The sequence below is a fragment of the Lactuca virosa genome, chromosome 2 (genome assembly GCF_052849685.1).
Source record: "Lactuca virosa cultivar CGN04683 chromosome 2, Lactuca_virosa_CGN04683_v6, whole genome shotgun sequence".
NCBI lineage: Eukaryota > Viridiplantae > Streptophyta > Magnoliopsida > Asterales > Asteraceae > Lactuca > Lactuca virosa.
This window is the reverse complement of record NC_136427.1, coordinates 262,223,382-262,295,470: the sequence shown is the minus strand read 5'-3', so window position 1 is coordinate 262,295,470 and position 72,089 is coordinate 262,223,382. Positions and strand designations below refer to the sequence as shown.

At 36.1% G+C, this 72,089-nt stretch overlaps 2 protein-coding genes across 2 annotated transcripts; one reads left to right on the top strand and one right to left on the bottom strand.

Annotated features, from left to right (window-relative positions):
- The first annotated feature begins 39,406 nt into the window (after positions 1–39,406).
- Positions 39,407–43,685, top strand: LOC145160951 (uncharacterized). The gene is made up of 3 exons (XM_079080336.1): positions 39,407–39,942; positions 41,158–41,313; positions 41,785–43,685. The coding sequence occupies exons 1-3, from the start codon at positions 39,589–39,591 to the stop codon at positions 43,462–43,464; spliced, it is 2,190 nt and encodes a 729-aa protein (XP_078936462.1). The 5' UTR covers positions 39,407–39,588; the 3' UTR covers positions 43,465–43,685.
- Positions 43,686–44,080: 395 nt separating this feature from the next.
- LOC145160949 (uncharacterized) lies at positions 44,081–45,433 on the bottom strand. The gene has a single exon (XM_079080335.1). The coding sequence runs from the start codon at positions 45,269–45,271 to the stop codon at positions 44,195–44,197; it is 1,077 nt and encodes a 358-aa protein (XP_078936461.1). The 5' UTR covers positions 45,272–45,433; the 3' UTR covers positions 44,081–44,194.
- Positions 45,434–72,089: the final 26,656 nt, after the last annotated feature.

The following is a 72,089-nucleotide window of genomic DNA, read 5'->3' as shown; positions in this document are numbered from 1 at the left end:
CATAGAATTCACATGCGTTGAAGTATACCCCTAGGACTGGGCCCACTGACATGTATGATATGTGGTATTTTGGGGAAATCATTAAGCTTTGTGATTATGTTTCATGTTTAAATGTTTTCAAGTACTTCTGGTTCCAAAGGGAAGAGTCCGACTTGATTGCACTGCATCCCATAGAGTTTTGTTCCGCACTATCGATTTATGATTCGACTATGATGTATGAGAATATGAGACAACTGGGGAAACTTCATCACTATCCACTGTTAGAAATTAGCTTAGATACATAAATGAAATAGAGTATCAATGTAATATTTCATTTTTATAAATAAATATGATTGAGTATACTCTTACGTATAAGGATAAATCGACTCATAAAGCTCAAAAAGCGAGTATCCAAAAAGTAGTGTTGTTTTCTAAGCTGGTTAATATATTCAGAAAGTACAGAACGATGTGATGTTAGGGATATAAGCTTCATAAAAATATAACTTCGGATGAAGGAGTTATAGTTTTAGTAAAAAGTAAAATCAACCGCATAATTAAAGTTATTAACGTCGTAATAGGATTAAGAAGTCGATCGAGTTTTGGCTAGTGTCACGAAAAGGAAAGTTGTAGTATTTCTCGAGGTGAGAACAATAGGACAAAGAACACCGAAAACGGAGTCTGTATGAAGAAGATATGACTTTTATAAAATCATTAAAATCATGCCCCGTTAGGCCAACAAGTAGAAATGGAAACTAGCCAAAACAATCTAATGGAAAGTTGTGGTACTAGTTGAGACCATCACATAGATATAAAGAGGGTTAAGATTGGAGCTCGTACCTAGGTGATATGATTTTTATAAAATCATTTCTACGCGCGTGAGGTGCACGCCTTGCCCAGCGCGCATTCTGACCCCATATTCACGAAGATTGCGGGTGACGTGGCCCAACAAGAGGGTGAGACATGGCGACTCCCGGATGGAGCCACGAAGCTTAAACACGACACGCACAGATATTTACGCTGCGCGCACCTCAAAATCCTACTATAAATAAAAGTGTTCGCGGACCCCATCTACACACCTTCGAGCAATCTCTCTTCTCTCCCTAGTCGAAGTCGTTAAATCCCGAGGCGATCTCCGAGGTCCCGGGCCCGAATCTACCCTACATCAAAGTATCACGCGACTAGGGTGAGTTTCACGGTCCCACTTTTACCGTTTTCAAATGTTTTATGGGGGGAATACATGCTATAAAATTATTTCAACGATTTTACGTTATCTCCGTGGAACAAACTCTCATGGGATTCATATTCATCGCAACTCTAACCTAGCCTTGCATGCCTACTCTGTGTAACGATTGGTTCCCTGGTACGCATTTAATTTAATTATCTACTTATTTAAAAGAAGGACTCGACGAGTTTGTGGCCCTAACTCGTCGAGTAGAGGGCAGAGTATGTGCGGGGTTTGAGTTATCTACTCGGCGAGTCGAGGTCCCTGACTCGGCGAGTAGCTCGGCCAGGGTGAAACCCTAATTTCGGGGTTTTGCACCCTATTTAAGCATCCTAACCCCCACCCCTTGGCCTCATTTACAGCCTCCTTGCCCTAAACCCTAATCCACAAAACCCTAGAGCATTTTGGGAGTGTGTGTGAGCCATATTTGAGTGTTTTGTCTGTTCTTGAAGCCTAGAAGAAAAAGAAGGAGCTTGAAGGATCAAGGAGAAGGTTATAGATCCAGGGATTTCGTTCCATTCTCATCACTTTCTGGTAATCAAGCTCTTAACTTGCCTTATAGTTCCTTATATCTCTTTTTGGTCACTTTTATGAGGTTTTTGTCCAAGTAGCATGATTTATGAGTCATGGATGTCCTAAGTTGATTATATTTTCAGATCTGGAGCCATTAAGGGTTGTAAAGGCATAAAGGTGAAAACTTTATGCCATTTGAGTCTCATGCAAACCTTAAGGATGTTGTTATGGCCTTTTAAGCCCCAAAGGAGCCATGCATGGAAGCAAGCTCGAGACTTTATGTAGTTAACTGGTATCTAGGCCCTAGATCTAGGTTTTCATGCTTTGGTCTGGAATACTAAGGCTGTTTGGACAAGATCTATGTCCTATAGGAATTAGGGTTTTAGCTAAACCCTTCAAGAAGGGCTATCAACGGGTAAAGTTGGAAACTTTACCCTTAGAAAGGTCATTTCCAGTGAACAAATGAAGTAGGGGCTGTAGATCTAGAGAACAAGGGCTTAATCTGTTAAGATGGCTCAATCAGACATAGGAACTCAACGAGTCCTTAGAGGGACTCGACGAGTTAATGTGGGTTGTCCCGTTTTAGCCTCAGGAAGAACTCGACGAGCCGGTGAAGGGACTCGGCGAGTCAAAGCGGTAAATCACGACTGTGAGTAGCATGGAAACTCGACGAGTCAGGGGGAGACTCGACGAGTTAGATTGCGATTTCAGGATCTAGAACTCGACGAGTTGATGGAGTAACTCGACGAGTTGGGTCAATCAGAATGTTGACTTTGACCCAAGCGTTGACTTTGATCAGGGGTAAAATGGTCATTTTACCCTAGGAAGGATTATCCGATTTTGATTAAGTGTTATTATGAAATTGATAGTCGGGGAGTCGCCGGAGCAGCAGTCAGAGATTCCTCACTCGAGTTTTCAGCAGTCAGTCTTGCGAGGTGAGTTTCCTTCAGTAGGAACGGGTCTACGGCACCAAGGCCGGCCCGTATATGTGATATGATAGTAGCTGAGTGTGGGCGGGGCCCGAATTTCATAGTAGCCGAGTGTGGGCGAGGCCCGAAACTCATAGTATTATTTGAGTATAGTTATGTGATTGTTTGATAGGAGTAGATATACTTGCTGTCTGTGTGATACTTGTATGCATGTTAGACAGGGGAATGTGTGCGGGGCCCGAATCTCCTAGACAACGGAGTGTGGGCGGGACCCGAATCTCCTAGACAGCGGAGTGTGGGCAGGGCCCGAATCTCCTAGACAGAGGAGTGTGGGCGGGGCCCGAATCTCCTAGACAGCGGAGTGTGGGCGAGGCCCGAATCTCCATGAGAGTGGGCGGGGCCCTATCTCTTAGTTGCATGTTATATGTTTAGTATGTGGTAGTTTGGGGAGACTCACTAAGCTTCGTGCTTACAGTATTCAGTTTTGGTTTCAGGTACTTCCACTAGCAAGGGGAAGGGCTCGGGATGATCGCATGGCACACACCACAGTTATAGCCTGGGATGTTTAGACTATGATATTTTTCTCATATGATTTTGACACAGTATTTGACATGATGTTTTGAGATACATGATTCTTGATTTTCTTTATGTTGATGGATGACTCATGGTTTTATTATAAGTTTTAAAACAAAATTTTTTTTGGACTGTATTTTTGGGATGTTTCACTCTGATTCTGCTATTCATGCATATTTTAAGGTAGATTGGGCTGGATGCCCTAATGATCGATGATCCACTGGGGGTTGTCATTTTCCTTGGCTCCAATTTAATTTCATGGTGTTCTAGGAAACAACTAATCGTGTCTCGCTCATAAACGAAATCTGAATACAAAGACCTAGAAGATGTCGCTGCTGAACTTACTTGGCTTTAGGCCCTTCTCAAAGAACTCAGTATTCGACTTACCACTCCACATACTTTATGGTGTGATAACCTTGGTGCAATGTGCTTTTCATCTAATTTCGTCTTCCATGATCACACCAAGCACATCGAGATAGATTTCATTTTATCCGAGAGAAAATCTCAGCAGGAGAACTGAAGGTTAAATTCATCTCAATTGATGACCAACTTGCTGACATCTTCACCAAACCTATGTCAACTGAAAGATCTTTATGCCCAATAGTCATTATAGAATGATAGTTGCTAATGACATATGATCTTATATGGCCACACCTTGTATTTAATTGGAAAATCATTATTTTATGAAAATAATATTTTATCAATGTATTGAGAATTATTGTTTGTAAGAAATAATAACAAAAGAGAAAAAAAAAAGTAGTTATATTCATAAGGTATGAATATATATGTTATGTACAACTTTTTGGGAACTTTGAGTAAGACATTTAGTTGGAACATAACTTGCTAGTTAGAGCTTAAATGAAGATCACATAAAGATCCTTTCTTTGCTTGCAAAACCGTAAGTGTGCATATGTGTGTAAGAGTTGCTTGTTTGACTTGCGTCTTGCATCCCGTACTCTCTTAGACTTCAAGTACTTGGACACATAATGAGACATGGTGCTTCCCTTGAATGTATCAGTATATAAAGGAGTCTAAAGACCAAAAACTAGCTAATTTTTTTATCACTTTTTTCTCTTCTTTTGGCTACCAATTTTGTCGTTTCCTTCTCCCTCCCATCTGCTCTTTGTCTTAGAATTTGGTGCTTGATTTATAGCTTCATAAGTTGCTTATCCTTAAGGCTTATTTGGTCTAAATCTTAATGGCTTAAAAACAACTCAATACAAGTGAATACTAGAATCATGAAGTGATTTACTCTTGCTTGATGGATACTTCTAGAGAAACTCTCTTTCGAATCTTTTGCCATCTTCATCAACTTCCAACCTCCTGAGGGGAATCAAAGTCTTCAAAGGTTGTATCACCATTTCCTTCTATGGTTGTTGTTAATCTTTCCATGATTTGCAAAATGATCATTGGTGGGTTAAAAAGAGTTTTAAGTTTATTCTATTTTTAGACTTTCGTTGGCATTATTAGCGTTTTTAGGGAAACGATTTTGAATAAAATCCAACATCAACGCCACGGTTTCTTTACCTCAAATCCAAGCTTCATGTTGTCTTCCGCCCTTAGCTTACAGGGGCATATTAAACCATATTTAGCAGTTACTTTATAGTTAAAGGATAATTGTTTTAATTACTCTATTAATATCTCCTATATATGTAATATCTCGGTTTTATCAATTGATTGATTCGAATTGAATCTGTTTCTTATCATTTGACTTTGAGCTGAGTACATAGTATAATTGACTTTATGTGTTGATATGCTATCACATTTTACTTGTAAGAATACTTACCTTACATTAGTAAGAACTTCGGAAGCCTATAATGATAAGAAAACTACATTTATCTTTAAAATTTTGGTAATGCTTAATGATAAAGAGTAGTATATGAAATGACATGCCATACATATGATGTCATGCTCATGTGAAAGCAATCTTGTTAATTGTAAACTAAGTATAGGTAAATATGGAAAATCCTTGAGTAGCATATGGTAATTAGGATGTCAACCCCTATGAGTAGCCCATATGTTACACATGAGAAGGGGATTGGAAACAAAAAAATTGAGAATAATGGAAATCATGTTTTGCTTAGTACACATATATTACATAGCCCTACATGTGGTATTCACTTAAATTGGCTTATTACGTATGAAACTTTATTTATGCCACGTACCCACTAGGAATCTTAGCCTAATGTACCACTTGAACTTGTGAATCATGTGATTGGTAAGCCGGGTAGATGCTAGCGATGAGGAGATGGAAGGAAAGATACAAGAATTAGTATTCAAATTTTAGACTTAACCTCGTTTTGATGCCTAATATGGAACTTTTTGGACCATTATGTAGTCTTTGAAACCCATTATTTTCTTTTAAAAACGATAACATTAATTTCAAACATATATAGGCTCAACGATGAATGTTTATCTTACACATGGAGATCATGAGTTTCTACCATTATATATCTTTGGCGACTTTTTAATAAAGATTTAGGTCGTGTTTATTTTCTTTTCGACAAAAAACTAAAAATCTTTTTGACATCTTTTTTCGGAAGACAAAAAAATAGTTTCTAATTTTGAAAGATATTTTTAAATTTTAATCTTAATGTGATATTTCTTTTTTCACCAACATCACTGTCTTCGCCACTATTGCTACCACCGCCACTGCCACAACTACCACCATCTCCACCACTGTCACTGCAACCAACACTGCCGCCATTACCACCACCACAACCGCCGCCACCACCACCGCTTCCACCACATCTGTCTCTACCACCACGCCACCATCGCCACCCAACCCCACTCCTACCTCCTCCACCATCAACACCACTATTTTTTTTATAGAAGACTTTAAAAAACAAACAATTTTTTAATAAAGACTAAAAACATAAAAAAAAACATTTGGTCTACATCTTATTCCGCAAACATGCAAAAAGACCGAAGACATTACCTATTCCAAAACAAAAGTGACCTTAGTGTTTGGATCTTTGTTTGTATACTTGTAAGTATTTGAAATCTCTGTTTGTTGATCGATATACAAGTTTGCACCCGTCGCGATGAGAGCCTAGTGGTTGAAAAATGAAATTCCACACAGAATGTCCAAAGGTTTAAACCCCGATACATCTAAAATATTACTAATATTTCGTGATTTATAACTTTTTGCCGTGATTTATAACTTTTTTATTAAAAGTTAAAATCATTTTTAGATTTATAACTTTTTTATTACAAGTTAAAATCATTTTTCGTGGATAGGAACAATCACTTGTTTGTGGATCCACGTTAAATGCTTATGTCTTGTATTTGCTTTATCATTGATCGTTGGTTCTTCTAGTAGTTATAGGCATTGTTATCGATTTTTTTCTACATCTTATTCACCGAATCATTTCATATTTGTTGTTGGATTGCATTTAATTCATGGACATGTGTTTTGGATATCGGTTGGTGATATCTTCACCATACAGGAATCATTAGATAACTTATTGGTTATCATTTAAAAACCTCCCAACAAAACTAAAAATAAAAATCAAAAATCAAATTAGAAAAATTAAAACTAAATTCACACACCAAAAATAGGCATGAAATGTCATATTTTATAACCCAAATAATGGTTTGTCAATATTTTTTTTCTTAAAAGGACATTAAATAAACCAAATAACTTTTAGTTCAGCATTATCAAGTTGTGTCCTCCCTTTTTGAAGTCAAGAATTCAAGTATCGAGAGATAGGTGAAACGATGAAACAACTTTACTAAGGTCAAACAATGAAACAACTTGATTTTGTACGCCATATTGTAAGAACTCATACTAAATCAAATTTATAGTGTACATTAACCCGATGATAAGTTGATAACTTGACTTTTGTGGAGTCCTTGACTCCTTGTCATTTAATAAGATGTTTGGGTAAACGATAAATAAGCAATGTAATCTGTTACAAAAGCCAGTATACCAGGCTTAATCATTAAAAAATAATTTTTCCGTTAACAGAGTCAATTTAAGGACATTTTTTTTGGAGATTTTCCTATTGATAATACAACATTCCACAAACACAGACTTCAAAACTATGCAATAAACATAATATCAAATACAATAACATGATAGTTAAAATTATCAAAATCGTATGAATTGCATCATTTATATTTACCTTAATGTCAAAATAACAAACAAAAACCATATAGATAGAGTTTAACAAGCCCATGTATCAATGTGATATTAGCCAATTTGGTAGATGTTTTGCGTTATAGATTGGAGGTTCCGAGTTGTAATCCGGACATTGACAAATTTTACTAACTTGATGATATTAACTTCTAACCGTTAATCAACCGTTCAAAAAAACAAATTCATGTATTAAGAGAATGTCATTCATTGCAACTTAACTAATAGTTCTGAAACATCCCACAAATACAGACCAAAAATTTCTTTTTGAAATCATTAATAAAATCCATAAGTCATCCATCATCATAAAGAAAATCAAGAATCATGTATCTCAAAACATCATTTCAAATATTGTATCAAAACATATGAGAAAATATCAGAGTCTAAACAATCCCAGGCTGAAACTGTGGTGTGAGTCATGCGATCATCTCGAGCCCTTCCCCTTGCTAGTGGAAGTACCTGAAACCAAAACTGAAAACTGTAAGCACGAAGCTTAGTGAGTCTCCCCAAACTACCACATACCATACACATAACATATAACATAACTTTGGGACTCCGCCCAGCTTCATCGGGACGAATCCCGGCATCGGGCCCCGCCCGGCATCGGGCTTGCCCCGGCATCAGACCACGTCTGGCATCGGACCCCGTCCGGCATCGGGCTTGCCCCGACATACATACAACATATCATATAACATAACATATAACATAAGCATATAGACATTCATCGGGCTTACCCCGACATCGGACTGAAGCCCGAATCACATAACACATAACACATAAGCTAACATACACCGGGCTTGCCCCGACATCGGACCGAAGCCCGGAACACATAATACATAACATACAGACTAACATACATCGGGCTTGCACCGGCATCAGACCAAAGCCCAGAACACATAACACATAACATGCAAGAATCACAAAGACATCAAGCATACATAAACACTTCTCGGGACCGCCCCCGCATCGGGCCGTAGCCCGGAACTACTAACATCTAAACGGGCCGAAATTGTGGCCGTAGACCCGTTCCTACTGGAGAAAACTCACCTCGTAAAGCTGTTGGGTTATGAGCATTCTAACACTCCTAAGTGTACATGCAACCCTAAATACCTTGGATCTATGTTTTCTCTATTATACATACAATTATGAACATCCAAGGTATTATCCTAATCTAGCATACAAAATAATAAATATAACAAGATAGAATACATACCTCTTTGATGTAGAATGTCTTCATGAAGCTTGAGTGCCTAGTGCCCCAAGTGTGACACCTCAAATGGTTCACACAACACCAAATACACTTGGAATAACTTGAGAGAAACTTGAACACTCCTTGAAATCGTCTAGCCCTCACACTCACACATTAGTGCACGATTTCTTGAGCCATGGGATTCTTTTATATGGTGGCTATTAGGGTTACACCATGTAACTCATAACTTTACCCATTCCTTATGCTCCATGGATTTTAACCTCCATGGAGTATCCATGGGTCACCCCATGGACTTAGTCCAACATAAGGAATCTTGGATCACAAGCCCACATATATAAGAATGAATGATTTACACAATCAACCCATATATTTAATTAGTCTCCTTTTGATCACTTAATTAATTCCAAATTAATTCTTGATCAATACTAATTAAATAACCTTATTAATATATTAGAACTTATAATATATTAACCAACCTTAAGTGTTATTTCTCTCATTATAGTCTATCCAAATGCATGATGCCATGCAACCCAAATGGACCATGCCGGGTCGGGTCAAGTCTTACCAATTATAGTTATGGACTTAGACATTAATCCAACAGTCTCCCACTTGGATAAGTCTAAAACTATTATTGCGTATGACTTCAGGAACCGATCAGCAATCGTAGCTCTCAAAAGCTTCTGTCGAACTCTGACCTTGTCGATGAACTCTGACCTTTGTCAATGACTTGTCCATTAGATAAGGGATCATATATTCCTCCATTCTAGATATCATATGGACTGAGACATGGATTATCAATCATTCTCTCTGTCCATTTGTTGTTTCCCGATTTCCGATTCATGATGACTGACTGATTGAACAAATCAAATCAGTCCTGGCTTGGCCAAGCACTCACATGTATCATCTTTAAATCATCGAGGGGCCCACAGATATCGCTTTTATCCCGAAGGTAAAAGGAATGGATAAACTTCGACTCATATGGCTTGTTCTACTACTTGTTGAATCATACACAAAGGCACGTTTTATAACATCGAGTTACCGAATGCGTTTTCGTGCAATCAATGTACAACCAACTCATAGTAACAACTCATATCTCTAGATTTGAAGAATATAAGATATTATCGTCTCATGATCACTCGTGATAAAATCCATGAAGTGATTCAAATGAGCGCGGGTTGAATCCAATACTCAGAACTTATGAGCACTCATGAGTGTTGTAGCACCACTTTGTCCACCAACTTGGACCTCTACAAACCAACCCATGACAGTCTTGATTCATATCTACTTCCAACATATGACCGACTGTGGATGGTTTGAATAACTTAATCGTTCAGGAAGAGCGACTTATTTATTCTGGAAGTCAAAACATGCAAAGTGAAACACAAGAATAAATGAATCAAATATGGTATCAAACCCTATGAATATAAATAAACACTTTTATTTATCACCATACTGATTACTCATTATTCATTGTTTCGGTTTTATCAACTTTATACTTGAATTTAAAACAATAGTTGTCCCATGCTCCAAGCATGTACACTATGTTTTCTAAACACTAGTCATGCCATACACCAAGTATGCATACTATGTTTGTCTATGATCTTTACTTTGTAAAATAGATCAATTGAACATCACTCCAATGATCCTCTTTTCACAGTCCCAAATCCTTACTACAAATGCAAGAATTCCAAATTCATGCCATTTACTGAAATCTGTTAGATTCTAAACTTATATGCATTGATCCTCTTAATGATTATGCACGAAGTCAGAAAGACTTGACAACAATCATTACAGAGCATTCCAAAGGAGATCAGCTCCTTGGAAACATCCTTCTTTCATTAAGTTTCCTAATCTTACACTGATTGAATAATTTCTAACTTTGAAACATTTCCATATTCCATTTTGACTATCACTTCTGAACAAGAGTTGCCTCCTTACAGATTATGTCAATATGGTCCTTCCAGAATTAACATTATACTTCCAACTGTCCTTGAGCAACCAATCTTTGGTAAACCTTAGATTGTCCTCGACAATTGCTTAATCATTTTAGTCATATCCAATTCTAGACCTTTTCCCTTCATAATGCCCCAGGCATTTGGAAAATTTTAGAAAGGATGAATATAGCACATGTAATCGATCCTATATCCGAAGCATATGGGACACGATTCATGATGTCTCACATAAAGACTAAACCAGTCTTTTGCTTTAATATTTCCATTTCAATTTGCCAAGTTCTCAAAATTCAGATTATGAAAAGGGATGTCGTAATCACAATCGAATTTTAGAACGCAAATAATGGACCCATATATAGAATTTCCTTATGTTGAGCCATTCCAACATGAAATTCATATATATATCCTTGATTAAATACGATTAAAATCTCAATCTAAGTTTTTAGAATTGAAATGAAGTATAATTTGCTCTCCCTTAATTATAGCAAAACAACTTTTTCAACCCCTGCAACCTCACGAATTGAAACTTTTGTTTTCTATAATTAACATTGCTAACTTGCAACCTTTGTCATAATTATCATGCTCCCACTAACATGATGATTATTAGCACACCACTTATGCTCCCACTAGCTTTGACATGTACTCAGAAATCAGCTGACTTTCTTACCAAAGTTCAGATTTCTGATACTAGATTGTTTTGATAAAACTTTATCAAAATCATACACCTCTCTTAGATAGCTCACATGTGTGTCTAAACAATTTTAGAACTATGAAAAGGGATGCCGTAATCATAGTCTCAATTGTTTAGACCTTTGCCACTTCTCACAAGTCCATGTTAGTGTGCCGGTAAACCACACACGCTCCACTAACGACTTTGAGAATGCAAATATCACAATTGCTATCTAGCTAAAATCTACTTAGTGAAAGTGTTTCCTCACCATCATTTTCATGAATCGGAGAGAAACCTTATGACACTTAGATTTAATAGTGTATGTGTTCTTATCCATGTGAATTTGTCAAAACCATAATCACAAGACAAGGTTAGTGACAAATCCAAACTCATATTGATTAAACTTGTGCAATCTTAAATTCTTGCCATTTGGCAGCTCAGGTGCTTGCCATTGCTTCCAAGTAGTTGTGCAACCAAATGAGAACTCTCAGAACTCCTATGCAAAGCCAACTTGAATAGGCACAAAAATTTCAACACGATAGGTTATAAACCTCAAGTCGTGTGCTAGTGAAGGAGTTTAGGTTTTATTCTTGATTAAGTCTTGAAACTTTCAAGAGCTTTAAGACTCCCACTGTCCTCTTGACATATAAGACTCCCTTGTCAAATATTCAACAGATAGTGCGGATTCTTTATCAAGACTAACACTTTACACAATTGGCCTAAGTTGGTCTCTGTTTTATCCAAAACATCACAACTTACCAATTTCAAATGTATAAGAGTAGATAACCTTTTACTCTTACATTTGACTAGTGTTAACAAACCCTCTTTAAGATATGTCACTTAAGTTACAATCTTGGAGTATGACTCTAAGAATTGTTTTGGAACGAAGTATGACTCATCTTTTTGATTTAACCATTTCAACAATTCATGACTCCTCTTCTTAGTCATAAGAATGCACTAAGATGACTTTAGAGGACCAATTGTGATATGGTATCTTAATCATTAAGATGATCATAAACATGATACTAAAGTACTCTCCCATCTTTTCAGATTTGAGAAACTTTTATCTTTCTGCCATACTTTGATTCTTCTTATTCGTTCTGTCTCACATTGAAACTTCTCCAATGCTACAGACTTATACTTAAACTTATAAGTATAACCATATTTACTGAACTTAAGTAAATCATGACGAATAGTCTTCTTGATCTTTTGTGGTGGACTTGACCAGTGCACAAGAATGTGTACTCGATCCCTTAGTCCTTTCCTTATTCACATAAGGAATTAGTCTTACTTTTCCAAGCTGAAAGTTCTCATTCATCATACTATACAACTTGCATGATTCCAAGTTTCGGTCCAATTGAACCTTGGGTGATGAGAATCTTTCCTTATTTGGTAATATTAGACACTACCACAACCGAAAGAATCAAATCCATTTTTCCAATATTGCTATCAATGGAATCTTATAAGCAACAACTTTTCACAAATGCCATTGTAAGGATACTTAAAATAAATAAAATCAAAACCTTTTTCTTTTATTTTAAAACTTTGCGGAAAAACTTATCCTTACAATCCATATGAAAACCTTGTTGTTATCTATTCCTAAGCAATATAAATATCATAACTCTTAAGTAATAGCCCAAAATTCTGATCACTGAACCATGCGATTGAAATCCATCTTCGCGATCAGAATCAGCATGTACTTAATAGAGTTAGACAATGGACTTTACCTGAAGTAGAGCCAAACTTATTGACTTTAACATCCATAGGTAAATTTGGCAGCTTCGTAACCAATGCCCCTTCCTTTGGCAATAGTTACCTATGGACCCTTGATAATGGGACTATCTTAGACTTCGCCTCTCTCTTTACCATTGGGTCAACCGAGTTGACTATGGCCGATCCCTTTCCATTGGGAAGAGAGAGCTTTACTGGATATCCAATGTCATCATTGTCAATGTCCATAGCGTTTTAGGAAGTTGATCTTAGCAAATAGATAAGATCATTAAGGGTCTTGTCTTAGTCTGTTTCATAGGATTCCCAAAAGAACTCACTATGTGACTTAGAAAGTAGTTGAGCCACCAACTTTCTCAAGACTTTGACACCCAACTCTCCCGGCTTGTCAATATGTGACTACATCTCCAAGATGTGATCACACCTAGACCTTGCCTTGCCAATAGGGCTTGAGTGACCTTAAACTTTTTAGGAACTTGTGGGTTAGGGAGAATAATTGGAGGAGGTGAAAGAAGTATGATATCCATGGGACATCATCTTCATTTAGGAAAGCTTGTTTCAAGAGATTTGGGAAGATCATAAATGTCTAGACCAGACATCTTTTTGGGAGATATTCAAGATAGTTGATTTAAAGTCCTTAATATGACACCCAATATGAAATATTAAGGCTAGGACCCAACAAACTATTTTATAACTTAGAAGAGGGATGCCGTAATCCAAGCTATAAAATATTTGAAGGTAGGTGAATGACGATTCACCAATTTCCACCATGAAAAACGAAATAATTTATTAGGTTTTAATTGGATTTGAAAGTCCTAGATCTTTGAGATTCATTGAACTGTTCAAAGGCATGTTTCAATCTCGAGTGTGCCCTTCAGGTTTTGTGACTGGGATGCCGAGGATCACAAAACAAGGTGTGAATAACCATGCAAATATACTTGGTACCCTTAATATTTACCCCTTAATCAGTGTGCCGGTTAACCACACACGCTCCACCGATACTATGATAAATATTAAGTTACCCTTTGCCTACCTTGTTAAGTCCAGGTTAGTGTGCCGGTTAAGCACACACGCTCCACTAACGACTTAAGCAAAGTGCAAAGTGTAATTTCATAGGTTAGCACCAAATTCACATTTTCCTAAGTAACTAAGATTGGGTATTAATAAGAGTTTAGTTACTTAGTATTTATCATTAATACTTTTAATGAAAGGAGAATTATAGTCCTTGTCCTACCCGTTCGGCTAACGACCCTCCACCAGTCAAGGAAGCGGTGGGTGAGAGTGGACACCCATTAAACTGCCATTTTATAGGCAGTAACCTTATACCCCCCTTATAGACCGGCTTCGTGAATGAGGCCTACTAACGGTAAGACTGACTTTACTCTTATACATATATATAAATATTATTAACTTATAATATTATAAAGTATAAGGGTTGAATTTTAACTTTTAAAATTCTAAGGGCTAACTTGGAATTAAAGTATTCATAAGTGAAAACTTTTCAAATTCCAAAACCTGAGGGCAAGTTTTGAAACTATTCAAAACTAATTAATTCCATAACTTATGAGTTTAAAGTAGTTTTAATTAAAAAAAAACTCTTCAAGTTCCATAACTTGAGGACAAGTTATGGAAGACTTTAAACTAATTAATAAAAAAAAAATTATTGTAACTTATGGAACTAATTAAGGTTACACCTTTTTTTTTAATTTAATGAAGAGACTCTTGAACCTCCATAACTTGAGGACAAGTTATGGAGTCATAAAAGCATTTAATTAGAACTAGACTCTTCATTTTGTAACCTTTGCCAACTTTTATGAGTTTTATGATTCTTAAATGTGACTTTTCATATAACTTGAGGACAAGTTACAAAAACACACTTTGGAATCAACTTTTAGATTAAAATGGATTGAAAACAACTATTTCACACAACTTTTCTATTAATCTAAGAACCTCATAAGAACAAGATTATTCAAATCATCAATCTTCAAGAAATTAGCATGAACATACAAACTAATACAAATCTTGAAATTATGACAATTATCTTAGAAATTGGATTAGCATGAACATTACCACATCAAAAACAAGTTTATAAGTCCAAAAACATCTTAGGGTAATGTTCCTAGTCCAATTCCAGCCAAAACAATCGAATATATGCATCCAACTCGATTTTTCAGCTACTTTTCCAAGTATAACAAGAAAACAAGCCTAGGCTCTGATACCACTGTTGGGTTATGAGCATTCTAACACTCCTAAGTGTACATGCAACCCTAAATACCTTGGATCTATGTTTTCTCTATTATACATACAATTATGAACATCCAAGGTATTATCCTAATCTAGCATACAAAATAATAAATATAACAAGATAGAATACATACCTCTTTGATGTAGAATGTCTTCATGAAGCTTGAGTGCCTAGTGCCCCAAGTGTGACACCTCAAATGGTTCACACAACACCAAATACACTTGGAATAACTTGAGAGAAACTTGAACACTCCTTGAAATCGTCTAGCCCTCACACTCACACATTAGTGCACGATTTCTTGAGCCATGGGATTCTTTTATATGGTGGCTATTAGGGTTACACCATGTAACTCATAACTTTACCCATTCCTTATGCTCCATGGATTTTAACCTCCATGGAGTATCCATGGGTCACCCCATGGACTTAGTCCAACATAAGGAATCTTGGATCACAAGCCCACATATATAAGAATGAATGATTTACACAATCAACCCATATATTTAATTAGTCTCCTTTTGATCACTTAATTAATTCCAAATTAATTCTTGATCAATACTAATTAAATAACCTTATTAATATATTAGAACTTATAATATATTAACCAACCTTAAGTGTTATTTCTCTCATTATAGTCTATCCAAATGCATGATGCCATGCAACCCAAATGGACCATGCCGGGTCGGGTCAAGTCTTACCAATTATAGTTATGGACTTAGACATTAATCCAACAAAAGCTGACTGCTGAAACTCGAGTGAAGAATCTCTGACTACTGCTCCAGTGACTCCTCGACTATCAACTACATAATACACTTAATCAGAAATCTGATAATCCTTCTCAGGGTAAAATGACCATTTTACCCTTGGTCAAAGTCAACATCCAGGTCAAGGTCAACTCCCAGTCAACCCCAACTCGTCGAGTTATCTCCCAACTCGGTGAGTTCATGTACTACTCAGACTCGTGGTCAACCGAGTCAGCTCGTCGAGTCCCTTCCCAGACTCGTCGAGTTCTTCCTTTCATATAATCGGGACACAACGATTTTAACTCGTCGAGTCCCTCCTTGGACTCGTCGAGTTCTTCAGCTTCTGAGTCCTAATCTTGCCCAACTCACTGAGTCATCCCTTAGACTCAATGGTTTCACTCAAAACCAGAAAATAGTTAGGGGTTCACAACCCGAATCGCCGAGTCCAAGAATAATTCGTCGAGTCCCCCATATGCCAAATCCATACAGTCGCTTCCAATCAATTCCAATGTTTCTAACTCATAGATCTGGACTCCTTAGACTAGCATTACACATAAAGTTTCTAACTTTATGTACATGCATGGTGTTATGAAGCTAAAACACCCATTACAAGCTAAAATGAAGGTCTAAGTCATGGAATAGGGCCATGGCTGAATAAAGGTGGCAACTTTAAGCTTCTAAAGCTCAAGAGTGCCCAGATCTAAAGTCCTTACATACCAAAGAGTTCAAATCTCGGAATAACCTTGGAAATGGCCCAAAAGTGACAATATACAAGCTCAAATGAAGATCTAAGTGAATAGAAGCCAAGGTATAAGCTTTATACCTTTATCAAGTCAGAAATGAGTCCTAAGCTCTAGATCTTCAACCTTACTTCTGCAATTCCAAGTCCTTGTTTCCTTCTTCTAGCTTTAAATCACAAAAATGGCAAGAAATAGCTCAAGATCACTCAAGGTTGATTAGGGTTTCGAGATTAGGGCTTGGAGGTGATGGAGGCTGGGGTGGAGGCCATATATGATGCTTAAATAAGATGCAAGCCCTAAAGATTAGGGTTTCATACAGACTGTCCTACTCGTCGAGTCAGGACTTCGACTCGTCGAGTAGTTCACTAAAACCTCGCGCATACACTGCCTTCTACTCGACGAGTTAGGGCCACCAACTCGTCGAGTAGCCCTTCCAAAATGAATAAAATAGTTAAGTTTAAATGCATACCAGGAACCATGCGTTACAAGTTATCATCTATTTGACATATAAATTTGTGAAATCATAAATAGTTAAACACTTTTAGAATTTACCCTAATAGATAAGAATGATTTTGCTGCATGTCATCTTTTAATGTATTATGTCGTATGACTTTTTCTCATTATTTTGATTTTACTTTTTTTCCACTTGGCAAATTCTAGTATTTTTCATTTTTTTTTTCTTAATATTACAAAATAAAGTTGACCGACTCTTTATATTGGTTACATATGTTATACATGGATGTGATTGAATGTAATAAAAGCTCTGCATAATTGTTATACATATTTTGTTCATTCCCTTTTTAATCCGTTAAATGTTTCATCTATTGCTCGATTTCACAGCTAATATTTTATAACAATTCCGTAATTATACAATTTGAAATCAAAGAAATTCATAATACTATGATATCGATCACTGTATATATGTATTGTTATCCTTTCCAAAATCGATTTTGAAAATCATGTATAAATACAATTTTATTCTTATGTTATTGTTAATTACAGTATTTCAATTGTTATCACAGATTTTTTAAACTTTTACTCTGCATGTTCACAGTCGAATACACCACCATCCTCATAAGGTTAGCAAAACATTTTGATTTACTGATTAATTTCTTTTGCAAAGCATCTGATTATTGTTTATGTGCTCAATTTATGTATTAATATTATCTTTTCCCTGCATTGGTCGAATTCTCATGTAATTCTAATATTCGAAACTTGTTGATGTTTGAATGCATATATTGTGTTCAATTAAATGTCTCAAATAAATACATTTTCATATGTAATGTGACTTCCCTTATTGTGTCATATGATTCTTGTCCATTTGCATTATTTCGACAGTAACAATAATACCTCAGTTAATTTGAAAGATTAAGAAAAAAAAACGATTTTAGGTATCTGTTTTTTTTTTGTTTGTTTGTTTATTGTTTCTCGTACCACTTATTATTATATCTCTCATTATTTACATTATATACAATACTTATATATTCGTCACATACTAAATTATATTGTTCTTTGAAAATATTATCTTTTTTATATATATTTTAATTTTTTTTAAACACGTGATTTTTACTACATTATAATTGTGTATATTTATCTGTAAATAATTATCTTTGTATTTGTACAGGTTTATTCCTTAGTGACGATCAGCTTAAAAACTTGACGCTATATGAGATTGAAAAAATTCTACTCCAAAACGGTTCAAGCCTCAAAAAAAATTGATGGGATGTCTTTACCCTGATTATGATTCGGTATCTTCTTCAAACAATCGTTTGATTACTGAGGAGTTTGATTTTGATATGATGAATCTACAAAAAGAATCGCATCAACTACTTGATTTATTAACAATTGAACAACGATGTGTTTTTGACGAAATCATGACAACTGTTAAACAGAAAAAGGGAGGGGTGTTTTTTTATCATGGCTTTGGAGCTACCGACAAAACTTTTCTTTGGAAGACATTATCTGCATCTATAATATCTAAAGGTGAAATCATTTTAAATGTTGCTTCAAGTGGTATTGATTCATTTTTACTAACAAGAGGTAGAACAGCACACTCACGCTTTATAATTCCTCTATATCTTAATTAGGATTCCTTATGTTCTATGACACGGGACAGTGATGTAACCGAATTGTTAAAAAACATCATTGATTATATTGGACGAGGCACCTATGATTCATAAGCATGCATTTGAAGCCTTGGATCGTTATTTGAAGGATATATTGAGTTATGATCTTCGTAGCAACTCAAAATTGTCGTTTGGAGGAAAAGCAATTGTGTAACACCCGGTTTCGAGTCATTTCTTAATTCACGGTTGTTGACTGAAATTCAATCATGAAAAGACTTTGGGCTTGAGGAAGGAAAACTTAGACCTTATTGATGGATTGATAATGTTGGTTGTGAGATCTAATCCCTTGATTTGTGTGTTGGAACCGAAGGGTAGAAAGGGAAAAGTTATAGATCGGGCTATTTGTGTGGGTTATGGTTTTAGTTCGGTATGTGATAAGACAAAATTAACTAGATAGGATTATAGGTCTCTTCAATAACTTTTCGTGCATAGAAAGAACGCCGAAAACAGAGTTGAAACGAATAAGTGATGGTTGTTTGAAGTTGAGTTGAAAATTGGAGTTTTGTCGTACGTAAGGCGTACACTAGGTACTCATGGCGTAGTAGCTGAAGGTGGACGCACTTTTAGTGGGTTACGCAGGGCGTAGCTTATGTTACGTAGGGAGTAACTGTGTAGAGTAAAAAACCCTAATTTCGGGGTTTTGAGCCATATTTAAGGACTCTAACCCTCGAGGTCCTTCTTATCATCAACCTCTACCCTATTGAGCCTCTAACTCGAAACCCTAGCCATCTTGTGAGGATTTAAAGCATTTGAGGGTTTCCTTATATGTTTTGTGAAGAAGGAGGTCATTGAAGGTGTCTTGAGAAGTCCATGGCTTGTAGATCCAGACTCTACTCTTCTTCAACATCCTTCAGGAGGTATAAATCTTGAACCATGATGATTCATTAGATAGATCTAGCTTGTTATATGTTTTATGAGGTTTTTGTCCCTTGATCTTGGGTCTAGTGAGTAGGAGCTACACCGAACCTCATGAGTGGCATTTTCTAGCATTTCTAATCTTGTAGAGTAATAAAAATGGGAGCTTGGTCACTCCCATCCTTCCATGCATGAGTATTTCGACATTGGGGTGTGTTTTGGACTTGGGATTTGGTATTGTTCTCTTTTAATCCATGCAAAGGCATCAAGTTAGGAACTTTATCACTCTAGACGTTTATTATGACTAGATCTAAGCAATAGATGTCTAGTCTTTATGGATTAAGAGTTAAAATGGAAATGGCTTAATAGCGTGGTATGCAGGGCGTACTCTGCGTACGCAAGGCATAGATTGATTACGCATGGCGGAATCCTGCTGAAAATGATGTTGACTTTTGTTGACCATTGACTGTTGACTTTTTGACCAAATTTGACTGTGGGTCAAACTTTAGGGTTTTTGGGTTGTTGATTAAGGTTCTACTTGGTTTTGGTGTTAGTGGATTCGCGGGAGCAATCAGTGCAGAAAGTGAGCGACGCTGCGGTATCCTTGATCTTTCCGATTCAGGTGAGTTTTCCTTACTGTACCTGTGGATCGAAGGCACTAATGTCGGCCCACTATGTTATTGTTATGTATCCTCGTGTATAGGATGTTGATGTGCAACATATATCTATTATATATATATATATATATATATATATATATATATATATATATATATATATATATATATATATATATATATATCCTTTTATGTTAGGATATCGGAGCAGTGGTATGCTGGTTAGAGTACCAGTAGGCTGGTTATCTTCTAGATGAGTACCCTAGGGGTTGTAGGTAGTCATGTAGGATAATCTGAGAACTCTTGATCTAGGCTTTCTTGTATGTTCCTTGTTTGGTGTGGCTCTAGAGTAGGATCATCTGTTCGGGTGGCTATCTCATCTCTGGTTACATATGACTATGCATTCCTCAGAGGTTTGTCGGTAGTGAAGCAGCGTGTTGTGAGGGGCCTAATAGGTAGTAGTGAACTGTTTGACAGGTAGATTCATAGTTGGTTGTGCTTATGTGCCTACTTGATTTCTTGTTTGTTTATATGTCGAAATATGGTGGTGGGTTAGGTTGAGGCGTTCCTGTTGTGTGCAGTAGGCGAAGATACCAGGTGCGGGCCTCCGACTGTAAGTCGTAGGCACAGAGGCTCGAGCGGTTGGGTTGAGGCAGCAGGCAAACATACCCGGGGTAATCCAGTCCGATGACAGTGGACCTAGTATGTATGCTTGTATATGTTTTGTTGTGTGCGGTATTTTGGGGAGACTCACTAAGCTTTGTGCTTACCCAGTTGTTATTGTTTTTCAGGTATCATTGATTATTGTGGAAAGGTGAAGGCGTGATTGTACACATTCATCAGCAGCTATGAAGATCTTTCATTTATTATATTACTCTGATTTTCCAAATGTAATTTGGAACAAATGGTTTTCTTAATGGAAGTTGACAAGAATCTTGACATAAACAATTACTAACACCGTGTCCCTGACAACGGCGCCAATTTGTTAGGTGTGTCAGACCCAACAAATAAAGGGGGTGCAAAATGACTCCAACAACACTGTTACTTTGCACTAAAAATGTAATACAAGGTAAGCAGGGTCGATCCATAGAGACACGGGACAAATGATTATACCTTTTTGCGTAAGGTACAAATGTGATCACAAAAGAAGGGGATTTATATGCATTGATTCAAACAAAAGACTGAAGTAACAAGTAAGCAATTAATTAAATAAAATAAATTCAAGATTTGTAAGTACTCCAACTCCATGTAAGACAAATTAACAATGTGATTCCAAGGATGAAATGATATTTGTTCAATTTTATCTAAGTTGGTACTTGGAAATGCTAACAAGCTCTAGCACTTCCCATTCACCACATTGATTAACCAAAATAAGCTCTTTGATTAATCCTAACCTTACCAATCTAATCTAAACAAGCTCTTAGAGTTAGGTTGAAAGATTGCATTAAACTTTATGTGAATGTTCCCAGCAACATTCAATACTCCTCACAAGCTCGGGATCATAAGAATGTGTTAATAAAATTTACACTAAATTCATTTAATAGAAATCAATTTAGTGCTTGTTACCTAGTCCAATTTACAAAACAATTACGGATTTTGCAATTAGATAACTTGAATGACCTAACCCTAATTCAAATGGCCAATAAGAATCACAATTAGAATCAAACATGCGATTGAAACAAAATCAAATTCACTAGATAGAAATTGAAACCAAACATCAAGTCACATGATTGAAATCACAGCTAAGAAGTCAAGACATAAAGTTGGAGAAACTAGGGTTCTAGCCACTAATGACTAGAACAAGATCACAAATCTTGAAAATGAAATTAAAGTTCTTACAAAATGAAATCAAATGTTCCCAAGTGTTAATCAACTCCAAAATCCTCAAGAAAATCGCCTTCTCTGCTCCAAAAATCGACCGCCCAAAATAAAAAAATCGGTTCCCCCCTTTAAGAAAGGTGAAAAACTGCTTTAAAACCCATGTTTACATTTACACGGCACGCTAAATTAAGATTGTCGTTTACGCGGCCCGCGTAAACGCAAAAAGTAGAACGCTCAAATTGGCTTTGTAGATTCAAATCTACGGCCCGCGTAAACTCATGCCTTACGTTTACACGGTCGTGTAAATCCCTGAATTGCCAAAATATTCAATTCTTCAATATCTTCATCCGCGGTGCTATGCAAGTCCCAAAATTTCGTCCACATCTCTTATTTACCTCCTCAAGCAAGATCCTCCTCCCAAAAGTCCCTGAAATATCAAAAAAGTGTGTGAATGAAATAGACTCGTGAAAAATCGCGAAAAACATACAAAATGCATGAGTTTAAGCCTATATGCAATGCACTTTTATGAAATAAAGCTACAAAATGGGTGCATGAAATGCACCTAACAAATCTCCCCAAGCTTGAATCTTTCTTGTCACCAAGAAAGAATAAGAAAAATTTAGCCCGGTGAAAATAAAAGAAAAAAAACAAAAAAAAAACAAAATCCAAACTTTTGAAACTTAATGCAATAAGTAAAACAAACATGAAATGGATCCAACCCAATCAACCTCATCGTTGTAGCATAGTTGAGAATGTACCTATCGTGCCTTGAGTCAACTTGGCATTAGTCCCACAATATTATATAACATTAAAAGACAAGACTTTTGGTCATTCCCTAATGCAACTCAACATAATCAAAAGTCACAACACTTGTTCCCTCTTATTAGTATCAAGTCAATTCATGGAACAAATTATGGTCTTACTCTCGTGAAAATGTATGTGACAAAAATATGCTCAATCATCTTTGTTTTACAAAATATGAAAATGACCGATTCCATCTATTTGTTGATTAACAACAATCTTTTTCTAAAAAATCTTTTCTAAAAATTCCCTAGAATTTACCCAGATTTGTTACAAATTTCAAATTACTTACATCAGTCAAAGTAGTTAACAGTCAGTCCCAATGTCATAAGTTTAAGTCCAAGTCCAAAGGAATATTTTGGCAGCCAAGCATTTTTCCTAAACATATTATTCAATTAAAATATAAACATAAATATATACAAACTATCTAATTATATTTTCCTACAAATAAAGCTCATGGCTTTCTTTGAAATCCATGTAACGGGCTTCTAACCAACACATCCAGACCATATGACCTTAGTGTGCTAAATTTAAAGAGATCCCTCGGGTTTACTTGTCCGAACCTCAAAGGCCACATATTAGCTTTATTTGGATACCTATACATATCTATATTTTTTTGTTATTATTAAGTTCATGACTTTCTATGGAACCCGTGTAGCGAACTTTCAACCCAATCAGTCCCAAACAATTCAACTTTAGGCAATTAGGTGTAGAACACCCCTCGAAGTTTACTCATTCGAGTCCCAAAGGTCACAGATTAACTTAATAATTGAAAAAAAAACAAAAGCTAAGACAACACATAATACTCTTGTCAATTTATTTGCTAGGTTTATTTCTTTATATTTTCGTCCTTGACTTTTCTATTGTGGGACATCTCACGGTCTATTACCGTGAGAGGCTTATAAGACATTTTTCGGGGGACTGAAGTCAACACGCAAAGACCCGTAAGTACAGTTGGAAATTATGTCCCCAAGCAGGGTATATAAAAGGGCATAGGCATAAATGACTTTTTAGAGTGTTGGGAGGCTCGGGTCACTGAAATTTTATATTGTTTTTATGATTTCTTGAATTTGGCATTTTGGGTCTAATTGAGCATTTACTACTCAGAAGACCAGTCACTTGTCCCAAAGGTTGACTCATACCTGTCGTTATGCTCCGATGTTGAAAACCTTTTCATTTTCTATTTTGCACGAGTAGCTTTGGGAGTTGTGTTCGTGTGTGATTAGTTTTCTTTGAGATTATCAATAAAAAGAGCAAGTCTAATCTCAAGGCATACGACTCACTTACCAACCCAACTGTTTTAAGAATATTCGGTTGCTTGGGATTGGATCAAAACAAACATAAAACAAATTTTTTTGAATTTTATTTTTTATTTTATTTTTACTTTTTTTTAAGAAATGAATGCAATGCAAAAATTGAGATGCAAGATGCAAGAATATTAAAAATAGAATAAAAAGAAAATCTTTTGATTTTTGAAAAAAAGAAAAATTAGATGCAGAAAACGAGAGAAGAAAAATAAAATGAAAAAATAAAAATTATGCAATATTTACAAAAACTACAACCTACATGCAACGGGGATCTATTTGCATGGATGGATGTCCCTCCCCAAACTTAAAATGTGGCATCGTCCTCGATGCTTGAAGAGGGATAAACCTTCTAATTATCGGGGGGTTGGTGGAGGATGGTAGCCGGGTTGGGAATGGGTCCAAAATAGTCACAAATGCACACCAGATTGATTTTTAAGAAAAATATGAACGATTAAAGATATGGAAAGAATTTACCAAATCGTTCTTGGAGCCTTGCAATTATGGTGAGAACCTCCTCTTCATCCTCCCCAAGCTATCCGTGAAATATTTTTGGAGCCCGAGATTCATTTTCTAGGCATAAAAAAATTTAAAACCATTTGGGACATAATTTTTTTTTGAAATTTACCAAAGACTAAAAAGTTTTAAAAGAAAGGAAAAAAGATACCCCCGGGTTGCCACTTGGTTAGCCGCCCTTTTTTAAAGTCATTGGCTCGACATGGCCCCTGAATATGCATCAATCTAAGTATGCGGGGCTCTCCAATACATCAACCTTCTCGCCACTTCTTTCAATGGAACACTTATCTTGTACTTGACTTTCTTTTTGCGTGGGAACCATACTGGACTTAGACCCTTAATGATAACAATCGTCCAACCGACCCCTTTCTTGTACTTGTCTCGTAAGGTTATCAACTCTTCCTTCTTTGATAGGGTGGCCGAGTTGGTAACCAGTTGAGTTTCTTCCTTCTCGAGATACATTTCCTCTGAAGGTTTTGGTAGATTTTTCATTTCCGACTCTTGTGGTTGGTCTACTAGTGAAAGGAGTTTCCCATTGGTAATGGGTGACTCAGCCTCTCTTTTGTCAACCTCCAACACCTCCTCTATAGCTTCCTTGACATCCTTCTCCACTTCTACTTCTTCCTCTTCTTCCTCATCTTCAAATTGAAATCTTGGGTCATCAATAATTTTCTCATCGTTCAATGTAATGGTAGAAACAGTATGGCTAGGGTCCTCTTCAGTTTGCGGTTGTAATTTTCCTTGAGCTTCCATTATACTTACAGATTGAGTAAGTTGTGCAATTTGTTGCTCTAAACTTTTGAGGCTAGCTTTGGTTGTTTCCTGGAATATTTGGGTAGTAGTGGCAATGCTTTTCACAATGTCTTCCAAGGACATGCTCGACGTTTCAGGTTGTTGAGGAGGTGGAGGATATGGTTGTTGGAACCGTGGAGTTTGTTGGTATTGGTCAATTCCCCAATCTTGGAATGGGTTTTGGTATTGGTTGTTTCCCCAAGCTTGGTTGTTGTCCCACCATTGATCATGTTGTGGTTGATCATAACTCCATTGGTTTGGCCAGTAGTAACTTCCCATTTCTTGCACTTCTTCCCATTCTCCTTGTAAATATGGACACATGTTGGTATGACGTCCATTTCGATTGCAAAAGTTGTAAGGAATAAATGGGGGCTGCACACTTAGGTCATTTCCAATCATCATAACTAATTGGGCTAGCTCATAAAGTTGGTATTTAATGTAAAGAGTGTTCATTTCTGAGCCACACTTTTTGTTTTTCTCTTTTTTTTGTTTTTGTTTTTTTTATAGAGATGTACCTGCTCACAAAAATCTTGACATAAACAATTACTAACACCGTGTCCCTGACAACGGCGCCAATTTGTTAGGTGTGTCAGACCCAACAAATAAAGGGGGTGCAAAATGACTCCAACAACACTGTTACTTTGCACTAAAAATGTAATACAAGGTAAGCAGGGTCGATCCATAGAGACACGGGACAAATGATTATACCTTTTTGCGTAAGGTACAAATGTGATCACAAAAGAAGGGGATTTATATGCATTGATTCAAACAAAAGACTGAAGTAACAAGTAAGCAATTAATTAAATAAAATAAATTCAAGATTTGTAAGTACTCCAACTCCATGTAAGACAAATTAACAATGTGATTCCAAGGATGAAATGATATTTGTTCAATTTTATCTAAGTTGGTACTTGGAAATGCTAACAAGCTCTAGCACTTCCCATTCACCACATTGATTAACCAAAATAAGCTCTTTGATTAATCCTAACCTTACCAATCTAATCTAAACAAGCTCTTAGAGTTAGGTTGAAAGATTGCATTAAACTTTATGTGAATGTTCCCAGCAACATTCAATACTCCTCACAAGCTCGGGATCATAAGAATGTGTTAATAAAATTTACACTAAATTCATTTAATAGAAATCAATTTAGTGCTTGTTACCTAGTCCAATTTACAAAACAATTACGGATTTTGCAATTAGATAACTTGAATGACCTAACCCTAATTCAAATGGCCAATAAGAATCACAATTAGAATCAAACATGCGATTGAAACAAAATCAAATTCACTAGATAGAAATTGAAACCAAACATCAAGTCACATGATTGAAATCACAGCTAAGAAGTCAAGACATAAAGTTGGAGAAACTAGGGTTCTAGCCACTAATGACTAGAACAAGATCACAAATCTTGAAAATGAAATTAAAGTTCTTACAAAATGAAATCAAATGTTCCCAAGTGTTAATCAACTCCAAAATCCTCAAGAAAATCGCCTTCTCTGCTCCAAAAATCGACCGCCCAAAATAAAAAAATCGGTTCCCCCCTTTAAGAAAGGTGAAAAACTGCTTTAAAACCCATGTTTACATTTACACGACACGCTAAATTAAGATTGTCGTTTACGCGGCCCGCGTAAACGCAAAAAGTAGAACGCTCAAATTGGCTTTGTAGATTCAAATCTACGGCCCGCGTAAACTCATGCCTTACGTTTACACGGTCGTGTAAATCCCTGAATTGCCAAAATCTTCAATTCTTCAATATCTTCATCCGCGGTGCTCCGCAAGTCCCGAAATTTTGTCCACATATCTTATTTACCTTCTCAAGCAAGATCCTCCCCCCCCCCCCCCAAAAGTCCCTAAAATATCACAAAAGTGTGTGAATGAAATAGCCTCATGAAAAATCCCGAAAAACATGCAAAATGCATGAGTTTAAGCCTATATGCAATGCAATTTTATGAAATAAAGCTACAAAATGGGTGCATGAAATGCACCTAATAATACCATTACAGTTGTCTAATCGGGACCCACCATATCTGCCATCCCAAGGGGAATACTATATCGTACTCCCATATAGAGCTACCGTACATCGACACCTGAAAGTGTTACAGAATAGAACTTTACTCCGTTCCTAGGTTACATACATTCTCTTAATGAGAGTACCTTATATCAAACTTAATTGAACTAGGTTCCTTTCACAAGTCTAAGTTTATTCCTAGACTAGATTACATTGCATATAACCACCTTTTAATACCAATTCTATTCTTGGGTGACACTAACCTATCTCTAGTGTTTTTATATTCCCTACAGAGCATTAGGTATTATTATTCTTTTGTCTTCTCAGCAATGCTACTTTTAATACTATTATATGATATTATCTATTTAATCCTAATATAAAATAGAACCCTATCTGGTTCGCACATAGCACAGTATATACATATATTAACATATAATCCAAGAAATAAACATATAATTCATATATGATTCCCAACATATATTTAATACTTTAATTTAATACTAGTATTAAATCATGTTCGTGAAAGGGACTAATCGGACTATGCACTCACCTAACTTAGGTGGGTGATTGTTGATTTAGGCAAAGTTTCACCTAACACCTTAGATATTCCCATGACCTAAGTATAATTAATACAAAGTTTTAGTCTAAAGATCCTGGTGACTAATAATAGTCTAGATCCTCACTAATTCCAATGTTTACATCAAGATCTATCAAGTAAGGATAAGCCAGGTAGGACAGTTGGGAGGCAGGATCATTTCGACATATAGTTTTTCTGAAATCCAACAACGATGCCAACGTGACCATTCTAGACACCTCTCTTGTAAGTAGATCAATCCATATTATGACTTGGAATCACTGATAAATCTTATTTATAGTTTCATAATAACAACTTATGACTATAAATATAAGTTTCACTAAAAATACTAGAGTGTAGCTTAACTAACAGAGGTTTTTCCTGACAAAAGTTAGGAAATTGCACTGGCAGAGCTTCTACTCGCTAGCTACTACTACTTCAGGGGTCGCAGGGTTTCGTCGAAGGCTAAAACTAAGAGAAAATGGGCTAAAACTGAAAGAAATCGAGAATGAGAGAGAGAGAGAGAGTGTGTGTGTGTGTGTGTGTTTGGGAAGTTGTGGGAGAAAGAATGAGGCTTGACCTCTTATTTATAACCGATTTTGGGGTTCACGACGTGCAAAAGGGGTGCACGTCGCGAATTTTTAGGTGACGACAACCCCAACCATTTTGTGCCACATGTTATGCTCTCTGTGGTCCATGTTTTCACCTTCAAGAAGCGCGTGTCATGCACCCGACGTGCACCACGCGTTGCGCAAAACGCAAATTTTGTAAATTTCATAACTTCTTCATAGGTTCTCCGTTTTCGACATTCTTTATATCCTCGGAAAGTTCTCAATGAGATATACATATTTTCTTTAGACTCCATTGGCTAATTCTGACTTTATTGTTAGCCCTTATTTTTATATGATTTAATGATTTTGCAAAATCATAATTCTCTCGTACGGACTCCGATTTTGATGTTCCTTTTATCAAAAATTTTATCTTAAAGAGTACTACGATTTTCATTTTGGTGAATTTACCCAAAAGTCAACCATTCTGTTCGTACCTTTTGACGTTAATAACTTTTAATTACGTGGTTGATTTTTATATCTTATAAAATTCATATCTCATTCATATCAACTTGAATTTCTACGAAATTTATATTTTCGGGATCGGGACGACTTGTAGTTTCTATATATATATATATATATATATATATATATATATATATATATATATATATATATATATATATATGTGTGTGTGTGTGTGTGTGTGTGTGTTTTCGCGCACTTATTTTTACGACTTACGGACGGTTCGGCTGATTTTTCCTATTTTTCCTTAATACGAAACTTGTATTATATAGTTTGCAGTGTGCACGACTATAGATTATCATATTCAAAGATTTAATTTTAATAATGATTACTTATTATGTGTAGCCTGAACTTGCGGGCTTTACATATTTGTTCATTAACTGAATTTTTCTATCCTTCTACTATTGAAAATGCCAAGAATCCGATGTATTTTCAAGAAAGAGAAATCATTGCACCGAAGAATGAAGTCGTTCAAGAGATTAACGAGCGTTTGTTATCATTATTTCCAAGAGCTCAACAAGAGTACTTAAGTTCATATAGTCTTTCTCATTCAGATTTTTTTCACGATGACTTTGATGAAACTTTATACTCCCCTAATAATGTTCTAAATGGTCTAAAACCGTCAAGTCTGCCAATTCATAAGTTGGTATTAAAAGTCAGTGTTCCGTCTATGTTACTAATGAATATTGATCAGAAATGTGAATTGTCTAATGGCACGAGGCTACGGGTTATTGCATTTGGTAAGCGTGTTATAGAAGATTAGATAATATATGGAAGTAATATTGGAAACCGTACGTTTATTCTAAGAATGTATTTGATGCCTTCGGATAAAAGGATTCCTTTCACATTTCAAAGAAGACAATTTCTACTTGTTGTATTTAATACCCTTCTCTCAGAATGGATCAGTAAATAACATAAATAGTCAAAGGCATGATTTTCAAGGAAAACCATATGCCACGACATGGCATGCAAGATGAGGATCGCGTTTCTTGGATGGTGTCACACCCCCAAACCGGAACGACGGAAACGTTCGAAGGCGGAGGACGTCATGTACAGTATCATAACAATTGAATAATAGTAATCAAAGAAAAAACAACCATTATATTGATAATAAAGTATTTACATTGTGTTCGAATCATAGTTTGATTGTCTCCAAAAGTACAAAGCAAAAACTAAGACGTGACGCTACTATGCTCCGTCTTCACAAAACCTGCGTGTATACCTGTCTATTGGTTTCCTGAGAATACAAGTGGTTTTGAAAAAGTGTCAACATTTAAGTTGGTGAGTTCATAAGCATTTTAGTTTTAGAAAGTATGTTCTTTATTCTTTGAAAATGTCAGTATGTTCCTCCAGAAAAAGAAATGTAGTCTTAGGCCTTAAGGCCAAAATGTATAAGTTTCTTATGCTTAAAGTATGAAATATGACGCTTTGAATTCCTATAAGTAAGGTGTCCCATATTGATTCCTCCTATGATTACTTAGTGAATACAAATTATATATAATCAAAGATCGAACGGACAATCAAATGTGTGTATCTGCCCTAAGCCCACAACCAAACAAGGAACAGGAAGTAAGGCAGAAATCACACATTCCACTGCCTATCGGATCTTCATTGTATATAACCCTAACATATTCACTGGGTAATTGCAGAGTTATCAATAATGGTCCTAACCGAAATGTAAGTAATCGTATTTGTTTCCAGAAAATCCTATATTTTCTTTGTAAATGAGTTGTAAGTAATGTGACCCATACTAGTTCCTTCTACGATTACTTAGTGTAGCAACTTATATATAATTTAGATCGAACGGACAGTCGAATGTGTGTATCTGCCCTAAGCCCACAACCAAACAAGGAACAGGAAGTAAGGCGGAAATCACACATTCCACTGCCTATCGAATCTTTATTGTATATAACCCTAATATATTCACTAAGTAATCATAGCTTTAGCAATAAGGGTCCTCAAGATATGTTTTCCTGAAATTCTAATTGTACCGTATTAGTAAGTAGTATAATGTGTTGCTTTTAGTATAACTGTGTGTAATTCTAGAAATCCTATAGCTTCCTTCTATAATCTCTTAGTGTATACAAGTTATATAAAATCAAGGTTCAATAGGTCGTCGAATGTAATGGGTCTGCCCTAAGCCCACAACCAAACAAGGAACAGGACCCAAAGCGGACCCACCAATTCTAAGTCGATCGGGTCTTAATTTTATATAACTATAGCGTATACACTAAGCAATCATAGACGAAAATATGATTCTCTGTTGTCCTAAAGCCGACGAGTATGAAATATTGTATTTGAAAAATAGTGTAATACAATTTTATTATTAAGTAAAACTAGCTGAAGACGTGTTTTCCCCGTAAACTAAAAGTAATGATAATACCCTCCTATGATTACTTAGTGTATACAAGTTATATATAATCAAAGATCGAACGGACAGTCGAATGTGTGTATCTGCCCTAAGCCCACAACCAAACAAGGAACAGAAAGTAAGGCGGAAATCACACATTCCACTGCCTGTCGGATCTTCATTGTATATAACTCTAACGTATATACTAAGTAATCATAGAGTTAACAAAGACGGTTCTTTACGAAATGTAAGTTGCACTGTACTAGAAAAATAGTGAAAAGTAGTTTTATTATTAAAACAAAACCGTTGAAGTTATATTTGTCCCGTAAACCAAAATGATTAGTTAATGCTTATTGTGAGAGTTATTATAACCATGCTTACAACTAATGGTCTACACGACGTTCTTCAGGCGTCGGAATGTTATGACATTTGTCAACCCATAACTTTCATTCCAACTGTAGCTAATAGTCAGGGCGCGAGATTGTCAGTCCCGCATAGATCTATACACTAATTCACGCTCTCCCTCTAGGAGACTCTGGTTATAAAATTCTAACGGGTACCCTAGTTGGTACAATGAAGTAATGGCTCACAATCCTGTATTAACTAGTTCATTTATAGTGAAATGAATAACCCTTTTTCTTGTAACTGAAAACGTAACTTTTCCTTAGAAATGTTTATGATGATAAATATTGTAAAATGACCCATAAACTATACCTATTATAGTTTTTAAAAAAATGTATGTTCTATTGAAATAAAAACCTTTGTATTTTAACAACTTTAAGAGTTATAAGTTTGGTAGTAACGTTATTTAACATTTTTATGTAAAGTGTTTATAAAGTATAAGTAAACATAATAAACGATTTATATTTTTAAACACAAGATTTCTTGTGTTTTACTTGTATCCCCCCCCCCCCAAACAATGAAAAATCTTGAAAACGTAGGGATAGAACTCACATTGAGTGTGATTGCGGTTAGAATCTAACTAGAAACAGTCAGTTGTTCGTCATTGACAGGCTCGGGAAGGGAAAAGGCCTTCGAAAATGAGAGAGAATGAAAGGAGAAGGTGTAAGGAATGAATGAGCTATGATTGCTATTTATAGGTTGTTCTAGGCCAATCCACATCGTGGCCTACATATGGCTACGTCGTGGACTTCCATGAGTCACCCCGTAGCTTTAACACGTGTTTTCTAGCCCCGATTAGTGTCCGTGACAGGTTCCACGTCGTGGACCTTATTTCCACATCGTGGAGCATGGCTGATTAGGGTTTCTGCCACGTGTCATGCTCTTAGACTGCTACATCTTCGGAAGGTCATAATTTTTGCATATGAACTCCGTTTTTGACGTTCTTTATATCCACGCGTAGGTGGAGATGTACTCTACAACTTTATTTTAGTGTCCCTGACAGGTTCCACGTCGTGGACCTTATTTCCACATCGTGGAGCATGGCTGATTAGGGTTTCTGCCACGTGTCATGCTCTTAGACTGCTACATCTTCGGAAGGTCATAATTTTTGCTTACGAACTCCGTTTTTGACGTTCTTTATATCCACGCGTAGGTGGAGATGTACTCTAAAACTTTATTTTATATCACTAAGGCTAAAAAGTAATCTATCATAAACTCACTTTTTACGATTCCCAGTGTCGTGCCCGTTTTGTCGCGAAACTTCGACAGATCATAACTTATTCGTTATAACTCGGATTTCGGCGTTCTTTATATGTACGGAAACCTTGTGAAATATACTACAACTTAGTTAAGATTATTTATTCTAAATAATCATCTATCAAAAATTCATTGTTGACGCTTATTGTCTCTAAATTGACTAGCCTGAATCTGCGGGCGTTACAATTATCTCCCCCTTAGGATGATTACGTTATGAATTCATTGATACATGATTGAAGTTTAGACCTAGTTTGCTCTAGAATTTTCCAGTTGTCACAGATGGACTCCACGATGTGACATGAAGGGTGTCACGGCGTGGTGACTGTTTGGCCCAAGCCCATAATTTTAGGGGTTGCTCATATTTAAGCCTCTAACCTCAGATACAGGGCGTTATTTCTAGCCTCCATCACCCCAAGAACCTTGAAGCAAACCCTAATACCATTCCCTCCATATTTGAGCTTACTTTTGGTGATTTGGTGCATTTGGAAGGAATAAGAAGACCCTTGTTGTGTAGAGGACCTCTTGGCAAGCTTAGAGATTTCGTTTGAGCAACTTCTAGACCTTTGTGAGTTTCCTTTTTCTGATATTGTTAGTTAGCCTCTTCTAGATCTAGGTTTAAATGGTTCTTCATCATGTTCTTGATGTGTTGAATGGATAGATTCAATAAATTTGGCAGCTTTATTGGTCATAGAGGTCCCTAGATGGTTAGATGTTCTAGATCTAAAGAGTTGTGTAGTTTTGAATTCATGCATGGGGGTTTTGACCCTATTTCTTCTATTTTTTGACCTAGATGAGAGAGAGAGACATGCATTGGACATGCATGTCTATAAAGTTTGGATTTTATGAGCCTTTAGAGTCCCTAAAAGCTTTATGGAAAGTTGGAGTTGAAGGCTTAATTGATTAAGGACTCAATCTATTGAGTTGTTCTCAGCCAGTAGCCATGATGTGGAATGAAGGGTGCCACAGCATGGCAATGAGGGAACCATCGACTGTTTTGTTTGGAGTGAGCCATGACGTATCCATGAACTGGCCACGATGTGGAGGTCAAGTGATGATGATTTTGCCCGTTGACTTTGACTTTAACCATTGACTTTTTACTTGGTTGACTTTTGGTCAATTGGATAGTTTTGGAAGGTAAACTAAGAGTATACCTTGTGTGGTTCATTTCGAGGTGTATAGCACCCGTTCATTTAACTGTGAGAGTTGATAATTATTGACTACGTCTGCGAGGTGAGTCTTCTGACAATTATATAAAAGACCAGAATTTGGCTCCTGACAATTGTATGAAAGACCAAGATGTGGCTCTTGGCAATTATATAAAAGACCAATATTTGGTTCCTGACAGTTGTATGTAAGACCAGGGTCTGGCCCTAATATTTATATGTAGGATGCTAGTTGTCTTTGTGATGCTTGCATGTAAGACCAGGATGTAGCTCCTGACACTTGTATGTAAGATCAAAGTTTGGATCCCGACGTTGTAAGGAAAGACCATGATTTGGCTCATGGCTGATAGTGATAGTAAGACTATGGATCGGCCCATAGCATTCCATGTCCTATATATGGCATGTGATATTTTAGGGAACTCACTAAGCTTTGTGCTTAAGGTTTTGTGGTTTAAATATTTTCAGGTACTTCCAGTTCTAAAGGGAAGGGCCCGACTTGATTGCACAACATCCCCTAATGGCTTTTCCGTGCTGATTATTACTGTTTTACTCTGATGTCCGAGAGATATATTTTATTATGATTGGTTTTGGAACAAATGTTTGTATGAATTTGATGGTTTAAAAATTAAAACTTTTATTAGTATTTTTGGGACGTTACATTATATGTTTTGCGATGACAAAAAATAAAGGCAATGACAATCACTTTCGAAGGTGGTGTTGTTTTTTAGACAACCAATATTCACGCATGAACAGTTATATGTTGCATTGTCGAAAGTTAAAGGTAAAGATGGATTAAAAATATTAATTTTATATAAAGATGGTAAACTTACCAATACGACATCTAATGTTGTAATCAAGGAAGTATTTGGAAAATTGTGATTCATAAAAATAAGTGTAAGTATTTCAATAGTTATTTTTATTATTATACATTAAGTTACTTATTTATTCATCATTTTTCTTGCATAAATTTAGCACGATTAAATTAAATGATGCTTAATGTTTACAACATTATTTTCGTCATCATTTTATAAGTGCATATAATCTTATTTTATTTGTGTGTGTTTCTCTCTCTCTTTCTCTCTCTCTCTCTCTCTCTCTATATATATATATATATATATATATATATATATATATATATATATATATATATATATATATATATATATAGTTAGAGGTTCAGTTGAGACCATGTTAATTTTGTGAGACATGGGGACGTGATCCTAGCCATTCATCTTGGAGATCAAAAGAAATAAATAAATAAATAAATTATAAAATGCAAAATAATAGGAAAAATCCAAAAAAAATTTAAATATTATTTTCGTTATTTAATTTATCCAAAAAAAATAAAAATAAATTAAAAAAATAAATAAATAAATTAAAATCACCGTTTTTTTTTTCAAAATATGAGTGAAATGATCTAATAGAATATTACACTGTAAATAATCAAGAATATTCTAATATTCTACTAAAATTGATGGATATGTTAAAATATTCTAATATTGTACTTGAATTTTTAAATTTGTTAGAATATTCTAATATTCTATTAGAATTTTTTGAATATTTATAGTTTAATTGTCACACCCCCAAACCAGAACGGTGGAAACGTCTGGGGGCAGATGTCTTCATGTACAGTATCATAACAATTGAATAATAGCAATCAAATGCATATAAGTTTACATGGTACTCAAAAAACATTGTTTACATGATATCAAATGCATATACCAAAAATATATAACGTGATGCGACGACTTCCCATCCATCAAAACTCTTGTGGTTATCTGTTTACTGATTTTCTGAGAATACAAGTGGTTTTGAAAATTGTCAACAATTCGGTTGGTGAGTTCATAAGTGTTTTGTATGAGAAGGATTTGTAACTGTTTCGAGTAAAATGATAGTGTATACTTCCAGAAAATCCAATATTTTCTTTATAAATGAGTTGTAGTCTTAAACGTTCCAAGACCGAAATGTACACGTATTTTCCATACTTAAGATAGTAATATGTAGTTTTATTCGTATATAAAACCATTTTAATGCATGTTACCAAAATGTAAATTGTATTGTACTGGGAAAATAGTGTAATGTAGTTTTATCTACATAAAACCATTTGAAGATATGTTAACCCGTAAATCAAATGTGTTGTTAATACTCTATGTGAGTTATTATAACCATACTAATGCGACTAGTTGCCTGAACGACGTTTTTCAGGCGTCGGAACTGTTATGACATTTGTCACCCCAGACCTGTCGGTCTAACTGTAGCTAACAGTTTAGGTGCGGGGTTGTCAATCCCGTATAGATCTATACATACGTGTCACACTCTCCCTACAAGAGACTCTGGTTATAATGCAGGTCTTAGTATGTGTACTCTGGTGGGTACGGTGAAGCCAAATGTCTCACAACCAGTATCAATCGATTTACGTGAACTGAAAACTCCTTTTTCTCGCAACTAAAATAATTATACCTTTAAATAATTATTTGTCTTTTCTGAAATGATAGTGTAGTTTTGTGACTCCTAAACTATACCAATTATAGTTTATCATGTTTGTTTGTCAAGAACATTTATATAATAATTTATATAAACACATAGTAATCATCTTGTTTAGTTTCAAATGTAAGATCAAACTTCATATTTTTGGGTTGTAACCCACAAAATAGTGAAATAACCAGAATGTACTCCTTTTTGTTAGAAAAACTATATTTTGGTAAAAAGATTTTAAAAAACCTTGTAGTTTTACAAATCATAATTTTTCCTTATGATTTTTATAACATGGATCATGTTTTGTTTTTGTTAGTTTTGCACCACAAAACTAATATTTCACAAATAATTGTATAAAAGCTAGTGGTAACCATAGCTTATGCAAATAATGGCTTATACTTAAACATATAGATGAAACATGCAAGTATTTGTATGGTAAACAATTTTGACTTGTATCCCCCCCCCCCCAAACATGAAAATCTCGAAAATGTGGGGGGTATGAAATCACATTGAGTGGATTTGTGGGTTGTTTGAAGAGATGGTGTGAAGATCTTCAAGCCTAAACACTTGAATGTGGTGGATGAACTCTCTTGGATATGATCTTATCCTAAAGGTTTTAACACATAATAATATGTGTAAATAATACGAAGCTAACATGAAAGTGTAATACAACACTAGATCAACAAGAAGAGCTTACCAAAATTACTAAGGGCAAGCTTGAAGATCAAATTCTTGAAAACTTGGAATTGGCTCTTGAGAGAAAATGGAGTTAACTGGAAGTTGTAATGGAAATGGTGGAGGTTGTGGGAAAGATTTCGTCCAAAGATAAGGAAAAGAAATGAGGTGATATTTACTTGGTTAACTGTTGGGTATTTGCTTTGATATACGTTGGATATTAGTTCTTATGGGAAACTGTTGAAGCATCAAGTCAAGAAGTCAACTTCCTTATCCCTTTATCACCACCGAAATCACCTTAGGAAGGATCACATTGGTGATTTCGCCCAAGGCATGACCAAAATCACCTTGTTCCCCATGTGATTTCGGCCCTAATCCCTCCACAATGCTGTTTTCGGCATAGGGGTGTTCTAGGTGGGTGATTTCGGCCTAGGCATGTGCTCTTGGCCCACTACAACCGAAATCTCATGTTCATGGGTCCCCAAAACCGAAATCTCAAAGCAATGTGTAGTTCATGATTGATTCCAACTATTTTACTTGTCTTGACTTTCAAGTTTTTATTACGGATATGATTTTCAAAGTGTAATTACCTATATATACTTATACAAACAATGCCCTTTTGGCCTTCAAAGTTTTATTGCAATAAAGTTGTGATGTGGTTTTACATTATACATAGATACACCTTAGATATTGCTTGTTCCAAAATTTTCCAGTTGTCACATTAATATTCTAGTAGAATATTCTAACATTTTAAAAAATCGATTTGAATATTTTCAGTATAATATTTTATTAGAATATTTCATGTATTTTTTGAAAAAAACGGTAATTTATTTATTTATTTATTTATTTTTTATTTTTTTTTTGGATAAAAAAATGACGGAAATATTATTTTAAATTTTTTTTTTGAAAATTTTCATTTATTTTGCATTTTAATTTTTTTTTACCTTCAAAATAAATGGCTAGGATTGCGTCCCCATGTCTCACAAAATATGATGGTATCACATGAACCTAACCACGTGTGTGTGTGTGTATATATATATATATATATATATATATATATATATATATATATATATATACTGAAATAGTAAATTTATTCATTACAGTCTTTGTATTTATGTAAAATTATCACTAAAAAATATATAATGCTTACCACTTTATATTTAAAAAAAATTGTATAATACACGAGTCTCACACCTAATATATATATATAATAATTGTGATGAGTTAAAAATTTTATTGGGTAATTCTTATGTTAGTATATAGTTAAAATTACATTAAAATTCACTAGCAACATTTGAAACCGATCTATTTTTCTTGAGAATTTTTTTTAATAGAACTTTCTATTGTAAGTGATTTATGAGTTGTTTGATATGATTCTTATTAAGTCTAAGTTTGATTCGATCAGATTCATATCATTTGATATCTCAGTTAGAAATTTTTTATTGGATCGTATAACGTCTGATATATCTTTTATTTGGTCTAGTATGGACATCACTTACCTGTTTTTTGAACAGACAGGTATTTTTGAACACACAAATAGAGATGTTTATTTCGAACTCAATATTTTTTTCACTTCCTTAAAAATATTTGTTTTTGTTATGAAACATTAGTTAGTTTATTACTAAAATATATATCTCTTTGATTAAAAAATTAATGTTTTTTAGAATTTCCTACAAAAAAAAAAAAGATATTGCAAATTTAATCGAACGTTCAAAATGAAAACCATAATAATATAAAAAAAACAAAGCACGTAATGTAAGGAGATGGGCATGAAAAAAGATCCCCAACTAACAAGCATGAAAGCATAGCGTACAAGTAGATGAAGCGACTGATGTGGAAATTCTCAACTCAAGATGTCATTGTTTAAGATTATGTTGTGTGCGACTATTCGGTGCTGCCGGCCCCCTCCCTCCCTCCTCCCTCTTCCCCCCACCCCACCCCACAACACACATACACACACACACAAAAGAGCAGCATATACCTATAAAGAATCTCTCCTCCCTCTATAAACACGACATACTCTTCTCTCTCTCCTATTCAATTCCAACTGCTTTTCAAAAATTTCTTCTCATCTCCTTCACCTAATTCCCAATTTTAGTCTCAAACGGACGGAGCCAACGATCAAAATTGAAAAAGATGGTAGTGGGCATGATGAAATGGAGGCCATGGCCACCGCTTTCATCCAAGAAATTTGAAACCAAGATTATCATCCGTCATCTCCAAGGTTTGCCTGAGAATACTGCAACCACCGACGATGGTTCTCAAGATCTTTCAAGATTGGCTGTTGAAGTAAAGTGGAAAGGGTCAAATAAGTCCAACAATCCGCTTAGTTTTAAGCGAAGAAGTGTGAGGAGGAATGTTACAAAGAAAGGGTCTTTGAAGGATGATGGAGTTATCGAATGGAACGAAGAATTTGCAACTGTTTGCAATTTCTTGGGTTTGAAAGATGGGGGTTTTCATCAGTGGGAAGTTGCATTCACGGTGTTCGATGTAAGTCCTCATCCAATTAACATAATCATATATTTTGTCTGGTTTTAATTTATTATATTATTCTTTCTAATGATAATTCTCTTGCGTTTTTGTTCTATTCCAAGAATTTATCCTAACTTTTTCTATCCTGACCTAAATTTACAAGTTTTAATTGAATTGAGATTTTCATCAATCAAGCCTAATCGGAAACCGATCAACTTATCTTTTTTAGGAAGAATCTTGGATAAATTCATAAATTCTTCATTTAACTTTTGTTTAGTTTTGCCTTTATATGAACATCAGAGTGGTTTTCCTCTGGGACTATTCATGTAGCAGTGAATTTGAAGATCTGTTTTGACTTTATTGGGATGGTTTTTCATAGATGTCAATTTCAATAAATATAATTTCCAATTTTTTTTTTCTCCTTATTAAGTTTCCTACACATTCAACTAATAATTATATCTGATTAACAGATCAGTTTCTTTAGCTAAAAACCATATGCTGGATCAATAATAACTGCATATATCAGCATATGTCCCATGTTTTTCCCCCAAAAGGGCCTCGATTTACAGGAAAAAATAATCATAAATATTAACAAATATTAAAATATAGAAGATAATAAAGACCTCGAGTTTAACTATCTGATATTACCGGTATTATATGATCACTTGATCATCTCCATTAATCAGGATAGAGACTGATACGCGTATTCCTCTTAGTGGTTCGTTTTGGTTAAAGAAGAAAAAAGTTATACTTTGAGCATTCTGATATTGAACATGTGTCAATAAAAGAGGGTAGCCTTTTTAGTATTTTACCAATTGTAGGCTATGGTTGGCATTTAATTATTCATATCCATCTTTTAACGTGCCCTTCCTACAGTGTCACATGAACAAGGATGACGAAGAACTTATCTTTAAATTAAATCAAGAAGGAATTATAATTCTATTTCTTAATATCTTTTTACTTTTCCTACCAAAGTTGACTAAGTAAGCAACCTGCCCCAAATAACTTTACCATATTTCTCTACAGAAAGAAGCTTCCTCTTGTCTTCAACCGTATATAAACTTTAAGTTTCTTTAAACGATCAGCAAATTAATACACTGATATGATGATATCTTTATTGCGTATGCATATTGATCTTAGTTTGACTTTTTTTTTAACAGCAAGCAAGTAGATCATAGTTTGACTTTGATTTATTCTATTAGCTAATTAGCTTATTTCTCCTCTTGTCATCAGGACTTAAATCAAGAACCAAAAAAGGGGTACTCTTCAATTGCAACTGGATTGTTAGATCTTGTGGAGTTTTCTTCTTCTGCTGAGCAAAATGAGATCGATATAAGCATTCCACTTTCCATGGGTAGTGGCATAACAGAGGCTGGACCTATACTTCATGTAAGGGCCCGTTTCTTTCTTTTTCCCATTAACTTTTGTCTGTATAAAGTGTATTCTAGAATCTAGATTAATCATGTTTTAAATAAATCAGGGAAATTTTGTAAAACCCATTACATTACACCGTTCCTCTCTCACCTATTAACCATTTTTAATATCAAAAAGAATATGTTAGGTATATTCCTTTCTATAACTTATTGTTATAGCAACAATAAATTATTCGCATGTAACAATTATTGTATTATTAAAACAACCATATTTTAAATTTGCATACGACCAAAGTACTAAATTTATAAATAAGTTTGAAACATAAAAGTTTATGACATAAAAGAATATCAATTTAATTTATAATATAATCTCACAGCTAACAAATTTTTACATATAGAATATGATTATACAAATAATAGATAAAATTGCATATATTCAAAGTTGATCATTGGTTGTGTATTTAATCTTTGTTGATTGAATTTTCAGGTATCTCTGAGCCTACAGGAGCTGAGGATTGCACACGAGAATACAGAACAAGCACAAAGATCCATTATACCTCTTCCATTGACACCTCAAAATGGAGAACTCTCAACTACAGAAAAAGAGAAAGACGAGCCCACGGGCCTGAAAGCGGGCCTTAAGAAAGTTAAAATCTTCAGGGCAATATCATCAGCTAATCGGGCTAAAAAACCATGTCATGAAGAAGAGGGTAGTAGCGATGGAAAAAGCTCAGGTACAAGTTACGATGCAGACTACCCGTTTGACACCGATTCACTTGAAGGAGATGAAGTTGACTCTGAAGAAGTCAAAGATGCCGAATCCACTGCTCGTAAGTCTTTCAGTTACGGAACCCTAGCCTATGCAAATCACGCTGGAGGAGGCTTATCTTACTTCAACTCAAGCTCTAGTGAAGATGAAGACCGGATATACTACCGAAACTACAAAGAAAAATCCGAGTATCCAACTGAATCCATCATCGACCCTTTAGAAAAAGAAACCTCCCCAAAACGAAGCATCATCTTCCCATGGAGGAAACGAAAGTTGAGTTTCCGGTCACCGAAAATCAAAGGGGAGCCACTTTTGAAGAAAGATTCCGGCGAAGAAGGTGGTGATGACATCGACTTTGATCGCCGGATGTTGAGTTCTTCAGACGAGTCAAGTTATGGAGTCAAAAGGTCAAACGAAGACCGTTCCTCAATCTCTGAATTTGGAGACGATAATTTTGCAGTCGGGAAATGGGAGAAGAAAGAGGTCGTGTCCCGAGACGGACACATGAAACTTGAGACGCAAGTTTTCTTCGCTTCGATTGATCAACGAAGCGAAAGAGCAGCGGGTGAAAGCGCGTGTACGGCTTTAGTCGCGGTTATAGCCGATTGGTTCCAAAATAACCCGAATGAAATGCCGATTAAATCCCAATTGGATAGTTTGATTCGAGACGGGTCGTTAGAGTGGAGGAATCTTTGCGAAAATGAAGTTTATCGGGCCCGGTTTCCGGATAAACATTTTGACCTTGACACTGTTCTCCAAGCTAAGATCCGGAATCTTTCTGTAAACCCGGAGAAGTCGTTTATTGGGTTTTTTCAACTTGAAGAGGGTGAAGGTGATCTTCACTTTCTTGATGGGGCTATGTCGTTTGATGGGATATGGGATGAAATTAGTAACATTGATGGCATGAACATGAACATGAACCCGTTGGTGTATATCGTGAGCTGGAATGACCACTTTTTTGTGTTGAAAGTTGAACATGATGCGTATTATGTTATTGACACGTTGGGGGAGAGGCTTTATGAGGGGTGTGATCAGGCGTATGTGTTGAAATTTGATAAAGATACGGTGATTGAGAGAGTAGTAGTACAAGTTGATGCTCAAAAGTCAAATGAGAAGACGGAAGGAGAAAAGGTCGATGAATGTGAAAGTAAAATTAGTGAAGACACTTCAAGTGTGGAGAAGAGCGAAAAAGAGTTTGTGTGCAAGGGGAAAGCGTCGTGTAAGGAGTATATAAAGAGCTTTTTGGCTGCAATTCCCATAAGGGAATTGCAGGCGGATCTCAAGAAGGGGTTGATGGCATCATCAACACCTCTTGTACATCATAGGCTGCAAATCGAGTTTCATCACACTGAGTGTTTGGTTGAAGCAAAGACAGAGACAATGGCGATTACAATATGAGATTACAAAGATTAACTTTTTGTTAATTGTTTTTGTAGGTTAACACTTTTGGTCTAAAGATATTGTATGTGTTTTTAAAGGAACGGGTTGAAAAGTAAAATTCTCGTTCTTGTGTTTATTTTGGTAGGCGTTTTTGTACGAGTCAAAGTCTGTAACATGGTTGTGAGACTTTTGCGGTTGTTCACGTCTTGGATGGAAGTTATAAATGTAAATGTTTAATACGTATAAATCTCTACAAAGTACAACATGTAAATGTTTAATACGTATAAATCTCTACAAAGTACAACAAGAACGTGCAGTATTTTATGTTTAACATGTTGAAAAATGATTGAAAAAGAATATAACAGTATTATATAAGAAATCAAATATCTTCCTATGATATATACTTGTCATATTTAATAAGATTAATAAAATTTTATTATACTTGTCATTAAAAATGGAGAATATATGGGAATAAAAAGCATGAGGATATACACATAATTACATATATTGGGTTGTAAAACCTTTAAAAACTCTTGCCCTATGGATATGATGCACCGATTACACATAACTTTAAAAGCAAACAATTCAAATGAATTTTGAATAGAAAAGCAAAATAAATTATTGTATAAAACAATGAAAGAAACAAAAATAATGAATAGAATTTAGAAGTTACAAAGAAAAAAGCATACAATATTCAAACATTTTGTCATGAACTGATAATGACAACACACGCAACATAGGAACCATTTCAGCAGCAAACAGGGCATCTGATAAGCCCATTCTCGTTACATTCAGGACACTTTTCCGGCAATCCTTGTTCACCGGAATCCACCTTCCGGCTACCGCTGCAATTACAACACACCACAAACCGAACTCCAGCACACCCTTCGCATGGCCCTTCCGACGTCTTTAGCGGTATTTCAGCTAGTAGTGGCCGGAACTTCCCTTGCTCGTGCAACCGTAAAACTTCCTCTGCTCCTCCGATGTACCTACCGTTTATAAACAGCCTCGGCGGTGCTACTTTTCGGCCCAGAATCCGCCATAGTTCATCTCTGAAATCCAAGTGCATGGATAGATCTCGTTCTTGGTATAAAACCCTAAAACTTTCGAGTAAAAATCGGATACTGGAGCAATCTTCGAATGTCTTTCTGATGCTTCTGAATCCTGTTGTGTACAGAATCACCGAATTTTTTCCTCCAGGCGGACAGATTTTCTCGAAATCCGAAAGGGGATTTGCGATTTCATCTAATTTTAGCGACTTCAATGGCGGCTCTGTCTCTGGTTCTTGATCTAAATAGTCTTCGATGTTCTGTAAAACTCTATTTCTCCTCTCTGCTTCTTGTGCTTTAAACTCCAAAACCGCCTGCTCAAAAGCAGCTAAAAGATTCGGGTCGAAAAGTGTGCCGGAATCTAAATCCGGTGGCCGGAACGACGAGATGTCAATCTCCAACAAAGGTTTAGCAGCAAGAATCTTGGAATTCGCATGGACCAGTTTATGATCAGTAACCAGGGCACCAACGGGTCGAACATTCTCTTTGTCCTCAACAACACTATCCGTATCGGATCCATCATCATCTTGAAGATCCTTCATGAGCTCCGATACATCAATAATTTCATGTTCTTGGACTGAAACACTGCTCTTTTTTTCGATCTGCTGTCCTTCTTCAGGAACCGAAAGGGATTCACATTTACTGTTCGGTTTCGGAAAGAAATTATCGATAAGCCCATCGGCTGCATTAACATGAAGAATTCGATCAGGTTTCAGGTACCCGATTGTTTTGATCGTCTTCAACTTCTTCAAGAGCTTCCCCTTTACACCCTTCATTTTCTTCTTCTTCACCTTACTGAAACTGTATCCACCAAGAAGATTTATTCCTTAAAGGATCAATGAATGAGATAAAAATGGGGATTTAGATGGTGTTGGAAGTGAAGGCTGAAGACTGTTTGCTTGTTTTATCTTCTTAACGGCTAGAAAGATTATGGGGGCGTAGTTTTAAATTTTGTTATGATAGGGTAAGGGGTGATCCACTATTAGCTGGAGTGCGAGATGATTTAGGGCCGTCAGATGAAGTTGATTAGACACGTGTAGGATGATGAATGGTAGAGTTGTGTAAATACTTTACGGTGGTAGACAACGGTCGAGCCGGAATACTGGCCTACTTCGACTTTTGCTTGAGTACTGATCATCATCTAAACAATCTTTTGCCAAAAATTAAACATTTTTTAATTTACAAATGATTGCTATTTAGGTTAGACAATATTTATTTGATTTAATGTATTTTTATAAGATTTTTAAAATTTTAAAATTATTTTTTAATTAAGAATGAAATTTCTTGTGTTAAAAAAAAGAACTATTTTTGGTTTAGCACAGTAATAAATGATGTTGAAGAAAGTTAGGACGAATATCTATAGTTGCTACTACTTACTAGAATTCACCTATGCTAAGTTAATAACAACTGCCATAATGTATGAAAATATAGCTAAGCTGAAGTTTATTCAGGAGACCATACCAAAGATAGAGCAAATAAAGAATATTTGAAAGTTGTCTAAATTTGACAAAAGGTCTATATTAATAAGGGTAAAATATATAAATTTATTATATTTTGGTTATTTTTGTGATTTAACTTTTTTTTGGAAACGGCCAAGAATTTTTATAAATATACCCGCTAGTAAGAAACTAGACGAGGGACAAGGAGTTACAGACAATTACATATCAAGAAATAGAAAAGGGGGATACATTCCAACTCTCCCAACTACAAATTCATTTTTTACCCCTACATTTGAGCCATAGATAAACTAATGACTTAGTATTCTCGACCGCTTGAGAAGGGAAACAAACAAACCTTTGAAATAGTCTGTTGTTCCTTGATTTCCAGAGAACCCATAACATTCCATAACAAATTGCAGTGAGTCTTTTTCTTCGCTTTACACAGTTTCCCCATTTAGAAGTAAAGTCAATGAACTCACTTACTGTGTTAACTGCCATATCATCAATCCCGCACCAACTGAGAATTTTTCTCCAAACCATACTCGCGTACGGACAGTTAATGAGTATATGATCGGCATCTTCCTGCTGATTTACACACAGACCACAGAAAACGAAATCAATAGGAATGTTTCTTCTAATAAGTGCCATAGCACAAGGTATACGACCCTGCACTGCTCTCCACACGAAGCCCAATACCTTTATGGGAATTAACTTACACCAGCTGATCAAATTATGAGAAGGATTATTGCCATTTTTGAGTTCAACTGAATGCGTGAGGATAAGAACACTATAAATTCCATCAGGGGCAATAGAGCAATATGTAAAATCCGATCCAGGATGCAGCTGAACCGATCCAACATTCTGAACAAGGCTCGATAGACAGTTGTATAATCCACAATTTGATGGGTTAGACTTCCAACACCAACTGGTACCTCTAGTTACATTTATTCTATCATTCACCAAATATCTCTTTTGAGCCTCTAGATCATAAAGAGCAGGATATACCTTTTTTGTGATTTAACTATATTCCATTTTTGTCAATAAATATATATTTGACAACTTTTTCCATGAACTTTAATGTTTAACTATAAAAATTTCTAAACAAAGCTATTAAGAAAAACATTTATTGTGACCACCTTTTATATGTAAGAACACGTCATAATGATCCACATTGAAAATAAAAATGTAAGCAAACCATTGTTTTTCTTTTTAATGTAAAAGTGTTTTTCAACCGTTCATAAATCAATTATGGATTCAAAATTATGTTTTTCTATTTTTAATTTTACTAAAAACTTTCCTCGGATATCGATGAACATCCAAACAAAGGTAGAAGCAGAAATATCTAACAATAATGATATAAAAAAAATTCTATCAAATATAATAACATAGGTCTGCCAAACAGGTTCGTATCAGGTAGAATCGAGACATTAACTGAGTTGAAAGTTATGGACCTGGACATGGTACATTTAATAAAAGGGTTGTCATATTCAAAAACAAGTGTATAATTGTTTGTTGTCTTTAATACCTTAAATACATTTTATAAATTACAATATTTAAACATTTTCAAATAAAATTGTATCTCTCTAGAACATATCTAGTTATGTACTACAGAAACAAAGAAATACGAAATGTTTACTAGTTATCTCATGAACGACGGAGATGGAGACGAAAATGGAGATGCGTCAGAGACGTTGATAATTTTTTTTTCTCCTGTTCGTTGTTCCTTCGGTCTTTCCCTCTCATGATTCTATTTATTTTCTTTCTTTCTGCCTTCTTTTCTTTTCTCGTATCCCTCTCTAACCTTTCCGCATAACATAGAGTAAACTAGGTTATAACCCGTGTAATACACGGTTGACAATTTAAAATAATATTGATAATAAAATAATGTATTCATTAATCAAAAACTCACACATGCACTTTGGCATTAAAATCTTCCTCGTTCTCTTCTCACATGTTTTGTTCTTCAAATGGATAAACGGGGAGAATGGCTTGGAGACTCATATACGATTTGATATAATTATTTAATTACCGACCAAGTATCAAAAATATTCTCAAATATATAGAGACATAAAGTTTGTACAAACTCATTAATTGAAATATACAATACCATGCCGCTTAAATATCTTATTTTTAACATTGTCATATGGTAAAAAATTTAAAATAACATACTTTACTGAAACATAGTTACACACATAATCGGTTAATCTTAAACCACATTATAATCTGTGCAAGAATGTGACTGTTTAAATATAATAACATGTAGATTATATTTCAAAATTTGTTACTTTGCAATGAAGCTTAAATTTAACACACGAAAAGCATAAATATCATATGGTTAAACATAAGCAACCATGCTAAATTCAGAAAATTGAAAAAGATCTATATCAATTAAACCGAATAATGAAATAGGAATAAAAAATTGATCCAACTAAGCAACCATGCACTGATGATTGATGATAATTTTGTAAGTGACAACTTTGAAACATTACAATTTTCATTAGACCAATCCAATGAAGCTAACTATATTAAAATAACCTCTAGCAAGATGGGAGAGGAGAAAAGTTATTCCAATAAATAAAAGAGAAATACAACAATTACCTACATACAAAAGTTAGCAATACCTTGTAACCTACAATAATAATCAACACTATGACCTGATTTGTTAATTATCTCAGTCCAAGATGCTTGCAATCATTCATGGAAGAATGTATTCATTTGTGGGCTATAAGGACTAAATCTAGCAACTGCCACTAAATTTGACAGCAAGATAATTCAATCTTCCAAACCAACTTTAAACTTCTACTCAAAGATAGTTAATAACCACAAAAACTGAGATTTCGTTACAAAAATGGACCCCTGTAATGAAAGAAATACATAATAGATCCCTCTGTAATAAACAAATTACAGAAATGATTCATGTGTAATATACTTTAAAAATTGTCTTAACTAAAACAAAATCAGTAATGGTTCGTAATTATGTAAAACTACAGTGAATAGTCCTTTATTAGTAAAACTACACAAATAGCCTATGTCATTACATATTTGCAGAAAATTTAAAAAAAAAACTAAAGAAAAAGTCCATGTCCTACGGTTTGTAGCCATCACCACTCATTTCATTTCATTAGAAAAGTAGCAACATATTATTCTTGGTTTTAATGTTATAGCACAATTTGGCTATAGTTACTAAAAAAGTCAATATCCATTCAAGAGGCAACATAATATGTGCTCCATATCAACTATCTTACCTCTTAATCTAAATGATAAACACTTATTTTTCTATGTAAACTCCGTACAAATCAGTGATTCGAATAATATTAATGAATTTGGGCCAACATTGGTTATTACAATAGTCATTCAAATAACCAATGTTCCTTAAAAATCTAAAAGAAAAGAAAAAACAGAGTGATTGCCTCACCAAAGTGCATTTCAAACAAATACGACTAAGAGATGAAGAGAATGAAGTTCGACCTCACCCATCATAGCCCCCGTATCATTTACTTTTAAACATACCAATCTACAATCAAAGCACCCCGCCTCCACCCACTGTTATCTACAAAAGACAACAAACCCCTTCAACATTATTTACTCCATCCCCTCCTGTAACTCACTACCTCCCCCTAAAGTAAAACAAAGCATGGTCGATCCCATTCAAATGATATGTCATTTTATTAGAACATCACATTTAAATTTTGTTTTTTTAATTAACCATTATAAAAAAGTATGTCACTATGAACTAATCAATCGGACGCACACACAGATACACACAAACAGCAACAAACATGCATAATTTCAGACTTTACAACACATGTCTTGTTCAAATAATTTATTTGAATTCATAAATAAGGAATAAACATATGTCGTACATGGGAAGAAGATAGAGTATGATATTGAACCTTAAATCGATGTGAAGAGCATCAAATTTTTTTGGGGGGATAAATCGATTAACCTTCAAGAATTGGTGATCGACCGGAAGTGAAGATCAGATCAGAGTAAATAATATAAGCAAAAATCGTTGTATTAGGCAATTTAAATTAAATTTGGATATGATCTTATTCCTGATTTTTTGCCATTAAATTCAAATTTTTGTGCTGATAATTCAGGATTGCAAAGGAATTGAACACATTTGAGAGGGATTGACTACACAAGGGCAGAGCAGGAATTCACATAGATGATTTGAGCTGGAAAAATAGATGGGAGAGTGCTTAGCTATTGCCACATGGCAAAAATGCTCTTATTTATTAGATTATGGGAGGGGATTAAAATTGAGCTTTTCTATTGGTTAAGGTTTTTTTGGGCTACCATATGTTAAATTTATTGGGCTATTATTTTACTAGTTTGGACTAAAATTTGATGCATCATATTTTTTTGTTGTTAAATTTATACTAGTTGCAGATTTTTTTAGTAGTTTAACAATAATATATATATATATATATATATATATATATATATATATATATATATATATATATATATATATATATATTCTTCTAAGCCCAAATTGACTAGTGGCCCATGACACTATACAGTCCGCCCTGAGTTCAAAGAGGTCACAAGCGAGGCCTAAAATGGATTAAAAAAAACAATATTTTTCTACTATCTAAAAACCACATATTTAAGGGAAAAAAAGTGATTGTCGACTAGTTTAACTAAAACCGTTTGACAAAATTGTAGAAATGGTGGTTTGTCAATTTCTTTGTGTAATGTCCAAAAACAGTTTACTAAATAATAAAGTTTCTTATTTGATGGTTTAGTTGTGGTTTTGGTCCCTATTGCATTAACTTTAACATCCGGGGTGTTCATTTTTTTCAAATGACAATCTTACCCGACCATTTATGCAATTGTTTTTTTTACAAAACTATAAGGACCATTTCTGTAATTTTTTTTAATTTTTTAATTTATTATGGATTAATTCTTTTTTGACAAAACTGCACAAATGGTTCCCGTGGTTTGTTGAAAATTGTCACTTTGGTCCAAAAAGTTTTAGACTAGCACCACAGGTCCAAAGTTTTCATTTTGTTGCGAGTTTTGTCCAATTTACTTTAAAATTTTTTGTAATGACGATTTTACCCTTCTTTTTTGTCTTTTCAGTTTTTTTATTTATTTAAATATTTTTATGATTAAAAGAAAATACCTCTCTCTCTCTCTCTCTCTCTCTGTCTGTCTCTCTCTCTCGATCAAGGGTTCCAGACTTCCAACATTCACTCTTCCCTCTCTTGTTTCTTGGAAACTCAGATGATGTTCTTCAAACTTCATACATTCCCAAACACCAAAATTTGATTTAAACTCATCGATTTCTATCAAGCAAAACAAAACACCAACCTAAAGCTATTGATTGAAGCCCATCGAATTCTATCAAGCAAAACAAATAAACACCCATGGATCCCATGTAAAACATTAACCCCAAAAATCCTTTCCATTCATAAATTTCTGTTAAGAATCAATCCCAAACCCCTGCTTAAGCTTATCAATTTTTATCAAAAAAAGAAGAAGAAGAAGTAAACGACCTTTGAGCATTCGAGCAACCCACGAGCCTCCCCACCTGCACCGATGTTTCATTGCTCCTTCCCTCCTCCCCTCGCGATCCACAGCTGGAGCATAAACAAGCAACCAAGAGCTGCTTTAGCAGCCCTCGCAGAACCCACCATGTTTGACGACAGCCTCACAGCCCCGTTCTTCTTCTCTTCTTTGGTTCACTCAAACAACGACAATGTTTCCCCTTACTCATCCACGACCCAGTAGCCCCGAAATCACAGCCGCTCGCTGCTTCTTCCCACCTGCGTCGCTTCGCTCTCGTCGATCCGGAGACTTCTCCCTCCTCACAATCTGAAATCGTCGATACCTCCCTTGGTCCCCTTTCTGGCCTACGACGAGCAAGGAACCAATGATCGAACCCCCCCCCCCCCCAAATCGACGTTGGATAAAAATCGACACCAGAAGACAAAATAAGCACTGGAAGATGCTTCACTGGCAAGGATTTCGCAAGCGATAGCAGAAACCTCGAAAGAAACCCTAAAAATTCTCAAACTTGACAGATTTCACCGCGGCTAGGGTTTTACAATAAATGTAGCTTCGGAACAGCATCGTCTTTCTTTTAGAGTCCTAGTGAGTTAGGATTGAGATGAAAGGTGACTGTAGTTTTGCGGCAAGAGGATTCGTCTCCAGAAGTTCACAATCAGTGGAGCTAGACACCAGGAGGATGTGAAAGCAGTCGCGCCAGATTTCGCAATTCTGAAGAGGGTTCGCGATGATTCAGTGTTTGTGACGATGGATAGTGTTCATGTCACCGACCTATCATGGCGATGGTAGTGGTGGCTACAATTTCTCGGCAGTGGATGGCGGTGGAGGTTTGAGAATCGAGAGAGAAGAAAGGGAGAAAGGGGGGTTTTCGGTAGGGATAAGGGTTTTCAGTCGGTGGAAACAAAGAGGGGATTTTAATTTTTGGGATTTCATTTCCCCCCTTGGGATGGAACGCGCTTTTCATTAAAATTTATAAAACGACATGGTTAGATGACGCACATTTTATTTAAGGTGCCCTCCGTGTTTTTTTTTATATTAGACACTAATTTTAGGGCACACAAAAATGCGTGTCCTAAATCCTTTAAATTTTAGAAGAGATGACATTATTTTTACGTCACACGCTTTTGCGTATCGTAAATCTGTGCGTGTCATAAATTGCGTGTCATTAAAGGCCTGTTTTCTAGTAGTGAGATCGAGTCGGATTTGTCTAAGTCTAGGGATGAATCTATTTATTTGCAAAGAGATAATCTTATGCTTTTGAAACAGCGAAACATTTTTTGTTTAATTGCAAAAAGACTTTACTTTAATATCACTCAACTTCACCTTGATTGTGAAATTGGTAAGAAAATCCACAAGATGATTTTGCCATTTCTCGAATTAAAGGAAGATGAAATAGACGCAGACTGCTACAAATGCGAATCCATCGTTTCATCTGAAGAAACTTCTGATGCGTCCAAATATGGACTTGAACGAATTGAAAATTACATTAAGTCTTGGATCATAAAAATATGTTGAAACAAATTTTGGATGAGAATGATAAAAATCAGATTAAATCTGATACTTTATAGAAATTTGACTAATTGAATGCCAAGTTGAGTTCAGAAAATAAATTGAATGTTGAAAACACTTCTGAATTCGATGAGGATAGTGATATGAATGAGATCTCCGTAGAGGATGAGGTTGACTGCTCAGAATTCGTTAAAAACGAACCTCAACCTGCGAAACCTCTTATTTCTGAAAATTCAGTTGAGTTCGCAAGAATTTCTCAAAATAATCCAAATTTTTTGAAAGAAAAAGCAATTGTTTTTCCAAAGGTCCAAACTACTCCAAATCAAGTTTTTAAAGTCAATGGAGTGACCGAAACTCAAACTGTCGAATTAAAGTCCATTGTCGACGAGGATAACAACGATGGTTGCGATGAGTTCTTCTGGTTAGCCCCAATAGATAATGCCGATGAAACTCTTGGCATATCTGAAAGGACCTCATGGAAAGCGAAGAGAAGATACGTAGCTGAACCCATAAACAATCGCTCAGCATTTGAAAAAGGTATCCCAAGTGGTACCAAAGAAGTTCGCATCGAATCCAAACCAGTGAAGAGCGAATCTAGTGTGAGAAAACCAAAAGCAAATGTGAACATTCACAAGTCGTCTAAGCAACTTGCAGATCAAAAACGACAAAGAAACGAGAGATATAAAAGAAATCTTAATGAAAGGAAGCAATTTTGGCAATCCCAAAATTCTAGCTATGTTCGCAACGAAAGTAGGATTAATCACAATGCGAAAGTACCTTCGCATGTAAATCCCATTCGATGTTCACATTGCTGCTCTCGTGGTTCAAGGGACTCTCAGCAAAAAGGGACTACAAAACCCTTCTTCACAAAGAAACCAATGGAGAGACCAGAGCCTTATCACTCTCAATCCACGAAGTCTACACCCAACGACATCAAAGGCAAGGGAAAGCTTGTTTCGAAGCCAAAAGTTCCAACCAAGACAACGAATGCTAACACTAAGGAAACTGAAAAGAAGTCCGTTAAGAATCAAGCTAACACCAAGCACAAATCTTCTGATTCTAAAGAAACGAACTTAAAAGATAACAAAATCAAAGTTTTTACTATCAAACGAAAAGATAAAACCATACTCATTAAACGAACATATTTGGTTGATATTGACATTACTTTTTCTTCTTCTGTGAAAGGCTCACAAGGACCCAAGAAACTTTGGGTTCCTAAATCTGCTTAACTTTTGCAGGTAATTCGTGACGAACAGTTCGACACTAAATGGTACATTGACAGTGGCTGTTCGCGTCACATGACAGGAAGGAAGGATGAGCTACGAGAGTTCAGGGATCTTAAAGATGGTGGGAATGTAAAGTATGGTAATAATTCTTTTGGAAGAATAAAAGGCTATGGAATGATAACAAATGGAGACTTCTGTGACAACCGTCAAATTTCGGTCAAGTCAAAGTCAAACAAAGTCAACAAGTCAAACCGGTCAACTCCATTAACCCTTGTATGTTAAGGTTTACGTTGTACAATTCGCTATTTTAATGAGAAAACATCATTTGGAAAATTCATGTGTTTGATTTTCCTTAGCCTTAACAGTGCTAAACAACGAACCAAAGCGATAAAACACTATTGCACAATTATCGGGGGCTGTGTAAGACTCTTAAACATGGCTTAACGGGGTTTACAAATATGACAATTGTAAAAATCTCATCATATTTACTATTTACTATTTACTATTTACTATTTACTATTTACTACCTACTATTTACTATTTACGTTTTAAAAATTACTATTATTAGCCAATTAGTATTAACCATCTTCTAGAAACATTTGTCATGATTACATCATGAATATGTCATATACACTAACTAGTTATATGGAGAATGTCAACATTTAACACTTATTATTAAAGAATTATATATGAATAGTAATTCTTACTAGTATAAATACAAGGCTTAAGTCACTCATTTTCTACACCATTCTCTCTCAATTTCAAGACTTCCAAGGTTAATCATCAAGCTTTCTTCCACTCTTGGTTCTCGATTCGTCAAGGCATCTTCTAAGTGTTTTTGAGTTGAACACTTCTCTTCTCCAACATCCATCCTCTAAGAACACATAAGGTGAGTTCATACCCCTATCTTTTCATGTTTTTCTTAAGTTTTATGGGGGGGGGGGGGGGAATACAAGTTAAAACACCAAAAACACAACTAAACTCATTTAACAGTCTTCAACAGAAAAGTTTAACTCCATTCACAGACTGTTTTGGTCCACTTAAACATTTTAGTTTTCAAAACTGTATCAGGTGCAAATAGTTCAGGTTCATACCTTAAAATGACTACTTGCACATCTCCATATGATTTTTCTACAATTTATGGTGATTTTTACAAAACTGCCTATCATTTCAAGAACAAATCCGGACCAGTCTGTGATTATGGACTTTTTCACACAAGTTGAAGATCACTAAAAATCATGAGAAAATTTATGAACAAACTAGACATATTTTCTAAACTCTCAGAGTTTGCGGTTTTTGATTTAGACCTTTGATGATTTTTCTATAAATTTTCTAAGAACAGTAACAGAAACTGTATTCAACGAAAAGTTGCTGTCAATTTCATTTCACCTTGTAACATGTTGAGCAAGGTGTATATCTTTATGTAATTATATGTTATTGCAATATATGACATTTTATCTTAATATTTAGACACACATCAGTTTACAAATGGATTTGGACATATAAAATATAAAGAATAACAAGTGATTATAATCAAAGTACAACCGATACATTCAAACATTTAATAAACTATTTTGAATATAGTTTGCATACATTACTACGTACTACCCTTGGTTGATAAACTATAATAGGTATAGTTTATGATACATTACATAACACATACATTTAAAAAGGGTACATTTATACAAAGGATATTTTCATTAAGCAAGGTACGGCCATACGGTACCAAGTTTTCATAACACGTAATTCCGTTAATGACTTTGTGAGACATTTACTTCAAATTACCATTAAGTCATGTATTGTAACTAGAGTCTCCTTGAGGGAGAGCATGATAGTTGTGTATAGATCTATATTGGGTTTGACAAACCCACACCTAAACTGCATGCAACAGTTAGACCGATAGGTCTGGGGTGACAAATGTCATAACATTTCCGACGCCTGAAGAACGTCGTTTTAGGCAACCTTGGTCATAGTATGGTTATAATAAACTCACATAAAGTATTAATAAACATTGGAATTTACGGGAACTTCATTAAAATTTAACGAGTTTATGTCGATTTAAACTTGCATTGTTTTACTATAAATATGACAAATTACTTGTACATTTCGGTCTTTGGGTTTTAAGACTACATTTACACATTAAGGAAAATATTGGATTTTCTAACATAAATACTACTTTTACAAACGAAAGGCTTTTAATAATACCAAACAAAAGCTTATGAACTCACCAACCTTTGTGTTGACACTTTTTCAAACAACTTGTATTCTCAGGAAATCATTAAACAGGTAACCAAGTGCTTTTGAGGATGGGGCGCTAAGGCGTCTACTATTTCATATTTTGTCAACATATTGTAATTGATTCGTAAACATGTAATTCATACAATGATGTCACTTTTTCAATTATATATATGTTGGTTGTGTTTGCTTCAATTACTATTACAATTGTTGTTATGATACTATACATGAAGTCATCCACCCCCGGACGTTTCCGCCATCCTTGGTTTGGGGGTGTGACAGATTGGTATCAGAGCACAGTTTATAGTAAATTAAGTATATCAAACCACATAAGATATACAAACTATAAACACAATTGGGACTAATAGTCTCTGATTTGTGTATTTTTCAAATAAATATACTCTTAGAAAATAAATGATTTTCTTGATTAAAGTATACATACATACATTACATGCTCGCATGGTATCATAACTAGCGAAAACATAAAGCAAAAGAAGAAGAGTTGAACATTTTGAGTATGCCTTAGTATATGTGGATTAAATCTGGGAAGGATATAGCCTGATCAACTATATCTGTCCGGGAATTGACTTGCATATACCGGGGGATGGTCAGGATGGGCAACAAATCTAACAAACCTAATAACACACTACAAAAGGATACTTTAAGAACTCAAAACTAAACATTTACAAATACTATAGGAGTATTTTGTGTTACTATAATAAATTATCTGAGAATTAAATAGGTCTTTATTTATAGATCAATAGCTGCTAAGTGGATGCGCTAAGTTCATATGTAACTAAGATGCTATAGACTTAGAATTTATGTATCTTTGTTTCACTTCCTGTCCTTGTTTGGTTGTGGTCTTGGAGTTAGGGTCATCTATTCGAAGGACTATTATATCTTAATCACATATGACTGGTATGCACTTTGCAACTAATTTAGTAACCGATAAAGATCATTTAAAATATAATATATTAATTATGTCCCGACTAAATTAGTATATGTAAAACTTTTACAAACAGTCATATACTTGGAAACAAGGAGACTCAAATAAAATATTTTATACTTTCATTTTACCTCATAACCCAATGTATCGGGTCAATTAAAAGTATAAAATCATATGTATCGTAAACATACCGGAAAACAACGTAATAATATACTTTATGTATAAAAGATTTCTCTTCCTATAAATATACTTTTACTAAAAGTACATTGGTTTACGACTTACGACAGAACCATGCCGCCAAGGAGAAGACCAAGACCTTCCGGCAACATAGCAACACCTCCTCCGCCGTTGCCTCCACAGTTTGATCCTGCGATGTTCCAGGCTGCAGTAACAGCAGCCGTAGCGGCCGTAATATCGCAGATAGGGACAAACGGAGCTGGTGGTTCTGGATCGGGTGCTACAAACTCTAACCATGGAGACAGTACGTGGCGTACAAGAGAGTGTTCCTACAAAGACTTCACCAATGGCAAACCCGACAACTTCAATGGGAGCGGGGGAGTCATCACTTTAATGCAATGGTTTGAAAAGACTGAAGTAGTCTTTCAAGTGTGCTCTTGCCCCGAAGCGAGCAAAGTTAAGTTCGCAGCCTTCACTTTCACCGGCCGGGCCCTTACTTGGTGGAACTGTCGGATTAATTCACTTACTCTCGAAGTAGCTAGCTCCATATCCTGGGCAGAACTAAAAACCTTGATGATGAAGGAGTACTGCCCGAGAGGTGAAATTCAAAAGCTGGAACAAGAACTTTGGAACCTCAGGATGACGGGCTCCGACCTTGAAACCTACACCACCCGATTCAATGAATTGGCTCTCCTCTGCCCAATAATGGTTACTCCGGAGGAGAAAAAGGTGGAGCGATACCTTTGGGGACTGTCTCCCCAAGTGCAAAGTAGTGTCCTGGCTTCAAGGCCAACTACTTTTGACAGTGCCAGGGAGCTGGCACAACAACTTGTTGACCACCGAGTCGGTCATAATACTACAACCACCACCACTGATCAATCAAAAGGGGGAAACAACAAAAGGAAGTTCTGGAACCAAAAGAAGAGCCAACCAGCACAGGACCCCGCTAAGAAGCAACAAACTGTTGCTGTCCATGCTGCCACTACTGCTACCACTCCAACACCACCGAAGCCATATGCTGGAACCCTACCTAAGTGCAACAAGTGCAACTTTCACCACAATGGTGCTTGTAGGGAGATGCACTGTAACAACTGCGACAGGAAGGGGCACACTGCTCGTTTCTGTAAAGCGCCGGCTCGACCAATCAACCAAGTCGCCAGTATGGGGGCAACCCGAACCTGCTACAACTGTGGAGACGCCGGTCACTTCAAAAGAAACTGCCCCAAAGCACAAGCCCCTAATGCTGGTGGAGTAGGAAGAGTCCTGGAAATAGGACATGGGGAAGCAGTCGAGGATCCCACGGTGGTTACCGGTACGTTTCTCCTCAATAACTCTTATGCATGCGTACTATTCGATAGTGGAGCGGAGAGGAGTTTCGTGAGCCACCAATATAAACAATTACTTGAACAAAATCCCCAATCACTAAAGGATACTTATGTAGTAGAAATGGCAAATGGGAAAGTAGAACGCACTAGCGATATATACTCAGAGTGTACTCTCACTCTAGACAACCATACATTTAAAATTGACCTGATGCCGGTCACCATAAAAAGCTTGGACGTAATCATCGGGATGGATTGGTTAGTTCCTCACCGTGCCGATATTCTATGTTACGAAAGGGCCGTTCGCCTCAATCTACCAAATGACGAAACCCTTCTCATCTATGGTGACAAACCTAGTGCGAATTTACAAATCATCTCATGCATCAAAGCCCAAAAGTATCTCCGGAAGGAGTACCACGCCTTCTTGGCCCACGTAGTAGACAAGAAACAAGACGTGAAAGACATCAAAGACATCCCCGAAGTGTGTAACTTCCCGGATGTGTTCCCAGAAGATCTTCCTGGTGTACCACTCGCACGACAAGTCGATTTCAGAATTGACTTAATACCCGGAGCTACCCCCGTAGCCAGAGCTCCATACCGCCTCGCACCAACAAAAATGCAAGAGTTGTCCAGTCAGTTGAACGAGCTTTTGAGCAAAGGGTTCATCAGACCAAGCTTCTCACCTTGGGGAGCACCAGTCCTTTTTGTAAAGAAGAAGGACGGATCCTTTCGCATGTGCATCGACTATCGGGAAATAAACAAACTCACCATCAAGAACCGATATCCTCTACCCCGAATCGACGACCTTTTCGACCAACTCCAAGGAGCAAATTTCTTCTCAAAGATTGACCTAAGGTCAGGTTACCATCAGCTACGAGTTCAAGAAGAAGATATTCCCAAAACTGCATTCAGAACTCGCTATGGGCACTACGAGTTTGTGGTGATGTCCTTCGGTTTAACAAACGCACCTGCGGCATTCATGGACCTAATGAATAGAGTGTGTCGACCCTACCTAGACAAGTTTGTAATCGTATTCATCGACGATATCTTGATCTACTCGCGAAGCGAAGAAGAGCATCGCCTACATCTACGCCAAGTGCTAGAGACACTAAGAGCGGAGAAGCTTTATGCTAAGTTCTCTAAGTGTGAATTCTGGATTAGAGAAGTGGATTTCCTTGGCCATGTGGTAAGTGAGAAAGGCATACATGTGGATCCCTCCAAGATCAAGGCAATCGAGAATTGGTCAGCACCCAAGACGCCAACCGAAATTCGACAATTCCTTGGGCTTGCTGGCTACTACCGAAGATTTATACAAAACTTCTCCAAGATTGCGAAACCACTCACCACCTTGACGCAGAAAGGTGTGATATTCAAGTGGGAAAATAAACAAGAAACTGCTTTCCAAACGTTAAAACAAGCCCTATGCAGCGCACCGATCTTGTCTCTCCCAGAGGGAACCGAAGACTTCGTAGTGTACTGTGATGCTTCGAATCAAGGCCTCGGATGTGTGCTCATGCAGAGAGGGAAGGTTATCGCGTATGCATCAAGACAGCTTAAGACGCACGAGGTTAATTATACTACCCACGACCTGGAATTAGGAGCAGTAGTATTCGCTTTGAAGATCTGGAGACACTACCTCTACGGCACGAAATGCACTATCTTCACTGATCACAAAAGTCTTCAGCATATCCTCAATCAGAAAGAGCTCAACATGCGACAGAGGAGATGGGTAGAGTTGCTGAATGACTACGAGTGCGAAATTCGTTATCATCCGGGCAAGGCCAATGTAGTGGCCGATGCTCTAAGCAGGAAGGAGTACTCGGGCCGCCGAGTAAAATCCTTAACAATGACAATCCATTCCCACCTGACCATACAAATCAAGGAAGCTCAACTGGAAGCTTTGAAACCAGAAAAGGTGGCAGGAGTGACATTAAGGGGAATGGATAAAAACTTAGAAGTCAAGGATGATGGAGCACGTTATATCATGAACCAGATTTGGACACCGAAGTTCGGTGGACTCCGAGACGTCGTCATGAATGAAGCACACAAGACTCGATACTCCATCCATCCCGGGTCGGATAAGATGTATCTGGACCTCAAGAAATTATACTGGTGGCCGAACATGAAAGCTGAGATTGCTACCTATGTGAGCAAGTGTCTGACTTGCGCCAAGGTCAAAATCGAATACCAGAAACCATCCGGGCTATTACAACAGCCGGATATACCTCAGTGGAAGTGGGAACGAATAACCATGGACTTCATAACCAAGCTGCCTAAGACATCGGGCGGGCTTGACACCATATGGGTAATCGTAGACAGATTGACCAAATCAGCACACTTCCTACCGATAAAAGAAACCGACAAGATGGAGAAGCTGACTAGAACGTACATCAAAGAGATTGTACGACTCCATGGTGTGCCGATATCCATTATCTCCGATAGAGATAGTAGATTTACCTCACGGTTTTGGCAGTCTCTACAAAAATCATTGGGAACTAGGCTTGACATGAGTACGGCCTACCACCCACAAACCGACGGACAGAGCGAACGAACCATTCAAACGTTGGAAGACATGTTAAGAGCTTGTGTGATAGACTTCGGTAAAGCATGGGATACCCATCTACCGCTTATCGAATTTTCCTACAATAACAGCTATCATACTAGCATCAAAGTGGCTCCATTCGAAGCTCTTTACGGTCGCAAATGCAGATCACCCCTGTGTTGGGCTGAGGTGGGGGATACACAGCTAGCTAGAGGGCAAGTCTCTAATAGCACCCTCACTGGCCCTGAAATCGTAAGGGAAACCACAGAAAAGATCGTTCAAATTCGAGAAAGACTGAAAGCGTCTCGCGATCGGCAAAAGAGTTACGCAGACAAACGACGCAAACCCTTGGAATTCCAGGTGGGTGATCGTGTACTACTAAAAGTTTCCCCTTGGAAAGGAATGATATGATTCGGCAAACGCGGGAAACTAAATCCAAGGTACATCGGGCCATTCGAAATCCTTGCTAGGATTGGGCCAGTAGCATACAAACTTCGATTACCTCAGGAACTCGACAAAGTACATCCCACATTTCACGTGTCGAACCTAAAAAAGTGTTTGTCTGATGAGACACTCGTAATACCACTCGACGAAATCGAAGTTAACGAAAATCTCCACTTCGTGGAGGAACCAGTCGAAATCATGGATCGGGAAATCAAACGAACGAAACAAAGTCGTATTCCCATCATGAAGGTCCGTTGGAATGCTAAACGAGGACCCGAATTCACCTGGGAACGGGAGGATCAGATGAAACAAAAGTATCCACATCTCTTCCCGAACTCTTGAAGTCCCAGTCAAAAATGCAAATTTCGGGACGAAATTTCTTCTAACGGGGGGATGATGTGACAACCGTCAAATTTCGGTCAAGTCAAAGTCAAACAAAGTCAACAAGTCAAACCGGTCAACTCCATTAACCCTTGTATGTTAAGGTTTACGTTGTACAATTCGCTATTTTAATGAGAAAACATCATTTGGAAAATTCATGTGTTTGATTTTCCTTAGCCTTAACAGTGCTAAACAACGAACCAAAGCGATAAAACACTATTGCACAATTATCGGGGGCTGTGTAAGACTCTTAAACATGGCTTAACGGGGTTTACAAATATGACAATTGTAAAAATCTCATCATATTTACTATTTACTATTTACTATTTACTATTTACTATTTACTACCCACTATTTACTATTTACGTTTTAAAAATTACTATTATTAGCCAATTAGTATTAACCATCTTCTAGAAACATTTGTCATGATTACATCATGAATATGTCATATACACTAACTAGTTATATGGAGAATGTCAACATTTAACACTTATTATTAAAGAATTATATATGAATAGTAATTCTTACTAGTATAAATACAAGGCTTAAGTCACTCATTTTCTACACCATTCTCTCTCAATTTCAAGACTTCCAAGGTTAATCATCAAGCTTTCTTCCACTCTTGGTTCTCGATTCGTCAAGGCATCTTCTAAGTGTTTTTGAGTTGAACACTTCTCTTCTCCAACATCCATCCTCTAAGAACACATAAGGTGAGTTCATACCCCTATCTTTTCATGTTTTTCTTAAGTTTTATGGGGGGGGGGGGGGGAATACAAGTTAAAACACCAAAAACACAACTAAACTCATTTAACAGTCTTCAACAGAAAAGTTTAACTCCATTCACAGACTGTTTTGGTCCACTTAAACATTTTAGTTTTCAAAACTGTATCAGGTGCAAATAGTTCAGGTTCATACCTTAAAATGACTACTTGCACATCTCCATATGATTTTTCTACAATTTATGGTGATTTTTACAAAACTGCCTATCATTTCAAGAACAAATCCGGACCAGTCTGTGATTATGGACTTTTTCACACAAGTTGAAGATCACTAAAAATCATGAGAAAATTTATGAACAAACTAGACATATTTTCTAAACTCTCAGAGTTTGCGGTTTTTGATTTAGACCTTTGATGATTTTTCTATAAATTTTCTAAGAACAGTAACAGAAACTGTATTCAACGAAAAGTTGCTGTCAATTTCATTTCACCTTGTAACATGTTGAGCAAGGTGTATATCTTTATGTAATTATATGTTATTGCAATATATGACATTTTATCTTAATATTTAGACACACATCAGTTTACAAATGGATTTGGACATATAAAATATAAAGAATAACAAGTGATTATAATCAAAGTACAACCGATACATTCAAACATTTAATAAACTATTTTGAATATAGTTTGCATACATTACTACGTACTACCCTTGGTTGATAAACTATAATAGGTATAGTTTATGATACATTACATAACACATACATTTAAAAAGGGTACATTTATACAAAGGATATTTTCATTAAGCAAGGTACGGCCATACGGTACCAAGTTTTCATAACACGTAATTCCGTTAATGACTTTGTGAGACATTTACTTCAAATTACCATTAAGTCCTGTATTGTAACCAGAGTCTCCTTGAGGGAGAGCGTGATAGTTGTGTATAGATCTATATTGGGTTTGACAAACCCACACCTAAACTGCATGCAACAGTTAGACCGATAGGTCTGGGGTGACAAATGTCATAACATTTCCGACGCCTGAAGAACGTCGTTTTAGGCAACCTTGGTCATAGTATGGTTATAATAAACTCACATAAAGTATTAATAAACATTGGAATTTACGGGAACTTCATTAAAATTTAACGAGTTTATGTCGATTTAAACTTGCATTGTTTTACTATAAATATGACAAATTACTTGTACATTTCGGTCTTTGGGTTTTAAGACTACATTTACACATTAAGGAAAATATTGGATTTTCTAACACAAATACTACTTTTACAAACGAAAGGCTTTTAATAATACCAAACAAAAGCTTATGAACTCACCAACCTTTGTGTTGACACTTTTTCAAACAACTTGTATTCTCAGGAAATCATTAAACAGGTAACCAAGTGCTTTTGAGGATGGGGCGCTAAGGCGTCTACTATTTCATATTTTGTCAACATATTGTAATTGATTCGTAAACATGTAATTCATACAATGATGTCACGTTTTCAATTATATATATGTTGGTTGTGTTTGCTTCAATTACTATTACAATTGTTGTTATGATACTATACATGAAGTCATCCACCCCCGGACGTTTCCGCCATCCTTGGTTTGGGGGTGTGACAACTTCTCAATTCGCAAAGTGGCTTACGTTGAAGGATTACAGCACAACCTTGTTAGTGTCTCGCAGTTGGTTGTGGGGATTGGATTGAAGGTGTCATCCGATGAAGAAGGATCAGAAATCATTGACAACAAAACCAAGTTTGTTCTTCTAAAATCACAAAGAAAGGGTGAGATGTATCTGTTAAATCTAAACCCAATACGAGGGAAGCCAACCATTTGCCTGCTTACAAAAGCTCGCTCAGACGAAAGTTGGTTATGGCATAGGCGGCTTTTGCACTTAAACTTCAAAGACATCAACAAGATCGTTCTTGGTGATCATGTGCGAGGACTTCCTCTACTGAAATTTGACAAGGATCATTTGTGTGCTGCCTGTGAGATGGGAAAGCAAAGTAGAAAAAGTCATCCATCTATCGTGAACACGAAAGTCATCGAACCTTTGGAACTTCTACACATCGACCTTTGTGAACCTTTGTTATCGAAAGCGTTGATGGTAGTAAGTATATTCTAGTTATTGTAGATGATTTTTCACGTTTCACTTGGGTGTTCTTTCTTAGACAGAAATCCGATGCAACACCAAAGCTCAAGGATTTCATCAAGCAAATCGTGCTTCAACTGCGAAAGCTGGTTCGCAACGTTCGTAGTGACAACGGTCTAGAATTCAAAAACCAAGCGTTTGAAGAATTTCTTGCTGAAAAAGGAGTCACACATAACTTTTCTGCTCCTTACACTCCACAACAAAATGACATAGTTGAAAGACGAAACCGTTCCTTGTGTGAAGCTGCTCGAACCATGCTAACATTCGCATGTCTGACACTCTATTTCTGGGCAGATGCGATTGCTACCGCCTGCTTTACCCAAAACAGATCCATCTTGAATAAGCGATTTTCAATTACTCCATGTCACACCCCCAAACCAGAACGGCGGAAACGTTCGGGGGCGGAGGACGTCATGTACAGTATCATAACAATACATAATAGTAAAACAAGCAACAACATCATCCATTGAATTAATAGTATAATTTAATACAAGTGTGTTCTGTATAGTTTGAAAGACACCAAACTATGAATCAAAATAAAAGACGAGTCTTGAACGTGCTTCGTCTTCTCAAAACCTGGTCATTGGTACCTGTCTACTAGTGACCTGAGAATACAAGTTATTTTGAAAGAGTAGATCAACATTTAAGCTCGTGAATTCATAAGTATTTTAGTGTCATTGTTTGTATAAATTTGATGAAAGTGTTTGTAAATGTTTGCTGTAAATGTTTGTAAGTGTTTGATATAAATGTTTGTATACTTCCTAGAAAATCCTATATTTTCTACTAAAGTAGTCTTCTACCAAGACTCGACTGTTTTGTATGTTTTTTCTTTTGTAAAAGTGAGTGTTTTTCCCAAGTATGTCTATTATTACCAGAAAATAGTTTACATTACCGTTTATGTGAGAAGATCACAATATGAATGTAATGGGAAATGACGATGTACGATAGTATTGTATATAAGTAACTACAGATGTACTAACTACCTTAAACCAGTTTCTTTAATTAAGGTAAAATGTGATGAGATTATAACCATACTTGATTGACTAGTAAAACACGACGATCAAAGACGTCGAAATGGTATGACATTCGTCACCCGTAGACTGCAGGTCCCATTGTAGCTAGCAGTAAGGTGTAGGATGGTCAATCCCGTATAGATCTATACACAAATTCACGCTCTCCCTCCAGGAGACTCTGGTTACAAAACGTGACACAACAGTACATTGCCGCGCGATGAAGTAGTTGCTCACATTAATGTTATAGTATTCTTGTATTTGTATAGTATGTTCTCTTTGTTCTAGTGTATAGTATGTTCTCTCTATTCTAGTGTATAGTATGTTCTCTCTGTTCTAGTGTTTAGTATGTTCTTTCTATTTCTCCTTATAGTATGTTTGAACTGACTCATGTATGAAATGACTCTTGTATGTTTCATTGTTCTAGAAATAGTAAGTAGTAATCCTCTAAACTATACCTATTATAGTTTACTAGTAATGTTGTTTTGAATGACTGATCATGTTTGTACACCTTTGCTATCCAAAGGTATTGAACTGAATGAAGAACTTTTATATCTATACACATATACATAATATATAACTAAGATTCAAACGACACTCGGACAAACAACCGATACCCTAAGTCCACAACCAAACAAGAAACAGAAAATAAAGTGAGTTATCAGTCCTAAGTCCTTTCAACCCTATTTATATAACTATATCTATATAGACATGATTTTGACAATATATAAGTTTAAAAGAGTTTGATAAAGAATTTAGCATATAAAAGAGTTTTAACCATTTGAATGGTTATAGATGACTTGATGTCAGTTTATAAAAGGTTTTTGAAATAGTTTGTTTGATAACACAGTTTTGAAGAATAAGAAATCTACTTGATTGATAGTTATTAATGACATGTGATTGATACAATAATTATAATGTTTTCTACTTGTATTCCCCCCCCTCTAAAAGCATTTAAAATCATTTAAAAGATAAGTTAGGGGTATGAACTCACCTGTAGTGAGTGATTCGAATGTAAGATCGATATAGGAAGCTAAGTGTCAGGTGAAGTCCCGAGCACAAACAGATCCTATTAAGCATATAATGACACATATATGGACATAATTAGTGTATATAATAACTAATCTTGATAGGGAACAACCTTAAGGACTAGGAAACACTTGGAATGAAGTGTTACAATCACATATGATTGTACTAATGGTGTTTACGGCCAAACAAGTGTGTGTTTACGGCCTATGTGTGTTCACGGCCATGGTGTTTACGACCATGGTGTGTTCACGGTCAAAGATGTTCACGGCCCACGAAGTTCACGGCCAATGATGTTCTTGATAGGGGTTTACGGCCAAAGGAGATGCTATGGCCGTAAACTCTTATTGTTCTTGGTGAAATGGTTGATTTCTAGGGTGTATTTCAAGAGCTTCTAATGGATAACTAGTATATGGAAGGATACTTACGTTTTTGAAGCTTGAAGGGGTATTCACGGCCCAAAGAAACTAATGTGTGTTCTTGGTATTCTTGGTGTTCTTGAAGATCTAACCCAAAAAGATAAATTCACGGATGAAATCAAGGGACTTTACTAGATTATGAAAGGTATCAACTAATAAAGGGAAGAATCACTTACAAATTTTTCGGAAAATAGAAGTGATCTTGATGATACTTGAGAGAGAAAAGGAGTGTTCTTGAGTTGGAAGCGTGAAAAGTGATGAAAAGTGAAGGAATACGGCTAGCCAAGAGATTACGGCCGTAATCTCTAGTTTACGGCCATAAACTCCAAGTAATGGAGTTTTCCGGCTTGAATGCTGCACAATGAACTCTAGCAGATACATCTTAACACTTAATCCTTGAAGGTACTAGGCTTAGAACACTCAAACAGACCCTTAACAATGCTAGAAGATAGCAGAAACGAGTCTGACTTTTGATTGAATTGAATGACTTTACAAGATGGAAATTTCGGGTTGTCACATCATCCCCCGTTAGAGAGAATTTCGTCCCGAAATTAGAGTTTAAGCAATTACAAATAACTAAGTAAAAAGATGAGGATATTTCAGTTTCATTTGATCCTCGCGCTCCCACGTGAATTCAGGTCCTCGCTTAGCATTCCAACGAACCTTCACTATCGGGATACGGCTTTGCTTCGTTTGCTTGAACTCTCGGTCCATGATCTCTACTGGTTCTTCCATGAAGTTGAGGTTATCGTTGATCTCGATCTCGTCGAGTGGGATTACAAGAGTCTCGTCGGACAGACACTTTTTCAAGTTCGAGACGTGGAAAGTAGGGTGTACGTTACTAAGTTCTCGAGGTAGTTTGATTTTATAAGCTACAGAGCCGATTCTAGCGAGAATCTCGAAAGGCGTTACGTATCTTGGATTTAGTTTTCCACGCTTTCTGAAGCGTATCAAGCCCTTCCAGATATAATGGATATGGGAACACCATGCAGTCGTACAATTTCTCTGATGTAGGTTCTTGTTAGTTTCTCCATCTTGTCAGTCTCTTTGATAGGCAGGAAGTGTGCGGACTTTGTTAAGCTGTCTATGATCACCCAAATGGTATCGAGACCACCCGTTGTCTTGGGCAACTTAGTTATGAAGTCCATCGTGATCCGCTCCCACTTCCATTTAGGTATCTCCGGTTGTTGAAGTAAACCTAAGGGTTTCTGGTATTCGACCTTAACCTTGGCGCAAGTAAGGCACTTGCTCACAAAGATAGCAATCTCTGCTTTCATGTTAGGCCACCAGTATAACTTTTTAAGATCCATATACATCTTATCTGAACCTGGGTGGACGGAATATCGAGGGTTGTGCGCTTCAGTCATGACCAAGTCTCTAAAACCACCGTGCCTCGGTGTCCAGATCCGATCCATGAGATATAAGGCTCCGCCACCCTTGACTTCCAAGTTTTTATCCATCCCTCTCAGGGATTCACCCGCCATATTTTCAGGTTTCAAGGCTTCAAGCTGAGCCTCCTTAATTTGTGTGGACAAATGTAAATGGATAGTGATAGTCAATGATTTGACTCTACGACCAGAGTATTCTTTCCGACTTAGGGAGTCATGTGACATCCCCAAATTCACGGCCAGAAAAGACCGGTTTAATTTATGCTTTTAAAATAATATCAAAGTAATCCTTTGATTAAAAGAGTTGCGTAATTTGTTCCCATAACGAAATATAATAAAATAAGATTTACCAAAGCATTCCTTAAAGAAATGTATTTTCATTATATAACAAAATTCGGTATGTCATGTTCCGATACAGACCAAAAGCATAAACGACACATTATAAGCCTTACAACAGTTATATACACTACATGCCTATAATCAAAATATCTTGATTAGTCCTTCAACTTATGCTCTCGCGCCACTACCTATAATACAAAGAAAACTGAGTGGGCCAGGCTTGGGAGCCTGGTGAGCATATAGGGTTTTCAACCCACAATAAATAAATTTATTAATTTCATCAAAAAATAATAACCCGATTACCCATTCCCGTTATCCTCACTTTACGTCCCTAAAACAACTATCACAAGGGACCTAGTCTAAGGATTTTCATCGGGGCGACAACACTGCTTGGGGGTTTCCCAACAATTTATGTCAAATAAGGCAACCATGTGGGGGATGGAGTACAACAAATGAACACCCAAGCTCATTAACACCTACAGGTTGCGAGCCTGTCAGCGTTCCACTGGATTGTCTAGAAAAGTCTGTGGTCGTCATCCATACTCCGCTAGATGACTGGATCACAATAACATCGAGGCCTCTCATCATTTTATTTCATCACACATCAACTATCTACCCATGTTTTACCCAACATATTTGTAGATAAAAATACATATACAGTTTAATTTATTTAAAAATCTGTATAAATAATTCATTCATCATCCATCTCAAATAAATAAACAATATATAATCACATAGCACATATTTTATATAAAATACTTCATATCTATGTGTAAGATGAAAGTGACTATACACTCACATGATTTAACGATAATCGGGCAGCACTTTGTTTCCTAAAACGATCGTTTTCGATAAAACCGGGGGCTTTAATGAAAAACCGGGCCCTGCAAGGGTTGAGCTTCAAAACCGAAAAGATAAAATTTCCCGGGTCTTCGGGCACTTCGGGGCGTGTTTCGGGTGTTGGAAATGATCTCGGGGCTTCGGGGGAAGTCAAAATAGTGAAAATATGAGTTTAGGGGTCAAAAGTGGCAAAAATCCAAACTTACCCGGAAAGTCTCGCAGCCCTCCCTTTTATAGGGGCGAGGTTCGGAGCTCCGGTCGAAAGAAATGACACACGGCAGCAGCAGCGAGGCTCGGATGCGAGGAGTCATCGATACGTGTCGGATGTGAGGCAAGGACAGATGGCGCGCGTGCGAGGCGAGGCAGCTGGCGGACACGCGTCGTCTTCGGATTGGTCCAGCGCTCCGGATTGTTGGATATAGTGTCTAAGTCCATAACTTTATTTGGTATGTACTTGACCCGACCCGGCATGGTCCATTTGGGTTGCATGGCATTGCAATACTTGGATAGACTAAATGAGAGAAAGGACACTTGTGGTTATTAATATATTATAAGTTCTAATATATTAATAGTATTATTTAATTAGTGTTGATCAAATATTAATCTAGTATTAATTTGGTGATTAAAGTGATACTAATTAAATACAAAGGGTTGATTATGACAATCATCAATTCTTTTATGGTGGATTAATGATCCATGGTTTATGGGTTTGGTTGTAACCATATGGAGCTCCATGGATAGTCCATGGGAGTTACAAACCGATGGGTCATGAGAAATCAAGAGTCATGACAATTAAGAGTATTCATGTGAAAACCCTAATTGTGACTACACTATAAAAGGAACCCTTTGGCTAGTAAAATTGGGACCTAGTGTTACTAGAGAGGGCATAACCGATATTGAGGCTAAGTGACATTCTCTCAAGTTATTCCAAGTCTTGTGGTGTTGTGTGAAGCATTTGAGGCACAACATTTGGGGTGCTAGGCTCACAAAGTCTTGAAGGAATCCAAGCAACAACAAGGTATGTATTTTTACTAGTTTTATTTTCTATGTAATCCCCATGCCATGCTAGTTAGGAAATAACCTTGAAAAGAAATTTGCATGTATATAGAGAAAACATAGATTCAAGGTTATTAGGGTTGCATGTACACTTAGGAAGTGTTAGAATGCTCAAAACCCATCAGTGGTATCAGAGCCAGGTTTGTTTTCTGTATACTTGATGCAAAACTGCTTAAAAATCGAATATTCTGCACTCTGACGACTGGACTCGCCGAGTCCATGGGGAGGACTCGCCGAGTCCATGAACAAATTCATCCTACTCGACGAGTAGAATAGTGCACTCGGCGAGTAGGAGCGTGCTGGGCAGTTTTTTCGAGTTTTGTTGCTGGAAATGGACTAAGATCATTATCCCAATCTGTTTTGGACTTGTAAAATCTGTTTTTCAAAATGATAATGATTATGTTAACCCATTTTACATGACTTTTATCAATTTTCAAGTATTGTATATGTTTATATGATTTCTTGAAATTGCTTGACATGAATTTGTGTTCTTATGAGTTTTAGAAGATCATAGGAATTATGTGTAACCTCCATGTGTGTTTAATTCATGATCTTAATGGCTATGATGGTGTCCATAACTTGTCCTCAAGTTATGGATAACCAAGAGTCACTTCTTTTAATTATGATTAAAGAACTAAAGAGGTTTCATAAAATGAAGAGTCTTCATTTTTATGAACCATTAAAACTCATAAGTTACAAATTGAAGAGACTAGGAATAGTTTCAAATCTTGCCCTCAAGTTTTGGAATTTGAAAAGTCTTACACTTTAATACTTTAATTCCAAATTAAACCTTAGATTTTTAAAAAGTTTAAAAATCAACACTTATACTATTATTATAATTTTATTATATAGATATGTATAAGAATATGCCATTCTTACCGTTAGTAGGCCTCATTCACGAAGTCGGT

What these genes read in the sequence shown, in the direction of transcription:
- LOC145160951 (XM_079080336.1), top strand. Translation starts at nt 39,589, where the DNA reads ATGGTAGTGGGCATGATGAAATGGAGGCCATGGCCACCGCTTTCATCC. An exon ending in TTGCATTCACGGTGTTCGAT is followed by an intron (nt 39,943 to 41,157) that starts GTAAGTCCTCAT and finishes TCTTGTCATCAG; the next exon opens with GACTTAAATCAAGAACCAAA. An exon ending in AGGCTGGACCTATACTTCAT is followed by an intron (nt 41,314 to 41,784) that starts GTAAGGGCCCGT and finishes TTGAATTTTCAG; the next exon opens with GTATCTCTGAGCCTACAGGA.
- LOC145160949 (XM_079080335.1), bottom strand. Translation starts at nt 45,271, where the DNA reads ATGAAGGGTGTAAAGGGGAAGCTCTTGAAGAAGTTGAAGACGATCAAA.